General features: G+C 41.1%; 1 protein-coding gene, 1 non-coding gene and 2 pseudogenes across 8 annotated transcripts; all 4 read left to right on the plus strand.

Moving 5' to 3' along the window:
- Nucleotides 1-2,973: 2,973 nt before the first annotated feature.
- Nucleotides 2,974-49,695, plus strand: ZNF157 (zinc finger protein 157). Of its 7 annotated transcripts, none has more exons than XM_045877072.3 (5): nucleotides 2,977-3,322; nucleotides 5,112-5,318; nucleotides 38,216-38,342; nucleotides 38,634-38,729; nucleotides 39,687-49,695. In XM_045877072.3, exons 2-5 carry the CDS (start codon nucleotides 5,247-5,249, stop codon nucleotides 40,907-40,909), a joined length of 1,518 nt encoding a protein of 505 aa, XP_045733028.1. In that variant the 5' UTR covers nucleotides 2,977-3,322; nucleotides 5,112-5,246; the 3' UTR covers nucleotides 40,910-49,695. The 7 variants fall into 7 exon arrangements, with proteins under 7 accessions (XP_064430076.1, XP_045733028.1, XP_064430078.1 ...); XM_045877063.3 differs by lacking the exon at nucleotides 2,977-3,322 and adding an exon at nucleotides 3,358-3,506; XM_064574007.1 differs by lacking the exon at nucleotides 2,977-3,322 and adding an exon at nucleotides 3,359-3,554.
- Nucleotides 25,974-28,446, plus strand: LOC135361926 (large ribosomal subunit protein uL23-like; annotated as a pseudogene).
- Nucleotides 47,814-47,917, plus strand: LOC123851362 (U6 spliceosomal RNA). Its single transcript, XR_006792560.1, has one exon. It is a non-coding gene; the product is annotated as a U6 spliceosomal RNA (small nuclear RNA).
- A 3,185-nt stretch (nucleotides 49,696-52,880) lies between the features above and the next one.
- On the plus strand, nucleotides 52,881-55,120 carry LOC129045860 (large ribosomal subunit protein eL37-like; annotated as a pseudogene).
- Nucleotides 55,121-60,948: the final 5,828 nt, after the last annotated feature.

Consider the following 60,948-nt stretch of genomic DNA (forward strand, 5'->3'; position numbering starts at 1 on the left):
TTAGCCCAAAGCAAAGCAAAGCAAGTTGGTATATAAAAGAGTCAATGTTAAGTCTGGACTGTAAAGTGGATTCAGGGGCCTTTTTATTTAGAAACACTAAAGTAAAAATGGATGGGACATGTTCACTCCAGATGCCCCTTATCTGAGCCTCTGAACCTGGGCTGGAAATTGAGACTGCTCCTCTATGTCAAAGTGACTTGGGTCCTCCAGGCAGAGTAGGATGTTTTATTCTTATTGATATAATTTCAAATAGCAAAGTTTCTGATAGTCTATGATTTTAGAGAAGTTTTCATAGCAGGGTGAGGCACCTCGAAGTGTAAAATTTAAGGGGGCACCAAAAACACACAGTAATCAAGATAAATAACATTTAGTGTAATAAAAATATTTTATTTTATTTTAAAAAATACTTTATTTATTTATTTGACACAGAGAGAGAGAGAGCACAAGCAGGGGGAGCGGCAGGCAGAGGGAGAGGGAGAAGCAGGCTCCCCTCTGAGCAGGACTCAATCCCAGACCCTAGGATCACGACCTGAGTCAAAGGCAGACACTTAACAACTGAGCCAGCCAGGTGCCCCAGGGCAATGTTTTCAAAAGTCCAAATTAATGCAAAAATCCATGATGAACAAAATACCGAAACTTTAAATGCTTGTATTGTTAATCTATTGCTGCACAGCCAATTACTCTTAAACGTAAAGGTTGAAACAACAAACATTTATTCTCTCACAGTGTCTGTGAGGTTAAGAACTTGGGAGAGGCTTGGCTTAAAGATTCTGTTTCAGGGTCTCTAACTGATGCTATAGTTAAGTTGTTGCCTGGGGCTGTAGTCAGCTGAGGCTGGAGGTTGGCTCATTCATATGGCTACAGGCTAGAGGCCTCAGATCCTCACTGGCTATTGGCAGGTGTGCTTGGCAGATGGGCCTCTCCAAAGGCTGCCTGCCTGAGTGTCATTACGACATAGCAGCTGGCTTCTCCCAAAGTGAGTGATATGAGAGATGAAGAGAGACGGAGAGAGAGAGAATAAGATGGAAGCCTCTGTCTTTTATAATCTGTTCTTTGAAGTGACAGACCATCACTCTGACCTGGGACCCTGGGCCCCCATTAACTATTCCATGTCTATATCTTAAGAAAATATGAACTTTTCAACATCATCAATCTCCCTGGTTTAATCTAAAAACATCTGTTAATGATTTCGCCAGAAATCACCATCTTGTTTTACTGACCATAAGCCGAGCCTTGTGAGCAATCTTCTGCCATGAATGAACTTGTACCTTTGATGGTCCTCAGGTCCAGTTCTTGATCTTGGGCCTCTGTTGTTCTTCAGACATCATTTCCCCTCTGGTTTGAACTGGAACCCAGTCATCTGCAACATATGTCTGTTTTGGAAGTCTAATCCAAAGGACATTGATGGTAGAAAAGTTAACCATGGTCCAATAGTTGAGATCTAGACCAGAGAGGCATTGATAGTGGAAAATCAACAAATGCCTACTCTCTCAGTCTATAAAGAAAAGGGTACATATGGTAAAAGAGTTAGCAGCATCTTGGATTCATGGTTAAAATACAGAGGCACTGATGATGAAATCATTAATAGAGCACATGAATTCAGATCAGAAGAGTGCAACGAAGTGTTGGTAGAGTTAAGAAAGACCCAGGTTTGAGATCAGCCCAAGAGGCATTGATGGTAGAAGTTAGCACAGTCCAGGATTTGAGATGTTGCCCAAAAGTCAACACAAGAATGTTTTGGAAATTTCTGTAGAAGTGTGTGAGCTACAATAGTGTTCTCACATTTGCCACTCTTCCACTCAATTCACAAATACTGAGAGGGTGACACTCTAACTCTCCAGATTGTTGTGCTGAGACCCAGAGAGAGGGTCTGAATGTTCTCAGGGGACCCAGCAATCTATGCCCAAGCTTAGCTAGGGTCTACCTGTTGTGTTTGAAATGCCATCAGCAGGGAAAAAAGCCCTCTACCTCTTGTCAGAGAAGGCCTGCAGGAGGGATATATGTAAGAGTAGGTTTTATATATATATATATATATGTAATTTATATATATATATGTAAGAGTAGGTTTAGGTTAGGAGTTCAGAGGTGAAGAACACCTAGAATTCTCTCTTCTCTCCCAAGAGTACGCAGTAGTTCCTAAATTCCCATAAAAGAGAGGTCAAGTGGCTGCAAACTGGTTGACAGGAGGAGTTAGGGGCGTATCTCGGAGATGTATTTTCAGCGAAAGTATGTTTACAATGTTTTCTGAATATTTTCCTATTGGCAGTTTGCTTAGAAATATTAGTTGTCCAGGGCGCCTGGGTGGCTCAGATGGTTAAGCGTCTGCCTTCGGCTCAGGTCATGATCTCAGGGTCCTGGGATTGAGTCCCGCATCGGGCTCCCTGCTCCTTGGGGGCCTGCTTCTCCCTCTGCCTCTCTCTCTCGCTCTGTCTCTCATGAATAAAAAAAAAAAAAAATCTTAAAAAAAAGAAATATTTGTTGTCCATATCAAAGGTTATTATTATTTTTTTTTTAAATTTTATTTATTTATTCATGAGAGAGAGAGAGAGAGAGAGAGAAGCAGGCTCCCAAGGAGCAGGGAGCCCGATGCGGGACTCGATCCCAGGACCTTGGGATCATGACCTGAGCCGAAGGCAGACGCTTAACCATCTGAGCCACCCAGGCGCCCGTCAAAGGTTATTATTATTATTGTTTCTAGCCACTATCATTTTAGTGGGGTAATGAAGATTGAGGGGGTTTCAATTCCCCTCTCTACCAATTCCAGCACTTCAAAACAACGTATCACTATGACTCCTCCCCACTCCTCTCTAGTGGTATCACCCAGGAGGGGATCAACAATAACCTGACTTTCCCCACCTCTTCCCAATGGTATCTCCAAAGAGAGGACTGTACCACACTGACTCCTTCCCCCTCTTGCCCAGTGGTATCGGCCAGGAGAGGGACTGTACCATTCTAATTTCTCCTTTCCTCCGAGTGACATCTCGAGGAAACTCATCCTGGTTTTTCCCCTTCTCCCCAGTGGTATCTCCCTTAAAGATCTGGACACATCTCCCCTGCCCCCGGCACCTCTGCTTCTGTAAACTTTGCACAGACCTATAGAACCCAGTTCCAAAGACCAACTCCTCCCGGAATGCTTGCCCTCCGGTTTCTACCCCTGACCAACGCCCCCCGCCCCCGCCTTCGGTGGAACAGCCCACTGTACGGAACGGGCGCTAAGATGGCGGCCTCCATGGAGGAAAGCCTCGGCACAGCCATGCTCCTCGCCCAACAACGCCACTCATGGACAAAGTCTCTGCAGATCCCTAACTGCACCTTGCTCAGAGTGAGTAGACCACAGCATCACAGCCCTTACGATGCGTGCGAGACCAGCACCCCCAGGAGGGGCACCGTCGGGGTGAGGACAGGAAACGGAAGTGGCCCTCAGAGGACGTTTAAGTCTTGTTGGCGCGGGGCGCTAAAGCGAGTGCACGCGGTTTTGTGGCGTGACAGTCATCAGTGATTTTGAGGTGATGGCTTTGTTGGCTTTGGGGAATGACGAATTGTCAGTTTGTAAGGTCCGTTGGTGGGGAGTTGAAGAATCTGGTGAATGGGAATCTGTGGAGGTCAGGGATGGGGGCTTCTGGGGTAGTCAGTTTTTAGATTCCTTGCTGCGTCTTGTTTTCAAATCTTAATAGAGTGTGTTTAGATTTTTTCCTTATCAGTCTCCCCAGAGGTATGCTAATCTTACTAGTCTTTCCAAAGAACCAACTTTTGGCCTTGTGGATCCTCTCTGATGTACCTTTGTTTTCTATTTCCTTGATTTCTGCTCTTACCTGTACCATTTTCTCTTTAACTTTTTAAATTGGATGTTAATTCATTAATGTTCAGCCTTTCTTCTTTGTTAAAAACCATTTAGAACATAAATTTCTTTTTAAGAATCTCTTTAGCTGCATTCCACAAAATTTTACATACACCATCTTATTATTATTGAGCTTTGTGTTTCTTTTTTTATTATTTATATTACTTTGATATGATGCTTTTTGGGAGAGTTGACATTTTTATCACATCTTATCCAAGGACATGGTATATCTGTGTGACTATTTTATATTTGTCAATCTTTTAAATTGTAGAAGTCCAACTCCTTAAATATATTTTATGTATTTCTTGCTGTCATTAGTAATGGGTTTTTCCCCGTTTTCATATGATCATTGCTATTATAGAGGAAAAACTCTCTGCTCTTATAATTTTATCTGGTATCCAGCCCCTTTTCAAATTGCCCTATGAATGCTAGTAGTGTCTGGTTTTTCTATGTATAAAATCATATCATTGGCAAAGAAAGCCACATTGCCAATTTCCTTGCAATATCCATTCTGATTGTTTCATCTTCCATAGTGTGAGCTAGAGCCAGCAAAACAATTTTGAGTTATATTAGACATCCCTATCTTGTTGGTAATTTTAATGGCAATAGCTTCATCGATTTACTTTTTAGCATAGTAGTTCAGGGCTATGTTTTGTAAATTATTTTTGTGATATTTAAGTGATTTACATCTTCCCTAATTTTAGTTGGAGTTGTATTCATAATGTCTCCTGAATTGTGTCAAATGCTTTTCTGGTGTAAGTTAATAGCAGCACCCACCCCCGTTTGTTGATTAATAAATATTATTAATGTTGAACCATCTTCTGGAAAGAAGAGGCCAAGAGCTTCCTGTAGAAGAATTCAAGAGGGAGTTTTCACCCTAAAATGGCAAAATAATTAAAGAGGGCAGAAGAGATACCTTTCATTCAGATTACCAGGTTTCCAGGTTTCCTGCCTCCACAGTCACCCGGCAGGTGCCCATGGACAGGTCCTTCCTCTGTCCACCCCATAGGGCTTTAGCACCATTCGTTGCCCCAATTCTGTCCTCCCTGCCAACCCAGATCCACCTTGAACCTAGAATTGAGGACTAGGCTGGCTAGGTAGGGTGTGAAGCTCCCTGTGGAGCCACCCCGGAGTAAAACACTCCGAGGTCATTAATTTGACTTCAGATATCATGATTGTTTCCATAATCCACCCTAACACTCAGAGTGGGGGTTGCTGAACTTTGTGGTGTAAATGTGGAATGACACTGATGACATGGATACTGTCCTTTTAGGATTTCTTGGTGTCTCTGTGGAGCTGTTGAGGTTTCTCCTTACTGGAGGCTGTGGGATCTTCCATTCATTCTGACCGCAGCCCATATACCGACTCCCCTCCAGCTTTGGAAGGTGGGCTGAGACCCAGGGTGAACATGCCAGCTAATAGGAAATCACCCCAGAGGTTCCCTGCCCTGGTTCCAGGACAGCCTGGCAGATCATTTGAGGTAAGGAGGAGGAGCCTACTTTAAAAGTTTTTTCTTTTATTTCTTTTCTTTCTTTCTTTATTTAAAGATTTTATTTATTTATTTGACAGAGAGAGATAGCGAGAGCAGGAACACAAGCAGGGGGAGCGGGAGAGGGAGAAGCAGGCTTCCCACTGAGCAGGGAGCCCGATGCGGGTCTCGATCCCAGGACCCTGGGATCATGACCCGAGCCGAAGGCAGACGCTTAACGACTGAGCCACCCAGGCGCCCCTCTTTTATTTTTTTAAGATAAATTTTAATTTGGAGATAATTGTAGATTCGAATGCAATGTACCATTTACCCAGTTTCCTCCAACGGGAACATCATGCAAAACCTTGGTACAGTATCACAACCAGGATATTGACATAGGGAACATTTCCAACATGACAAGGACCCCTCATCTTGCCTCTTAATGGACGCAACCACTTCCCTCCTCCCCTGCTCCCTCCTTAACTCCTGGCCATCAGTAATCTATAATTTTGTCATTTCACGCATGACATATAAACGGAATAATACAGTGTATAATCTTTTGGGACTGGCTTTTTTTTACGCAGCGTAATTCTCTGGAGATTCATGCAGATTGTTGAGTATATGACTAGCTTGTTCCTTTTTATTGCTGAACAGTATTCCATGGTATTAATGTACCACAGTTTGCTTAACCAGCCTCTTGTTGAAGGACAATCTTGGCTGTTTCCAGTTTTTGGCTATTATGAATAAAGATGCTATGATTGTGTAAGGATTTTGTATGAGATGAATGCACATGAATGCAATTGCTGGTTTGTATGTTAAGTGCATTTCAAACATTAATTAATTTTTTTAGTACAGCTTTAGATTTATAGAATAATTGAGAAAATGGTACATATAGTTCCATATACCACTCTATATCCCCCCATAGTTTCCCCATGATTAATGTCTTGCATTAGTGTAGTACATTTATTACAATTAACCAATACGGATACCCTATTATTAATTATATTCTACAGTTTATAGTAAGGTTCATTCTTTGTGTTGCACCTTCTTAGGCTTTGACAAATGCATAATGACACATACCTGCCATTACGGTTTCATACAGAACAGTTTCATCTATGCCTTGGCTGTTCATCCTTTCTCTCCCTATGCTTGAACCTCTGGCAACCATGGTTTTTTTTTTTTCAGTTGTCTCTATAGTTTTACCTCTCTTAAGATGTCATATGGTTGGAATCATAGTCTGTAGCCTTTTCAGATTAGCTTCTTTCACTTAGCAGTTTGCATTTCAGCTTCCTCCATGTCTTTTCATGGCTTTATAGCTTATCTGTCTTTATCACTGAATAATATTCCATTGTATGGATGTACCACAATTTGCTTATCCATTCACCTTTTGAAGGACATCTTAGTTGTTCCCACTTTTTGGCAATTATGAATAAAGCTGCTGTGAACATTTATATATAGGTTTTTGTATGGACATACGTTTTCAGTTCACGTGGGTAGATAAGTAGGAGTGCAATTGTGGGTCATCTGGTAAGACTGGCTTTGCAAGAAACTGCCGAACTGTCTTCCACAGTTCTTCACCATTTTGCATTCAGACCAGCAATGAATGGGAACATCCTGTTGCTCCCTATCCTCGTCAGCATTTGGTATTGTTGGGTTTTTGGATTTTAACCATTCTAATAGGTGTATAGTGGTATCTCGTTGTTTTGATTTATAATTCCCTAATGAAAAATGATGTTGAACATAGTTGTACATGTTCATTTGCCATCTGTGTATTTTCTTTGGTCAGCTGTCTATTCAGATCTTTTGTCCTTTTTTTTAAGATTTATTTATTTATTTGAGAGGGGCGTCTGGGTGGCTTAATTGGTTGGGTGTCTGCCTTTGGCTCAGGTCATGATCTCAGGGTTCTGGGATCGCACCCTGTGTCAGGCTCCCTGGTCAGTGGGGAGTCTGCTTCTCCCTCTCCCTCTGCCCCTCCACCCTGCTTGTGTGCTCTCTCTCAAATAAATAAATAAATAAAATCTTCAAAAAATAAGATTTTTTCTTTGAGAGAGAGAGTGCGTGCGCGTGTGCATACATGCACGCAAGTGAGCAAGTGGCGGGGGTAGGGAGGAGCGGAACAAGCAGACTCACACTGAGCATGGAGCCTGACTTGGGGCTTGATCTCACGACCCTGAGAATATGACCTGAGCTGAAAGCAAGAGTCAGATGCTTAACCGACTGAGCTACCCAGGCGCCCCGGGTGTATTTCCTTTCTGTTTGTTCCACTGATATATTTGTCTATTCTTTCACCAATACCATGCTTTTTTTTTTTTTTTTTAAGATTTTACTTATTTATTTGTTAGAGAGAGAGCACAAGCAGGGGGAGCCGCAGGTGAGGGAGAAGCAGACTCCCTGCCGAGCAGGGAGCCCCATGCGGGACTCCATTCCAGGACCCTGGGATCATGATCTGAGCTGAAGGCAGACGCTTAACGACTGAGCCACCCAGGCGCCCCCTCCATGACTTACTTTATAACTGGAAGTTTGTATCTTTTGACTCCCTTCACCCATTTTGCCTAACTCTTACCCCCACATCTGGCAACCACCAATCTATTCTCTGTACTGTGAGCTTGGTTTTTTTTTGTTGTTGTTGTTGTCGTCGTCATTGTTTTTATTTATTTATTTATTTATTTTTAAAAGATTTTATTTCTTTATTTGACAGAGAGAGACACAGCGAGAGAGGGAACACAAGCAGGGGGAATGGGAGAGGGAGAAGCAGGCCTCCTGCTGAGCAGGGAGCCTGATGTGGGGCTCGATCCCAGGACCCTGGGATCATGACCTGAGCTGAAGGCAGATGCTTAACAACTGAGCCACCCAGGTGCCCCATCGTCGTTGTTTTTAGATCCCACATATAAGTGAGATCATATAGTATTTGTCTTTCTCTGACTTATTTCCCTTAGCATAATGCCTTCAAGGTCCATCCATATTCTTGCAAATAGCAAGATTTCCCCGTTCTTTTATGGTTGAATAATATTCTATTGTGTGTGTATACACACACACACACACACACACACACCATATTTTCTCTATCCATTCATCTGTTGATGGACACTTAGGTTGTTTCCACATCTTGGCTATTGCAAATAATGTGGCAATGAACATGGGGTGCATATATTTCTTTGTTAGTTTTTTTTTCCTTTGGATAAATACTCAGAAGTGGAATTGCTGGATGATATGATAGTTCTATACTTAATTTTTTGAGGAACCTTCATACTGTTTTCCATAGTGGCTGTACCAGTTGCTATTCCCATCAACAGTGCACAAGGGTTCCCTTTTCTTTACATCCTCACTAACTTGTCTTTTTGATACTAGCCATTCTAACAGGTGTGGGGTGATACCTTACTTTGGTTTTGCTTTGCATTTCTCCAATGATTAGGTTAGTGATTTTTTTTTAAGTAGGCTCCACACTCAATGTGGGGCTTGAACTCACAAACCCTGAGATCAAGAGTCGCATGCTCTACTGACTGAGCCAGCCAGGTATCCCTAAATTAGTGATGCTGAGGATCTTTTCATGTACCTGTTGGCCATCTGCATGTCTTCTTTGAAAAGCCGTCTATTCAGATCCTCTGCCCATTTTTTTTAAAAAAGATTTTATTTATTTATTTGAGAGAGCGAGAGAGAGAGCATGAACGGTGGGGAAGGGCAGAGGGAGAGAAAGAAGCAGGCTCCCTACTGAGCAGGGAGCCCAACACGGAACTCAGTCCCAGGATCCTGGGATCATGACCTGAGCCAAAGGCAGATGCTTAACCGACTGAGCCACTCAGATTGTTTTTTGCTATTGAGTTATATGGATTTTTTAAAATATATTTTGGATATTAGCCTCTTATCAGATACATGATTTACAAATATTTTCTACCCTTCTGTAGGTTGTCTTTTCATTGATGGTTGATGGTTTCCTTTGCTGTGCAGAAGCTTTTTAGTTTGATGTAGTTCTACTTGTTTATTTTTGCTTTTGTTGCCTTTGTTTTTGGTGTCAAATGCAAAAAATTATCACCAAGACTAATGTCAGAGAGCTTACTGCCTATATTTTCTTGGAGTTTTATGGTTTCAGGTCTTAGGTTCAAGTCTTTAATCCATTTTGAGTTAATTTTCGTGTATGGTGTAAGATAGTGGTCCCCAGTTTCATTTTTCTGCATGTGGCTGTCCAATTTTTCCAACACCATTTATTGAAGAGACTGTCCTTTCTTCATTGAATATTCTTAGGTCCTTTGTCATAAATTAATTGGCCATATATGCATGGGTTTATTTCTGAGCTCTGTTTTGTTCCATTGATCTATGTGTCTGTTTTTATGCCAATACCATACTGTTTTGATTACTACAGCTTTGTATGATAGTTTAAAATCAGAGAGCATGATGCCTCCAGCATTGTTCTTTTTTCTCAAGATTGCTCGTGTGTTGTAGTTATTAATTTACAAGTTTTGTACATGTTTTGTTAGATTTATACTTAAGTATTTCATATTTCCAAGTGATTATGAATGATTTTATATTTTTTATTTTGGAGTCCACATTTTCATTGCTAACATAGAAATACAGTGGGTTTTTGTATTGGATCTTGTTTCCCATGACTTTCAATTATTAGTTCTAGGAGATTTTTCATTTTTTGGATATTTTTTTGTGATTTTCTCCGTAGACAATCAGGTCATCTATAAATAGGGACATTTTTATTTTTTCTTCTTTGTTCTGTATACCTTTCATTTCCATTTCTTGCCTTATTGCACATTATTAGAACTTTTAGCACTATGTTGAATAAGGATTGTGAGAATGGACATTCTTGCCTTGCTGTTAATCTTGTCATTCACCATTAAGTATAATGTCAGCTGTAGTTTTGGTTTAGATGCTTTTTATCAAATTGAAGAAGTTCCTGTCTATTCCTATTTCTATTCATATTTTTTGCAGAATGAGTGTTGAGTTTTGTCAACTGTTTTTTTTTTTTTTACATTGGTTGATATGATCATGTGATTTTAAAAATCCTTTTAATGTGGTGAATCACATGGATTGATTTTTTAATATAGAACCTGTCTTGCATTCCTGGAATAAACCCCAGTTGGTCATGGTGTATAATTCTTTTAATATCTTGCTGAATTACATTTGCTAATATTTTGTCAAGAATTTTTGCCTATATATTCATGAGTGATATTGGTGTGTAGTTTTCTGTTTTATACTGTGTTTGTCTGATTTTGTAATCAGGGAATGAATTAGTTTCATGTGGCAGTGGCAACAAATGACCACAAACTTGGTGACTTAAAACAACAGAAATTTATTCTCTCATAGTTCTGGAGGCCTTAAGTCCAAAAAGAAGTATCACTGGACCAAAATCAAGGTTTCGGTGGGGCTGTACTCCCTCCAGAGCCTTCAGGGGAGAACCTATTCCTTGCCTCTTCTAGCTCCTGGGGGCTGCAGTTATTCCTTGGCTTCATCATTCCATTCTTACGGTGAGCATCTTCAGATCTGTTCTGTCTTCACGTCACTGCCTTCTGAGTGTGTGTGTGTCAAATTTTCTTTTACCTCCCTCTTACTGGGATACATGTGATTGCATTGAGGACCCACCTGGGTAATTCAGGATACTCCTCTCATCTCAAGATCCTTAATCCCATCTGCAAAGACCATTTTGTTCTTGCCATATAAAGGTGATATTCACAGGTTGCCAAGATTAGGATGTGGATATCTTTGGGGGGCCCTTTTTAGCCTATCACAGGCAAATACTAGCTTTATAGAATGAATTAGAGTTACGTCCTCTTCTTTTTCCTGTAAGAGGTTTTGTAATTGGTGTTAATTCTTTAAAAGAATTTGGTAAAATTCTGGGGCGCCTGGGTGGCTCAGTCATTAAGTGTCTGCCTTCGCCTCAGGTCATGATCTCAGGGTCCTGGGATCAAGCCCCGCATAGGGCTCCCTGCTCTGCGGGAAGCCTGCTTCTCCCTCTCCCACTCCCCCTGCTTGCTTTCCTGCTCTCGCTCTCTCTCTCTCTGTCAAATGAATAAATAAAATCTTAAAAAAAAAGAAGGATTTGGTAAAATTCTCCAGGAAAACCAGCTGGGCCAGAGCTTGATTGATTGATTGATTTCTTTCTTTTTTGGTGAGTTTTAAATTATGTGGTAGTTGGTGTTTTTTTTTAAGAATTAGTCTAGGGCTCCTGGGTGGCTCAGTTGGTTGAGCGACTGCCTTTGGCTCAGGTCATGATCCTGGAGTCCTGGGATGGGGTCTGCATCGGGCTCCCTGCTCAGCAGGGAGTTTGCTTCTCCCTCTGACCTCCCCTCTCTCACGCTCTCTCTCTTTCAAATAAATAAATAAAATCTTAAAAAAAAAAAAAGAATTAGTCTATTTCGGGGCACCTGGGTGGCTTAGTCCATTAAGCGTCTGGTCTGCCTTCAGCTCAGTTCATGATCCCAGGGTCCTGGGATCGAGCCCCTCATCGGGCTCCCTGCTCAGCGGGAAGCCTGCTTCTCCCCCTCCAGCTTCCCCCTCTTGTGCACACTCTCTCTCTGTCAAAAAAAAAAAAATCTTAAAAAAAAAAGAATTCGTCCATTTCATGGGGTGCTTGGGTTAAGCATCTGCCTTCATTCGGGTCATGATCCCGGAGTCCTGGGATCGAGCCCCAAGTCGGGCTCCCTGCTCAGTGGGGAGCCTGCTTCTCCCTCTCCCTCTGCCGTTCCCCCTGTGCTTGTGCTCTCTCACTCTCGCTCTCTCCTAAATAAATAAATAATTAAATAAAATCTTTAAAAAAATTAGTCCAGGGGCGCCTGGGTGGCTCAGTTGGTTAAGCGACTGCCTTCAGCTCAGGTCATGATCCCAGAGTCCTGGGATCGAGCCCCACATCCGGCTCCCGGCTCCGCGGGAAGCCTGCTTCTCCCTCTCCCTCTCCCCCTGCTTGTGTTCCTGCTCTCGCTGTCTCTGTCTCTGTCAAATAAATAAATAAAATCTTTAAAAAAAAATTTTTTTAAAAAATAAAAAAATCAGTCCATTTCATCTAAGTTATCAAATGGATATATGAAGAATTGTTTATATTTGCTTTAGTATCCTTTTGGTGTCTGCAGGGGCTGTAGTGATATCCTTTGTTTCATTCCTGATATTGGTAATTTGTGTGTTCTCTTTTTTTCAGTCTTGCCAAAAGTTTGTCAATTTTATTGATCCTTTCAAAGAACCACCATCTTTGTTTCTTTGATTTTTATCTATTATTTTTCTGTTTTCAACTTCATTGATTTCTGCTCTTTTCTGTTTCCTTCCTTCTGCTTGCTCTGGGTTTATTTTGGTTCTTTGAAAAATTTAAAATATAGGGGCGCCTGGGTGGCTCAGTCGGTTAAGCGTCTGCCTTCCACTTGGGTCGTGATCCCAGGGTCCGTGGGATCGAGCCCCACGTCCGGCTCCTTGCTCAGCAGGGAGTCTGCTTCTCCCTCTTCCTCTGCCCGTCCCCCTGCTCATGCTTGCTCTCTCTCGTTCTCTCTCTCTCTGTCAAATAAATAAATAAATTCTTTAAAAATACTAAAATATAATTGATATATAACATTGTGCAAGTTTAAGGTGTACACCATGTTGGTTTGATACCTTTATACATCGCAATATGATTACCACTGTAGTGTTTGCTAACATCTCTATCACATCATATTATTATCATTTCTTTTTTGTGGTCGGAACAGTTTAGGTCTAGTTTATTAACAGCTTTGAAGATTATAATATTGTATCTCATAATCAACTTGCTGTGCATTAGCTCTCCAGTACTTATTTATCTACTACTTTGAAGTTTGTACCCTTAAACAACATTATCTTCAATATGGTCTTTTTTTTCCTAAGTTTTTGAGGTGGGACCTTAGATTTTTTATTTGAGACTTTCCTCTTCCAAGCGTATGCATTTAGTGCTATATACTTTTCTCTCAGCACTGCTTTAGATGTGTTCCACGAATTGTAAATGTTGTATTTTCATTTTCATTCAGTTCGTTGTATTTTTTTATTTCCTTTGAGACTTCCTCTTTGAACCATAGATTATTAGAAATGTGTTATTTAGTTTCCAAGTGTTTGGAGATTCTCTTATTGTTCTGTTATTGATTTCTTTTTTTTTTTTTTAAGATCTTATTTATTTATTTGTCAGAGAGAGAGTGCAAGAGAGCACAAGCAGGGGGAGTGGCAGACAGAAGGAGAAGCAGGCTCCCTGCTGAGCAAGGAGCCTGATGTGGGATTCGATTCTAGGACCCTGGGATGATGAGCTGAGCTGAAGGCAGATGCTTAACTGACTGAGCCACCCAGGCGCCCCTTGATTTATTTATTTATTTTAAAGATTTTATTTATTTATTTGACAGAGAGAGACACAGCCAGAGAGGGAACGCAAGCAGGGGGAGTGGGAGAGGGAGAAGCAGGCTTCCCACGAAGCAGGGAGCCCGATGCGGGGCTCTATCCCAGGACCCTGGGATCATGACCTAAGCTGAAGGCAGATGCTTAATGACTGAGCCACCCAGGTGCCCCCTCCTTGATTTCTTTTCTTAATAAAGATTTTATTTATTTATTTGAGAGAGAGAGAGTACGAATGGGGAGAGGGGCAGAGGGAGAAGGAGAGGGAAAAGCAGACTCCCCTCTGAGTGCGGAGCCCAATGCAGCTCGATCCCAGAACCCTGAGATCATGACCTGAGCTGAAGTCAGACGGTTAATGGACTGAGTCACCCAGGCACCCCCCTGTTACTGATTTCTAGTTTCATTCCAGGGGGGTCATGGAAAATTGCTCATTTTCTATTTAGTTGTTCTGTGAATTGAAAGAAGGGGCATTGAAGTTTCCAACTATAATTTGCCTTTTTAAAAAAAGATTTATTTAATTTTAGCCAGAGAAAGCGTGTACATGCACCAGTGGGCTGAGGGGCAGAGGGGGAGGGAGAGGGAGAGAAGCAGACTCCCTGCTGAGCACGGAGCCCACCAACAACGTGGGGCTCGATCTCATAACCCTGTAATCATGACCTGAGCCAAAATCGAGAGTCGGTCCCTCAACTGACTGAGCCACCCATGGGCCCCTAATTTGTCTTTTTTTCCCCCCAGTTTTATTAGCTTTTTCTTTTATGTTTGCTGCATACACATTTAGGATTGATTTGTCTTTTTTTTTTTTTTATCGTTAGATGTCTTCTCTCTATCTCTGGTAATTTTTTTCTCTGAAGTCTACTTTATCTGATATTAATATAGCTACTTTTGCTTTCTTTTTTTCCAGCTTTATTGAGGTATAATTAACAACATTTCTGCTTTCTTTTGATGAATTTTTGCATGATCTGTCTTTTTCCATACTTTTACCTTCAACCTCCCTATATTGCTGTATTTGAAGTGACATCCTTTTAGATGCCATACACTTGGGTGATGTTTTTAATTTTTTCTACCAATTTCTGTCTTTGTTTAAAAAAAGATTTTATTTATTTATTTGACTGAAGGACAGCGAGAGAGGGAACACAAGCAGGGGGAGTGGGTGAGGGAGAAGCAGGCTCTCCACTGAGCAGGAAGCCCGATGTGGGGCTCGATCCCAGGACCCCGGGATCATGACCTGAGCCGAAGGCAGACACTTAATGACTGAGCCACCCAGGCACCCCTACCAATTTCTGTCTTTTAATTGGTGCAGTTAGACCATTTACATTTATTTTACTTTTTATTTTGTTATTTTTTAAAAGATTTATTTCTCTGAGACAGAAAGCGTGTTCGAGCATGCATGTGCACACAAGCAGGGGAGGGGCAGAGGGAGTGGGAGAGAATCTCAAGCAGACTCCCCACTGAGTATGTAGCCTGATGCAGGGCTCGATCCCACCACCCCGAGATCATGACCTGAGCTGAAACCAAGAGTCGGAGCCTCAACCGACTGAGCCACGCAAGCACCCCTAGACCATTTACATTTAATGTAATTAATGATCTATTAGGCCCTATGTCTACATTTTATTTTTTCTTCTCTGTTTGTTCTCTCTTTCATTTTCTGTTTTATTTTTCCCTATCTTCCTGTCAGTCACTTGAACATTTTTTAGAATTACATTTTGATTTACCTATAGTGTTTATGAGTGTATCTCTTTGTATAGCTCTTTATTTATTTATTTTTTTTATTAAGTAAGTCTACCCCCACTGTGGGGTCAAACTCACGACCCTGAGATCAAGAGTCGTATGCTCCACTGACTGAGCCAGCCTGGTTACTCTGTATAGTTTTCATATATTATTTTTTTATTTTCTATTTTTAAAAAAATTTTATTTTTAAGTAATCTCCACACCCAACATGGGGCTCAAACTCAGAACCCCGAGATCAAGAATCGTATGCTCCACTGACTGAGCCAGCCAGGTGCCCCCTGTAAAGCTTTTTAAATGGTTGCTCTAGGTACTGCATCATTTTACATAACTTGTGTATGTCTGTTACTGTCATCATTTTGCCACTTTGAGTGAAATGTAGAAACCTTGCCACCCTTTAATCCTCTTTGCTGTCCCCTGTTTATAATTGTCTTAAATATTTCTTTTATTTTTTAAAAAAGATTTTATTTATTTGTCAGAGAGAGTGCGCACAAGCAGGGGGTGCAGAGGGGACAGAGGGAGAGGGAGAAGCAGACTCTCCGCCAAGGAGGAAGCCCGACATGGGACTCAATCCCAGGACCCTGGGATCATGACCTGAGCCGAAAGCAGACGCTTAACCAGCTGAGCCACCCAGGCGCCCCTTGTCTTAACTGTTTCATCTACATGTATTTAGAACCTCTTCAAATAGTGTTATCATTTTGCTTCAACAGTCAAATAATTTGGAAACCTCAAGAAGAGAAGGAAAGTCTATTGTATTTATGCATATTTTTGTTTCCCGTGTTCTTTCTTCCTTTATGGTGTTCCAAGATTCCTTCTTTTAGCTTTCATTTTCTGTTTAGGGAACTTCCTTTAGCCATTCTTTAGGGTAGTTTTGCTGGGCACAAATTCTGTTAGTTTTTGTTTTTTTTTTCATCTGAGAATGTCTCGATTTCTCCTTCATTCCTGAAGGATATTTTCATTGTTGACAGTTCTTTTCTTTCAGCTGAAAAATGTTGTGCTACCTCCTATGGCCTCTATGGTTTCTTTCTTTCTGTTTTTTTAAAGATTTTATTTATTCATTTGAGACACAGAGAGAGAGAGAGAAAGCGCATAAGCAGGGAGAGAGGCAGAGGGAGAGGGAGAAGCAGTCTCCCCACTGATCAGGGAGCCCGATGCAGGGCTCGATCCCAAGACCCCAGGATCATGACCTAAGCTGAAGGCAGACCCTTAACCATCTGAGCCACCCAGGCGCCCCGGCCTCTATGGTTTCTGATGTGAAATCTGCTTCACTCAAGTTGTTTCTGTAGGTAAGGTGTCATTTCTCTCGCATGGCTTTCCATGTATATATTTTTAATCTTTAGTTTTCAAAAGCTTAACAGTACGTCTTGGTGTGGATTTCTTTGGTTTTATCCTGTTCGTGGTTTGTTCTGCTTCTAAAGTCTGTAAATTTATTTTTATTTATTTATTATTATTTTTTAAGATTTCATTTTTAAGTAATTTCTACACCCAACATGGGGCTCGAACTCACAACCCCGAGATCAAGAGTTGCATGCTCTTCTGACTAAGCCAGCCAGGTGCCCCTGTAAATTTATGTTTTGCCAAATTGGGACATTTTTAGCCATTATTTCTTCATGTACTTTTTTCCCCCCCTCTTTTAAAAAAAATTAAAGTTAGTTAACATATAGTGTATTATTAGGTTCAGGGTAAAGTTAAGTAATTAATCAGTTCTGTATAACACCCAGTGCTCATTTCATCAATTGCCCTCCTTAATTACCTAATTACCCAATCCCCCTACCCACCTCCTCTCCAGCAACCCTCAATTTGTTCCCTCTAGTTAAGAGTCTCTTACAATTTGTCTCTCTCTATATTTTTATCTTACTTTTCCTTTCCTTATGTTCATCTGTTTTGTTTCTTAAATTCCACATATGAGTGAAATCATATGGTACTTGTCTTTCACTGACTTATTTTGCTTAGCATAATACACTCTAGCTCTATCCAGGTCATTGCAAATGGCAAGATTTCATTCTTTTTGATGCCTGAGTAATATTCTATTGTGTGTATACACACACACACACACACACACACACCCACCCACATTTTCTTTATCCATTCATCCATCAGTGGATATCTGGGCTCTTTCCATATTTTGGCAATTGTGGACATTGCTGCTATAAACATTGGGGTGCATGTGCCCCTTCAATTCACTATTTTTGTATCCTTTGGATAAATACCTGGTAGTGCAATTGCTGGGTCATAGGATAGTTCTATTTTTAACTTTTTGGGGAGCCTCCATAGTGTTTTCCAGAGTGGCTGCACCAGCTTGCATTCCCACCAACAGTGTAAGAGGGTTCCCCTTTGTCCACATCCTCGCCAACATCTGTTGTTTCCTGAGTAGTTAATTTAAGGCCTATTTCTTTTCTCCTTCCTGTTTTTTTGACGGCATGATATTGGTTCTTTTGTTGTAGATCCTTGAGGCACTCCCGCCTGCCCCCAGGTCAGTTTTGTCTCTGCTATTTGGATTGAGTAATTTCTGTTCCCTCTGTTCTGTTTTTGGGGCCATCCCTTGAGTTTTTTTAATTTTAGTTACTGCATTTTTCAGGTCTAAAATTTCCATTTGGGTCTTCCTTATGTCTTCTGTTTTCTTCCTGAGACAGGCTCATTGAAGCATTTTTGTGATGGCTGATTCAAAGTTTTTGTTGGATAATTTTGTTATCTCAGTCTTGATACCAATTGACTTTTTTTCATTCAGTTTGAGATTTTTCTGGTTTTTGATATGAGTGATTATCTATTGAAACCTAGACAGTTTTTGATACTGTGTTAGGAGAATCTTGTTCTTATTTAAAGTGTTGTAGCTGGCTTCCTCTAATTTTAATACAGCTGGGGAAGAAAGGGTATCATCTCATTACTGCCATGTCAGGGAATAAGTCCAGGTTTTGCATTTGGCTTCCCTTGAACCCAAGATGGAGAGCTTGTTACTTCTGGCGGGGGGTGGAGTTCTAACTTTCCGTTGTGTCTTCCCTGAAAGCTTCCTGGGTGGGAGAGTGTTCACCTCCTTAGCAGTGGTGAGAGTCGTGACTCTCCACTAGACCTTCTCTGATACTACTCCAGCAGGATGGAGGAAGGATGCCTCATTACTGCTGAAGTCTAGTCTCCCCATGGTTTCTCCCCTGATAGCACTGAGTGAGGAGTCTCATTACTGCCCAAGAGAGATGAGCCTTAGCTCCCTACTTTGTCTTTTTTGATACCACCCCAGTGTTGTAGGGGGTATAGCACTTTGTTAGAGCCAGACAGAAGTGGAGGTGTATGCTCCCCACTTGGCTTTTGCTGATGGGATGGAGTTGAGACCCACAGGTTTTTTTGTTTTTGTTTTTTCCATGCTACTTGGCTGGAATAAGGTGGTTATCATTTTTAAGTTTTCTTGCTAGGTTGTCCCTTTTCTGGTCCTTTGACCAGTTAAAGCAAACTTTCTTAGAGCTGTTTTCGTCTACCCATTGGCATTTTTGGTTTGCTAGCTTCTCCAGCACATAGTCTTGGATATATGAGGTAAAGAGAAAACTCAAGGGAATCACTGCTATGTGTGTTTTAAAGTCCCCTGCTGATCTGCCTTATCTCCAAGTGGCACAGTCTTCTCCATTTTACTTTATTTTTTAAATTAAATGTATTTTATTATGACCCAGATATGGAGGAGCATCACAGGTAGGAAAGAATATTGTTTTTGACTACTAAAATATATTTTATTTATTTAACTTTTTAATTTGACTGTAGTTGCAAACAATGTTACATAAGTTTTAGGTGTACAACATAGTGGTTTGAGAAGCTTACACATTATGTGATGTTCACCACAAGTGTAGCTACCATTATGCTGTGCCTTTTCCTCCCATGACTTACTCATTTCATAACTGGAGGCCTGTATCTCCCACTCCCCTTCACCCATGTTGCCCATCCCCCACCCCCTCCCTTTGGCAACCATCAGTTTGTTTTCTTTTTTTTTTTTTTCTTTTCTCATCAGTTTGTTTTCTGTATGTGTGTGATTCTGCTCTTTTTTTTTTTTTTTTTTTTTTTTTTTTTTTTTTTTTTTTAAAGATTTTATTTATTTATTTTAGAGACAGAGCACAAGAGGGGGGAGCGGGAGAGGGAGAAGCAGACTCCCTGCCGAGCAGGGAGCCCGATGCGGGACTCGATCCCGGGACTCCAGGATCATGACCTGAGCCGAAGGCAGTCGCTTAACCAACTGAGCCACCCAGGCGCCCCTGCTCTTTTTTTTTATTCACTTGTTTTTGTTTTTTTTTTTTTTTAGATCCCACATATGAGTGAAATCATACAATATTTGTTTTATATTATTTTATATATAATTTATATTATACATATAATATATATAATATTAATAATATATAATTTATATTATATTATTAATAAGTGTTTTCATTTTCTTCGGGTAAATACCCAGTAGTGGAATTACTGGATCCTATGGCATTTCTATTTCAAAAAAATTTTTTCTAGGGGCGCCTAGGTGGCTCAGTTGGTTAAGTGCCTGCCTTTGGCTTGGGTCATGATCCTGGGGTCCTGGGATCAAGCCCCGCATTGGGCTCCCTGCTCAGTGGGGAGCCTGCTTCTCCCTCTCCCACTCCCCCTGCTTGTGTGCTCTCTTCCAAATAAATAAATAAAATCTTTAAAAAAAAAAATTTTTTTTTTTCTAATTAGGCTCCATGCTCAATGTGGGGGTTGAACTCATGACCCTGAGGTCAAGAGTTACATGCTGGGGTGCCTGGGTGGCTCAGTCGGTTAAGTGTCTGCCTTCAGCTCAGGTAATGACCCCGGGGTTCTGGGATCAAGTCCCTCATCGGGCTCCCTGCTCAGTGGGGAGCCTGCTTCTCCCTCTCCTGCTCCCCCTGCTTGTGCTCTCTCTCTCTGTCAAATAAATAAATAAAAAATCTTAAAAAAATACAGAGCTCATTTTCATTTCAGATTAAAATTACAGAACTTTTACTTCTTCGACATTTATTTATGTATCTGTTTTGGTGGAGGGGTCATAATGACATTAACATAATTTATTGGTTTATCCTATAATACGGACAATAATGGGAGGATAAAGTAAAACTAATAAGAGTGGTTGCCTTTTCTAAAAAAAAAAAAAAAGAAACTTTGGGAGTGTTACATAAATATTTTTCCGTGTCCAGAGATCATTTTCTACATAATTTTAATGGTTACATAGCATTTCATCCTTTGAGCGTTTGCAGTAGCAGTAAGTTTTCATTAAAATTGACCCTTTGGGGGCGCCTGGGTGGCTCAGTTGGTTAAGCAACTGCCTTCGGCTCAGGTCATGATCCTGGAGTCCCGGGATCGAGTCCCACATCGGGCTCCCTGCTCGGCGGGGGGTCTGCTTCTCCCTCTCCCACTCCCCCTGCTTGTGTTCCCTCTCTCGCTGTGTCTTTCTCTGTCAAATAAATAAATAAAATCTTAAAAAAAAAAAATTTGACCCTTTGGTGGTGAAATTCTCAACTTAACGTCTTTATGCACATCCATGATTATTTGTTAAAGACATTTTTCTAGAAATGGAATTTTTGTGTCACAGGAGAAGGATCATTAAGTTGTAAGGAATTCAGTGGATGTCAGTGAAATGTCTTCCTCTTGATACTCTACATGGTCATACTATTTGGAGGCTGATGATTTTGGGTCATGCATAGGCAACTTTTTCCTTATTAGCACTCCACCCCACCCCAACTCTTCCTTCCCAGATCTCCCAAAGAAGAGTTAGAAATGACCACATCCTCAGTCAGTTTTTATTTGTTCATTTATTTACTTGTTGCTTTTGTTTTCCTGTGGTTTTTAGGAAGCTTCTAAGTATAAGTAGATGAGTATTAGGATAAAGAAGGGAGTAAAAAGAAGAAAATATCAACGTAAGTTTTAGAATATAGGCATGCTGGTAGACAGTACTACACAGCTAGATACTTTGAAGTCCAGATTGATCTCTGATATTTTGGGAAGACATAACAGAGTAAGAAGTGCAATGAGACACATGAATTACAATATCTCCATAAAGAAATCAATAACTCCTCTATAGTACAGATTTCCTGATACTTGAGGGTCAAGAAATCTTTTGATAGATCTTCGTATGGATGATGCAAATGATACCTTCAATTACAACCTTGCCATAAATGCTATCACAGTTCTTCTGTAGCTGTTTTTCTTTTTGAAAAAAATTTTCATTCAGTTTTTATGATTAAAAACTACAAGATTTTGCTTGTAGTTGTTGAGTGATAAGAGAAAGGCTAAAACATAGATTATCATCTGATTGGTTAATTAAAATGCATCTGATCCAGAGTCAGGTTACTCAGCAATATACCAGTTACTTTTTTTTTTTTTTATAAGATTTTATTTATTTGACAGAGAGAGAGACAGCGAGAGAGGGAACGCAAGCAGGGCGAGTGGGAGATGGAGAAGCAGGCTTCCTGTGGAGCAGGGAGCCCGACGCGGGGCTCAATTCCAGGATCACAACCTGAGCCGAAGGCAGACACCCAACGACTGAGCCACCCAAACACCCCAATATACCAGTTACTTTGTGTGGGCTTAAGAGTTTTAGAAGAAAATACTTCTAAGCAAAACATGCCATCTAACAGCATACTGATACTGGGTGTATGAAATACTACATAAGAAAGCTGATGGGGGGAACCTGAGTGGCTCAGTCGGTTAAGCATCTGCCTTCAGCTTAGGTCATGATCTCAGGGTCCTGGGATCGAGCCCTGCATTGGGCTCCCTGCTCAGTGGGGAGCCTGCTTCTTCCTTTCCCTCTGTAGTTCCCCTTGCTTGTGCTCTCTCACACACTCTTTCTCTCAAATAAATAAATAAAATGAAATAAAAATTAAAAAAAAAAAAAAAGCTGATGGAAGGGGTGGCTCCTGGGCGGCTCAGTCGGTTAAGTGGCTGCCTTTGGCTCAGGTCATGATCTCAGGGTCCTAGGATCGGGCCCCCTTGTCGAACTCCCTGCTCAGTGGGGAGTCTGCTTCTCCCTTTCCCTCTGCCTCTCCCCGCCGCCCCCCCCCCCCCGCCTTATGCGCGCTCTCTCTCTCTCTGTCTCGCTCATTCACTCTCTCTTTCTCAAATAAATAGATAATAAAATCTTAAAAAAAAAGAAAGCTGATGGAAGTTACTTGTGCCAGACCTTTAGACTCTTTAGGCTTCTGACAGTTGGTTACCATATGCAGGGACTTCCCAACCAGTTAGTTATTTATCTTTTGACTTTTCCAAGTTAGAATGTTCCCCCACCCCAGGCGAATATATAGATTATAGGTTATAGATTCTTTTTTTTAAATTAAAGCATAATTAACATACAATGTTGTATTATTTTCAGGTGTACAACATATTGATTCAGCAATTCTATATATTACTCAGTGTTCACCACGTAAGTGTAGTCGCTACCTGTCACCACATGTTATTACAGTATTATTAACTATGTTCCCTATGCTGTTCTTCCCTTTTTTTTTTTAAGATTTATTTATTTATTTGAGAGAGAGTGAGTGTGCATGCGAACAGGGGGAGGGGCAGAGGGAGAGGGACAGAAAGAATCCCAAGCAGACTCTGCGCTGAGTGCAGAGCCCGACACAGGGCTCTATCTCATGACCCTGAGATCATGACCTGAGCTGAAATCAAGAGTCGGACACTTAACCGACTGAACCACCCAGGTGCCCCCCTATGCTATACTTCTCATTTGTGTGACTTACTTATTTTATAATTGGAAGTTTTTACCTCTTAATCCCCTTTATCTATTTTGCTCATTCCCCCATCCACCTACACTCTGGCAACCACCAGTTTGTTCTCTGTGTTTGTGAGTCTGTTTGTTTTGTTTTTTAGATTCCATGTATAAGTGAAATCATATGGTACTTGTCTTTCTCTGTCTGATTTATTTCGCTTAGCATAATACCTTCTAGGTCCATCTGTGTTGTCATAGATGGAAAGATCTCATTTTTTCTTATGGCCAAGCAATATTCCATTGTGTATATATATCTTCTTTATCCATTCATCTATGGATGGACGCTTGGGTTGCTTCCATATCTTGGCTAGTGTAAATAATGCTGCAATAAACATAAGGGTGCAGATATCTTTTCAAATTAGTGTTTTCATTTTCTTTGGGTAAATACCCAGTAGTGGAATTACTAGATCATATGGTATTTCTATTTCTAATTTTTTAAAGTATCTCCATACTGTTTTCCACAGTGTGTGGTTGTACCAATTTACATTCCCATTAATGGTGCACTAGGGTTTCTTTTTCCGTATCCTTGCCAACACTTGTTATTTCTTTTCTTTTAGATACTAGCCATTCTCACTGTTGTGAGGTGATAACTCATTGTGGTTTTGATTTGCAGTTCCCTGATGATGAGTGATGTTGAGCATCTTTTCATGTGTCTGTTGGCTATTTGTCTGTTTTCTTTGGAAAAATGTCTATTTAGGTTCTCTGCCCATTTTTTATTTTTATTTTTTAAAGATTTATTTGAGGGGCGCCTGGGTGACTCAGTTGGTTAGGCGACTGCCTTCGGCTCAGGTCATGATTCTGGAGTCCCAGGATCGAGTCCCACATCGGGCTCCCTGCTCAGCAGGGAGTCTGCTTCTCCCTCTGACCCTCCCCCCTCTCATGCTCTCTCTATCTCATTCTCTCTCTCAAATAAATAAATAAAATCTTAAAAAAAAAAAAAAAAGAACAGGCTTCGAGAACGAAGAAAGAAATGAAAGCTTGCCAAGGAGAGAGCTGGACTTTGCAAGTTACCTGACCTTAAACATGCTGAAGCTGTTTAGAAATTCTTCCTTGAGGGGCGCCTGGGTGGCTCAGTTGGTTAAGCGACTGCCTTCGGCTCAGGTCATGATCCTGGAGTCCCACATCGGGCTCCCTGCTCAGCAGGGAGTCTGCTTCTCCCTCTGACCCTCCCCCCTCTCATGCTCTCTCTATCTCATTCTCTCTCTCAAATAAATAAATAAAATCTTTAAAAAAAAAAGATTTATATGAGAGAGAGAGAGGACAAGAAGGAAGGGAGAGGGAGAAGCAGGCTCCCTGCTGAGCAAGGAGCCCAACTGGGGGCTCGATCCCAGGACCCTGGGATCATGACCTGAGCCGAAGGCAGTTGCTTTAACCAACTGAGCCACCCAGGCGCCCCATAACGTCCATATTTCTTCTAACAGTCTCTTCAGGGCAGTCTGGGTTTTTTCTGTCAGTTGCCTCAAAATTCTTCTAGCTGCTACACATTAGCCCAAGCCAAAGCCACTTGCACATTTTAGGTATTTATTACAGCAGTACCCGACTTCCCAGTAGGAAAAATTTGTGTTAGTTTCCTTGTTCTGCCATAACTAATGACCATAAACTTGGTGGCTTAAACAACAAAAATTTCTTCTCTCACAGTTCTGGAGGCCAGAAGTCTGAAATCAGGGTGTTGGCAGAGCCATGCTCCCTCTGAAGGCTGTAAGGGAGGACCCTTCCTTGCTTCTTCCACCTTCTTATGGGCATAGGCATTCCTTGGTTTGTGGCTATATCACTATAATCTCTGCTTCTGTCTTTACATGATCCTCTCCTTTGTGTCTGCCTTCTCCTCTTCTGTGTCTTATAAGGATTAAAGGCCCAACTGGGTACTCTGTATCAGTCAGAGTTTTACCCAAGAAATAGAGCCAGTAGGGGATATATATGTGCATGTACTTTATGAGATTTATTGCAAGGAATTGGTTTAAGTGATGGGGTGAGTTGGCTAGACAAGTCCAAAATCCATAGAGTAGGCCAGCAGGAAACTGGCAGGAGCTGACATTGCCATCCACAGGTAGAATTTCTTCCTCAGGGAAACCAGTTTTGCTCTTAAGGCCTTTCAACTGATTGGATAAAACCCACTCCAGATTATCAAGGATTAGTGTTTGATTGAGTAACTGGGGATGATAGCTAGCCCACTTGACACATAAAACTGACCATCACAGTCCACCCCTTGTCAACTTGGCACCCACACGCATCACCTTAAATCATACTCAATCCCCAAATAAAGAGAATAACAGGGTCGTCCTTCTGCCCAACGTGATACAACTATCATGTGTATAACCGAAAACAGGCTAATTATTTCCTCAGAAGATACAAAGTCATTGAGTGATGTTTACTCTTCTCCTTGATATACTGTAACTTAAATACTGTGATGTAAAGCTAACCATTATTAATAGATTTTATGTTGGGGGTGCCTGGGTGGCTCAGTTGGTTAAGCAACTGCCTTCGGCTCAGGTCATGATCCTGGAGTCCCGGGATCGAGTCCCACATCGGGCTCCCTGCTCAGCAGGGAGTCTGCTTCTCCCTCTCCCGCTCCCCCCTCTTGTGCTCTGTCTCTAAAATAAATAAATAAAATCTTTAAAAAAAATAGATTTTATGTTGGATGATAAGAGAGGGCACAAAGCAAAAATGATTATCTTTTTTTTTTTAAAGATTTTATTTATTTATTTGAGAGAGAGAATGAGAGACAGAGAGCATGAGAGGGAAGAGGGTCAGAAGGAGAAGCAGACCCCCCGCTGAGCAGGGAGCCCGATGTGGGACTCGATCCCGGGACTCCAGGATCATGACCTGAGCCGAAGGCAGTCGCTTAACCAACTGAGCCACCCAGGCGCCCACAAAAATGATTATCTTACACACACATTTATAACAAAACGAGGAAGAAATACTTGTAAAAATTATAGTCCTCAGGGCGCCTGCGTGGCTCAGTCGGTTAAGCGTCTGCCTTTTGCTCAGGTTGTGATCCCGGTATCGAGCCCCTGCTTCGGGCTCCTTGCTCAGTGGGGAGTCTGCTTCTCCCTCTGCCCTTCACCCAGCTAGTGCTCTCTCTCTCTCATTCTCTCTCTCAAATAAAATTTTTTTAAAGATTTAATTAATTTATTTGACAGAGCACTGGTGTTTATAAATACATTCTACCACCCATTGCATATTCCCTTTGCCCTCAGTAAGCACCTCAGTTGGTCATGGTTCTTTACTTAGGTGCAGTGACCCAAACCTTCATTCCTGCAGGGTTCAGTTATTAATAGTCTTGCCTGAATGGGGTTGTATAGTTTTCCATTGACTTTAAGCACAGAGCATGATAGTATGCCTTAAGGGGAACCCCCCCTTTTTTTTAAAGTCAGCTCCAAGCCCAGCATGGAGCCCAACATGGGGCGTGAACTCACGACTGTGAGATCAAGACCTGAGCTGAGATCAGGGGTCTGACACTTAACCAACTGAGCCACCACCCAGGTGCCCAAGGGGCCTCCTGTACTTCAGGCATATACTTCCTTACCTCCATTGTGTAGCAGCAGCCCAATTTCTCTTTGGTAGTCAGAATCAGCCACCCTAGCCGACACTGCAACTTCCTTCCTTGCCTGTTGTTGATTCAGAGGCACGAGGAGCCCAGAGCTGCTGGGTGGCCGTCTTAGGTTCCAGTGAAAGAGAATCACTGTTGTGTCTCCTGGTGGAAGTATCCATCCCTTTGTAACTAAGAGCTCTGTACCAGCTGAGCATGAGGTCACATGGATGAGAAGGGACATTTTTGCTAGTTGATCATTGTGGGTAATAGTGGGTGGTGCCATTCCCATTTCCACCTCTTGAGTTCTGGATCCATGACTCCTGTCTATGGGAGAAACAGTGCCGTATATTAGACTGCTGATTCAGAGGCTGTACAGCCTCCTGGAGGACATTGCCTCAGCTCTGCGAGGTATTACCACCTAGTTGGCACTGCAACTGGGTCTTCAAAAGGCCATTCCACCGTTCTATCAAGCCAGCTGCTTTGGGATGGTGAGGAACCTGGTAAGACAAGTGAATTCCGTGAGCGCAGACCCATTGCTGCACTTCGTTTGCTGTGAAGTAAATTTCTTCCTCAGAAACAATGTGGTGTTGAGTACCACAATAGTGCATAAGGCATCATGTAAGTCTATAGATGGTAGTTTTGGGAGAAGCATGGTGTGCAGGAAAGGCAAATCCATATCCAGAGTAACTGTCTGTTCCAGTAACAAGAATGTGCTCCCCTTTCCATGATGGAAGCAGTCCAGTGTAATCAACCTGCCACCAGGTAGCTGGCTGATAACCCCAGAGAATGGTGCCATAATGGAGACTCAGTGTTGATCTCTGTTGCTGGCACCTTGGGCATGCTGCTCTGGTTGTAGCCAGATCAGCCTTGGTGAGTGGAAGTCCATGTTGCTGGGTCTGTACATAGCCCCCATCCCTGTCACCATGATCATTTTGCTCATGAGCCTACTGGACTCCTGTCTTTATTAGTACAAGTTGCAGACGGTTCCAAAATTGTATCCGAGTGTGGATCATAATGGCCAAAGGCATCAAGAGAGCTACAATTCCCTTTTACAAAGATGGCACTGAAGGCGAGTAAGGAAGCCCCTGCCCCTTCCGAAGCTGAAGCCAAAGTGAAGGCTTTGAAGGCCAAGAAAGTAGTGCTGAAAGGCATCCAGTCACAAAAAAAAAAAAAAGATCTGCCTGTCACCTACCTTCGGATGGCCCAAGACACTGCATCTCCGAAGGCGGCCTAGATATCCTCAGAAGAGCACCCCCAGGAGAAACAAGCTTGACCACTATGCCATCATCCAGGTCCCCCTGACCACCAAGTCAGCCATGAAGAAAACAGAAGACAACAGCACACGTGTGTTCATTGTGGATATCAAGGCCAATAAGCACCAGATCACACAGGCTGTGAAGAAGCTCTGTGACATTGATGTGGCCAAGATCAACATCCTGATCAGGCCCAATGCAGAGAAGAAGGCATATTTTTTTTTTTTTTAAGATTTTATTTATTTATTTATTAGAGAGCGAGCGAGCGAGAAACAGCATGAGAGAGGAGAGGGTCAGAGGGAGAAGCAGGCTCCCCGCTGAGCTGGGAGCCCGATGTGGGACTCGATCCCGGGACTCCAGGATCATGACCTGAGCCGAAGGCAGTCGCTTAACCAACTGAGCCACCCAGGCGCCCAAGAAGGCATATGTTTGACTGGCTCCTGACTATGATGCTTTGGATGTTGCCAACAAAAATGGGATCATCTAAACTGAGTCCAGCTGGCTAAATCTAAATATAAGTTTTTTCACCATAAAAGAAAAAGAGAGAGCTACTGCTTTTTGCAATTGAGACAGCTTACTTTTTTTCAGGATCTTATTCAAATATGACCATCTTTGGGTAATTTTATAGATAGGAGCTAGCAATATCCACAGATGTGAAACATGCATCCTGCAAAAATCCAAGTAAACTGATCAGGTGCCGTGTTTTTTGCTTAGTACCAGCAGTTGGCAACAATAGTTTGGGTTTGTTTTGTTTTTTTTTTTTAGATGTTCACTTACTTCAGTAATGCTCCATGTACCACGTTATCACCATGGAATGGAAATTTAGGTTAGACAAGAGAATTTCACAAGTGCAGTAATGTATTCTGGAGTATACCGAAGTTAGTGTATATAGTGTGTGACCAAGCCAGCTTGCTCATGAGTCATTCATCATTTCCATTATAGATAATTTGTTAACATTTATGATTCTTATGGGAAAAATAAACATACTTCATGCATTTAAAAAGTGTTTTTCATTTACCTTTGCATTAGCACTTAAAATACGTATTTCTTTTTTTTATTATGGTTAGCCACTGTATTGCAGGGAGCCTGCTTCTCCTTCTCCCTCTGCCTCTCTCCCTGCTCATGCTCTCTCTCTGTATCTCTTTGTCTCAAATGAATAAATAAAATTTTTAAAAAAAGAACTTATTTCATCAGAAGAGTTTAAGAAGGTAAACATTTTACCACTATCAAGTGCATTTAAAAGTGACGTTTTTGGGTGCTAATTTGACTCCCCTGAATGACCTGGTTAGTGAACTTGTCACTAGTAATTTGGTCACCAGGCAGATGAAGCCTGCAAGAAAGGAAGCCAGTATTCAAATCACCATGTTATTGTCTGACTCACTCTAATGATTTATCTTCAACATGAACATATAACATCAGAATGAGATTTCAACACGACCAAGACAGCATTTCTTCTAAGGTTTAGGCTTTGCCCAGAATTCCTTATACATGAGATAGCCCATAGCAAGAGTCATTGCTCCCATGGCAAAGCCTTGGGCTGCCACACACATGTGGATCAGGTGAACAGACAACATTTTAGTATTTGCCCTGCTCTTCAATTTATATAATCCACACACAATGATTGCCGCAAACCCCGCCATCCCAGTGGGAACACATGGTGCCTCTCTAGCTTTTCGGGTAAGTATAGATCCCTGATCTTCATCATATGAAGGGAAATATCTGTGCCGGTTGACATGGTGACCGCAGAATCCTCCTTTCAGGAAGAAGTGTAAATTCCATCACTCATGCTTTATACAGGGCCTGAGGCCTTCTTACCTTCTGAGAATGACAGGACCTCTCAAGCTCCAGCCAGTTCCTGGCTCTCGCCCATGGTCGCGGTCCAACAGGAGTTCATTTTTTGTTGCCTGGCAATGTCATGGTTAGTTCCAGCCTAGGGTATTCTGATGAGTTTCACCATGTGAGGAGGCCCTTGGATTTTCATTGGATTTTTCAACTTACTCTGTTCATCATGTGTCACTATTGCATGTCAGTCAGTCCTGGCTTGATTTTTAGTTTCTGATCTTATGATATCATCAACGTAGTGTATTATTAGCCTTGGGACCTGCATCAAGTCCAAATCCTTTCAACATAGTTGATTTACAACAGCTGGTGAATTCAGAGAATACCATGGTAGTACTGTACATGTAAATTAGGATCTTTTCCATGTGAAAGCAAAGTGCTGTTTACTCTTTTCCTATATTGAGATAGAGGAACAAGCATTTGCAGGATCAGTCACTGAGAACCAATCTCCTCAGCTTTCTTTATTTTTCCACCATATCAGGAGCTACTGGTGCTATAAGGCTTTACTAATTTATTTAAGCCTTGATAGTCTGCTGTTAGTCTTCCTGTACCATCCACCTTTTTCACAGGTTACACAGGGCTGTTCTAGGAGAATTTGTTGGACTAGCACTCCAGCTTCTAACATGCCATTAATTAAAGCAGTAATCTCTTTTTGTCCCCCACGTATTCTATACTGCTTCAGAATAACAACTTATATAGGCTTGGGCAATTCTGAAGATTCTCATTTATCATGTACAATTAATACTGCCCAAAGGGTGAACTTCCATTCCTTCTGTGTTACCATACTAGACCGAAGAAGTATTCCCTAGTCAGACATAATGTCCAGCTCAGGAATACATTTAGACAGAGATGCAACCACTTCACATAAGGCCCATTCAAACATTCCCATTTTCATCCAACCTTCCACCTTAATTCCATCAACTGTTGTATCCCTATATCCTTCTAATCTAACTATGGCCCCTGTTAGGACTTCACCAGCAGACTTTGGAATCACAGTTCATTATTCTTCCATGACAGAGTCCCAGAGAAGTTTCTTCTCTGCCCTTCTGGCCGTTTTACCCACACGTGCCTATGGCCTTGGGTGCCCAGCTAGGTGTTCAGTCTGGTTGGAGACCAAGATAAACTGTGAGTCCATACTGGTAATAAATGAATGAACAAGGGAAAGGGAAAGTTCTTCCTTAATGTCTAATGCCAAATAATAATGTGGAAAGAATGAGAGTTAGAAAAATAACCATTTTGAAGCCATTGAAGTGGTAACTGAGCCAAGCAAGAATCACTGATGGATGCCAAAGCTATTGGATAAAAATTGAATGACGAACAAAATATTTGCATAGTCTCAAGTTATATCCCCACAGATCTAATTCCATAGGGAAAATTGGTAACTTTATAATGGAGAAACCTGATAGACACCACCCTAACTAAATGACCAGAAATATAAAAATTTTAATTTGAAAATTCCTCATAATCTCACCTTCTGGAGATAATTAGTCTTAACATTTGAGTAAGATCCTTCAGGAACTCTGAAGTTTTTTGGATATGACTATCCAGTTGTTCCAGAGCCGTTTGTTGAGAAGAGTATTCTTTCTCCACTGAATATCCTTGACGCCTTAGACATCAATTGACCATTCATGTGTGGGTCTATTTCTAAATCTTATTTTGTCTCATGTATATCTTTACAAAAATACCATACTGTCTTGAGAACTGTAGCTTTATAAGTCTTAAAATGAAGTAATGTAAGCCCTTTAACTTTTTTCTTCTTTTTCAAAATTGCTTTGGCTATCTAGGTCCTTTCTTTTTTTAAATATGAATTTTAGAATCAGCTTGTCAATTTCTAACTCTTAAATTTCTTTACTGATTGTAATTGGTGTTTGTAATATTGCTATTTTAAGGAACCTACTGAGATTATCTTCTTTGTGCCCTACTACATGGTCAATTTTTGTGAATGTCCTATGTGTGCTTGAGAAAGAGTATATTTTGTATGATCTGTGTGTAATGTTCAATACATATAGATCCAAAAGTTTCACCTTATTGATTATGTTGCTTGGGTCCTTTGTATCATTGCTTATTTTTTGTCCACTTAATCTGTCTCATTTTGTGAGTGGTGTATCAAAGTCTCCCATCAGAGAATGCTTCTATTTCTTGTATTCCTATAGTTTTTGGTTTATATAGGCTTTTGCTGTGTAACTTTGTGCATAGGTATTTTCACATATCTTTGTTGTTAAATCTTCATTTTGGACAGGGCTTTTAACATTACAAAGTATCTTCCTTTGGCTCATATAATTGCTTTTAGAATTCTACTTTGGCATCAGGATTTCTATCCCTGCTTTTATATTGTTTTCATTTGGTAAATCTTTGTCTGTCTCTTTAATTTTAGCCTTTTTGAGTGACTGTGTTTTAAACATGTCTCTTGTGCATGGCATTGTTGGGCTCTGCTTTATGAGGCAATGTGAAAACCTTTTTTGGTTAATAGGTGAGGTAAGCCCATTTACAGTTATTTGTGTTACTGTTTGATGATACAAACAATACAAATATGTTTGGTCTCAATTCTTTCATTTTATCTTCTGATGTAATTACTGTGGGTATATGTTATATTCACTGTGTTTCTTTTTTTATTGAGTGTTTCCTCTAAATTTTTTTGGTAATTAAGAAGGTTGTATTTTTATGCTGGTAATTCCCTTTGTGTTAATACTTCCTTTTTTTTCTTTTAGAGAGGGAGCAAGTGCAAGCGGGGTGGGGGGAGGGGCCGAGGGAGAGAATCTTTTTTTAAAAGATTATTTATTTATTTATTTTAGAAAGAGAGAGAGCATGAGTGGGGGGAGGAGCAGAGGGGGAGAGAGAGGTAAGGGGAAAAAAATCTCAAGAAGTCTCTGCACACTGAGTGCAGAGCCCAAGGTGGAGCTCAGTCTCATGACCCTGAGATCATGACCCGATCCAAAACCAAGAGTAGGATGCTTACCCAGGCACCCCATGGGAGAGAGAGAATCTTAAGCAGGCTCCAGGCTCACTGTGGAGCCCGTCGCAGGGCTGGATCTCACGACCCTGAGATCATGACTTGAGCCCAAATCAAGAGCCAAAGCTTAACCGACTGAACCACCCAGACACCCCTTTGTGTTAATACTTCTTATAGTACCCCTAGTCAACCCTTCTTTCTTTCTGTTTACTTATTTATTCATAAAAGTTGTATATGTTTAAGGTATACAACATGATGATTTGATATACATATACATGTTGAAATGATTACTACAATTAAGCTAATTAGCATATTATCTCCATACATAGTTACCATGTCTTAAAAAGTTGTATTTATTTAAGTAATCTCTACACCCCACATGGGGCTTGAATTCACGACCCCGAGATCAAGAGTCTCACACTCCTCCAACTGAGCCAGCCAGGCGCCCCCATAGTTACTGTTTTTCGTGTGTGGTGAGTACACCTGTCATTTACTTTCTTAGCATTTTCCATCATTCAATATAGGATTATTAAGTATAGTCTTCATGCCTATACATTAGATCTCTAGACTTTTGTTTTAAAGATTTTTATTTTTAAGTAATCTCCATACCCAGCGTGGGGCTTGAACTCATAGCCCTGAGATCAAGAATCCCATGCACCACTGACTAAGCCAGCCAGGTGCCCCATAGATCTCTAGACTTCATTCATCTACATAACTGACTTTGTATTCTTTGACCAACATCTCCTCATTTTCCCCATACCCTTGGTAACATTCTACTCTACTTCTATTGAGTTTCACCTTTTTTAAAGATTTCACATATAAGTGAAATCATACAGTATTTGTCTTTCTCTGATTCATTTCCTTTCTTTTTTTTTTTAAAGATTTTATTTATTTATTTGTCAGAGAGGGGCACCTGGGTGGCTCAGTTGGTTAAGCAACTGCCTTCGGCTCAGGTCGTGATCCCAGGGCCCTGGGATCGAGCCCCACATCGGGCTCCTTGCTCAGTGGGGAGCCTGCTTTCTCCCTCTGCCTGCCGCTCCCCCTCTTGTGCTCTCTCTCTCAAGTAAATAAAAAAAATAATATAAAATATTTATTTGTCAGAGAGCATAAGCGGGGGGGCGGCAGGCAGAGGGAGAAGCAGGCTTCCTGCTGAGGAAGGAGCCCCATGCGGGACTTGATCCCAGGACCTTGGGATCATGACCTGAGCCAAAGGTGGATGCTTAACCAACTGAGCCACCCAGGCATCCCTCATTTCTTCTTCTTCTTTTTTTTTTAAGATTTATTTATTTATTTATTTATTTATTTGAGATAGAGTGAACGAGTATGAGCACAGAGGGAGAGGGAGAAGCAGACTCTCTGCTGAGAAGGGAGCCCAATATGGAGCTCAATCCCAGGACCCTGAGATAAGGACCTGAGCCGAAGGCAGATGCTAACCAACTGAACCACCCAGGTGCCCCTGTCTGATTCATTTCACTTAGCATTATGTCCTCCAGTTTCATCCAAGTTGTTGCAGGTGGTAGGATTTCCTTCCTTCTCATGACTGAATAATATTTGGTTGTATATATATATACCACATCTTTTTTATCGATAGACACTAAGGTTGTTTTCCATATCTTGGTTATTGTGAATAATGCTGCAATGAACATGGGAGTACAGATATCTCTTTGGGATAGTGATTTCATTTCCTTCAGATATATACCCAGAAGTGGGACTGCTGGATCATATAGTTCTATTTTTAATTTTTTAGTTTTTGTTTTGTTTTTTTTTAAAGATTTTATTTATTTGAGAGAGAGAGAGAGAGAGAGGGAGAAGCAGGCTACCCACTGAGCAGAGAGCCCAATGTAGGGCCCAATCCCAGGAGCCTGGGATCGTGACCTGAGCCGAAGGCAGATGCTTAACCAGTTGAGCCACCCAGATGCTCCTATTTTTAACTTTCTGAACAATCTCCATACTGTTTTCCATAATGGCTGTACCAAGTTACCTTTTTTTTTAAGATTTTATTTTTGAGTAATCTCTACACCCAAGGTGAGGTTCGAACTTACAACCCCTAGATCAAGAGTCACACACTCCACTGACCAAGCCAACCAGGTGCCCCTACCTTTGTTTCTTTATTAATCTTTTATAACATCTCATTTGTCTCTCACCTTTACCTATATAGCAGTCAATGATCTTATTCATCTTTTCTCTTCTTCTTTCTATTGTCCTTCCATTTTTAGTTGTTTTTCTACTTTGTCAGAACAGCTTGATATTTATACATTATCCTTCAACCCATGACCTCAGCCTTGTTTTAGTCTTAGCTTTACAATAAGTATATGAAATGCTCACTGTTAGGCTTTTGCCAAAATTTTCCTATTCATTGGTTTTGGTTGGATGAAACTCATCATTTGGTTTAGTGCTGGCCAATAGAATTTCCTACAGTGATGAGCATGTTCTGTATCTCTGCTGTCTAGGACTGTAACTAGGCCCATGTGGCTATTGAACACTGGGAATATGCCTGATGTGACTGAGAAACTGAATTTTCTGTGTTATTCTATTTTAGTTAATCAAAACTTAAATTTAACTGGCCACATGTGTCTAGTGGCTACCGAATTGGACAGTGCAGCTCTATTAAATTCTTTAGGAAGAGCACAACTGTTTTGGCACACTCCGCTGTTCTTCTAATAGCCTTGATACTTGAAGAGTATCAAGTATAAAGCATAGACTCTCCTTTGTTTGTACTTTTTTCCCATAACTTTCTTGAAAATACTGTATACTGTTGCTTTGTTTTTGAGAAATTGATGCCAGTTTAATTCTCTTGTCTTGGAAGTTATTTCATCTTTTTGTTTAGAGGCCCTGATGAAAATTTTCTTTGTCTTTAAATTCTAATTGTTTTATTTTATTTTATTTTATTTTTTTTAAAGATTTTATTTATTTATTTGACAGAGAAAGACACAGCGAGAGAGGGAACACAAACGGGGAGTGGGAGAGGGAGAAGCAGACTCCCCGCCGAGCAGGGAGCCCGATGCGGGACTCGATCCCGGGACTCCAGGATCATGACCTGAGCCGAAGGCAGTCGCTTAACCAACTGAGCCACCCAGGCGCCCTCTAATTGTTTTATTAAGATATATCTCAGAGTTGGTTGTTCCAGGTCAATTTTCCTTGGTACCCAACGGGCCTTTGATTATGTTGAGGCTTGTTTTATGATGCCGGGTTTGTTCTAGCATGGTGAATGTTCATGTGTACTTGAAGAAACTTAATTTCTGTATTTTTGAGTGGAATGCTCTGCAAAGTCATTTGGTTGGTTGGTGGTGTTCAGTTTTTCTATATTCCTGTTGATTTTCTGTCTACTAGTTACTTTTATTAGTAAGAGAAGTGTTGAAAGCAGCCATAAGTGTGGATTTGCCCATTTCTCCTTTTAGTTCTTTCAGTTTTGTTCATGTATTTTTTTTTTTTAAAGATTTTATTTATTTATTTGACACAGAGAGAGAGACAGTGGGAGAGAGGGAACACAAGCAGGGGGAGGGGGAGAGGGAGAAGCAGGCTCCCCGCCGAGCAGGGAGCCCAATGTGGGGCTTGATCCCAGGACCCTGGGATCATGACCTGAGCCGAAGACAGACGCTTAACGACGGAGCCACCCAGGTGGCCGAGTTTTGTTCATGTATTCTGAGGCTATTTTATTAGGGCAGTCTCCCCCGCAGTCCTGATCCCCCACGATCCCCTCCATGGTCTTTTGGCTGGACAGTTAGGGCTTTAGTCTCTCCACTTTGGCACTCACTTTCTATAACTGCATTTGCCCTTGGGGCCAAGTGGTGGGAGGTTAGAGAAAAGGCAATGGGGATCCTTTCTACATGCTTCAGACCACTATTCTCCTTGCCAAAGAAAAGGATTTCTCTTCCTTAGAGCGTGAGATGTCTGCTGCTACAAGGTTGCAGCTTTGGCTCTGGGGCTCACTTTGGGGCAGGAGTGCATGAAAAAACAACAACAGGATTTCACCCATTTTCTCTGTCCCACAGTACCCTCCTCCTTCAAGCTTCATGTAATTCCGGTGTCCCTGCTGACTCAGTACTTACTTGGTGCTTCTCTCAAGCTCTTTGTTTTTTCTTAACCATCCAGTTTATTCTGGTGGCTTCAGCCAGTACTGAAGTGCTATTACCTCCCAATCCTTGGCCTATCCTAGCCTTCTCTTCTGAACTTCAGAATCATATATCCACCTGCCAGCTGGATGTCTATCAGTATGTGTCATAAACACTCCAGCTGAGATCCAAGATCTATTTTAATTTCCCCTTCTGCCAACCTAGTATCTCTCTTGTTTTGCTGATCTCAATATATGGCACCAGCCTCAACCCATCTGCTCACGCCATTTTTTGGGGAGTTAATAGTCTGCGCTTTTCCCCCACTTGACAGTACTTCTGTATAATTTATAAATATAAATATATTGTGGGAAGGTCAGAAAATATTCTGATGGTATAAGGAGTCAGTCTTAGAGACTGATGACCTGGAGAAAAAAAGAGTCGAAAATCCCTCCACTCTCCGGCCCCTGAATGTCTCTACAGCCCTTTATTTCATCATAGCCTGAAGTGCTGTTTTTCTGTCATACTGTCATATGTTTTTCCATAACTCACCATGTGTATTTCATGTTTTCCTGCCTTTTCTTATGCTATTGCCCCATATTTTTTGAGGGCAATTATATTCTTGTTTAAGGATTCAAACCTCTATCTCCCCAAGTGAAGTTGAACCTGATAACACAAAGTGGAGTCCCATTCCATCCCTTGTGAAAGCCCACTGCACCTTGCACACATGTCTAGCACAGCTCCCGTAACACCTCATTGCAAGAATGTGTTTATATACAGGTCTCTATTGGGGCATGAGCTCTTTGAGAACAAGCACCCCATCTTTTTTTTTTTTTTTAAAGATTTTATTTGTCAGAGAGAGAGAGCAAGCACAAGCAGGGGGAGTGGCAGGCAGAGGGAGAGGCAGGCTCGCCGCTGAGCAAGGAGCCCGATGCAGTACTCAATCCCAGGACCCTGGGCTCATGACCTGAGCCGAAGGCAGATGCTTCACCGACTGAGCCACCCAGGCGTCCCCAAGCACTCCATCTTACTCCTTTTTGTTTTCTTGTTTTTTTTTTTTTTTTTAAGATTTTATTTATTTATTTGAGAGAGAGAGAGAGAGCACGAGCTGGGGGTGGGGCAGAGGGAGAGGGAGAAGCAGACTCCCCACTGAGCAGGGAGCCCGATACGGGGCTTGATCCCAGGACCCTGGGATCATGGCCCAAGCTGAAGGCAGATGCCCAATGGACTGAGCCACCCAGGTGCCTCTTATTCCTTTTTGTTTAACCAACAACTGAGACAGGTCCAGGTACATAGTGTTAACTCAGTAGTCAATAGTCTTTTCTTCAGGGATTGATAAATTAACACAAAGCAGGGCTGTTTTGGATTTTCCCCCCAACAAAGTATAATATCAAGCAAGACACAGAGTCAGGTCACCAGTGTGGCTCCTGGTTAACTCTTAATAGTGCTCTGTGGAGAAAAATTAGTTTCCACACATCTTCTCCGTGTGTCCCATTCTGATAATTGCAGATTGTTGTTGCAGGGATCTGTGTCATTTGAGGACGTGGCTGTGGATTTTACCCGACAGGAATGGCACAGACTGGACCCTGCTCAGAGGACCATGCACAAGGATGTGATGTTGGAGAACTACAGCAACCTGGCATCTGTGGGTGAGGATTATTGTCCATGTAACTCCTGGTAGCATGTGTTTCCTTTCTTGGTTACTGTAATGTGTGCAGCCTTTGTAGACTTTAATGATACTTTAGTTCTAGATTCAAGGGTCACAGGTGATTGATCAGTTTGGGGCACCAGGAAGAGTGTGTGTGTTGTCACTTCCCCCAATGAAAGGTTTAAATGGGACCCCTTCCTTGTGCAGCTCATGAAGATGCACCTTCCTCCTCCATCAGAGGCCCTAAGCTCAGACAACTTGGCCCATGTCCTGTGCCATTTCCCATTAACAGGCCTCTGCGTGGCCAAACCAGAGATGATCTTCAAGTTGGAGCGAGGAGAAGAGCTGTGGATATTAGAGGAGGAATCCTCAGGCCATGGATACCCAGGTGAGTGTGCAATAACCAGACATACAGAAACGGGAAATAAGAGCCCGGAAATTCAGGTCAAAACACTTTGGGCAGTGTTCTTCAGTAATCTCTTTATAGAGGCCCTTGCTCTTTGAAAATGACTGGAGGTTACATAAGGTCTACACGCTTCATACCGAAATCACACATGCCATTATTTTGCTCACACTTAAGTACTCTGTCCTATTTTATTTTGATTTCTGTAGTTATCTACCACTCTTATCTATCCCTGCCTGCCTCATCTAAGTAAGACATTCTTAGCTGGTCTGTCTCTCTTTAGTATTCTAAATTGCCTTCCTTCCCGCCATTGCCTTGGATGCCTTCTGTTGTCAGGCATTCACTCATTCATTCATTCAGTGTTCCACCAAATCTTAAATGAGTATCAGCTCTAATCTGGTCATATTCGAAGTGTAGGGGCCAGCAGTGAATAAACTAGTATCTCTGTTCTCCTGGAGCTTGCAGTCTGATGAGGGAAAGAGACCAGAAACAAATACATAATGTTTGGTGGTAAAAAGGAAATCAGTGCAAGATAAGTAAGATAGATAATGATGGTTGTGTGCTTGTAGAGAATGTGCTCAGGGAAGACTTTTTGGTGAGGTTAACATTAGTGCTCCAACATCAGTGATGTGAGAGAGACAGAACCATGTAGATTTTGAATATTCTGGGTAGAGAGAATAGTACGTGTCAGGCTGGGCCTGAGTGATATATCCTAAAAATAGCAAAGAGGCCAGTGTAGCTTAATGGTGGGTGGTGAGAGTGGTAAGAGGCAATATCAAGAGAGTTAGCTAGGGGCCAAATTATGTGGAGTTTTTTAGGCTATGTTAAGTGCTTTTTTATAGATTATGTTTTATAGGCTTTGTTAAGCACTTTAATTTGACACTGTAACAAGGGAAGCCATTGTTGAGTTTTAAGTGAAAGTGATCTGGTTTGTTTTTAAAGGATCTCTCTCAATGCTGTGTGGCAACAATTCTGTTGGGGGTAATGCCGTCAGGCATGATAATGACCTTCGGCATCAGAGGATTCAAACTTTGGATCAAGCTGTTGAATATAATGGATATGGGAAAGTCTTCTACAAGAAAACAGGCTTTGTTGGACATAAAAGAACACACACAGGAGTAAAAAACTTTGGATGTCATGAATGTGGGAAAACTTACTGCAGGAAATCAAATCTTATTGAACATCTGAGAATACACACAGGGGAGAGACCTTATAAATGTGGTGAATGTGCAAAGACCTTTAGTGCAAGATCATACCTCATTGCTCATCAGAAAACTCACACAGGGGAGAAACCCTTTGAATGTAATGAATGTAGGAAATCTTTTGGCAGGAAGTCACAACTCATTCTACATCAGAGAACACACACAGGAGAGAGACCCTATGAATGTACTGAATGTGGGAAAACCTTTTCTGAGAAGGCAACCCTCATGATTCATCAGAGAACTCACACAGGAGAGAAGCCCTATGAATGTAGCGAATGTGGAAAAACATTTCGAGTTAAGATATCCCTTACCCAACACCAGAGAACTCACACAGGGGAGAAACCATATGAATGTGGTGACTGTGGGAAAAACTTCCGTGCAAAGAAATCCCTAAATCAACATCAAAGAATTCACACAGGTGAGAAACCCTATAAATGTGATGAATGTGGGAAATTCTTCAGAATGAAAATGACTCTCAATAATCATCAGAGAACTCACACAGGTGAAAAACCCTATCAATGCAATGAATGTGGGAAATCTTTCAGGGTACACTCATCTCTTGGGATACATCAGCGAATTCACACAGGAGAAAAACCTTACGAATGTAATAAATGCGGTAATGCCTTTTATGTGAAAGCACGCCTCATTGAACATCAGAGAATGCATTCTGGAGAGAAACCCTATGAATGTGGTGAATGTGGAAAAATCTTCAGTATGAAGAAATCCCTTTGTCAACACCAGAGAACTCACACAGGAGAGAAACCCTATGAATGTAGTGAATGCGGAAATGCCTTCTATGTCAAAGTACGCCTCATTGAACATCAGCGAATTCACACAGGAGAGAGACCCTTTGAATGTCAAGAATGTGGGAAAGCCTTTTGCCGGAAAGCACACCTCACAGAACATCAGAGAACTCACATAGGCCGGCCCTTGCCTTGTACTGTGGAGAAAGCTTCTTTGTGAAGACTTCCATCACCATTTGATCAAGCCCTCTGGGTCATCTGGTCACCACGCACACAGAGTACACCTGTAACAGTTTGGCTCCTACACTGGTGTGAAAATACATCCTGATTCCCGTTAGGGGATAGGCTCATTGTTGTTTTCATTTCATTTGGATTTCCCTAATTAATGGTGAGGTGGAGTAGCTTCTTACCTGTTGGTTGGCCATTTGGGTTTTTTCTTCTCTTCACTGACTGTTCTATATCCTTTGCTCATTGTTTATAATGGGCTGCTTATTTTTTACTTCTTGGTTTAAGTGTCATGTTTGTTTTTTAATATATGAGAATTTAAAAATCTTTTTCAGTCATGTGTGTTACAGATATCTCCTCATGGACTGTGCCTGGTTATTTAATTTTGTTAAGTCTTCTGCTGAGGTTTTATGTTTGAATATTATCAGGTTCAAGGTGATAATGTTCTCCTATTCTTTCCTGTAAAGTTAAGGTTTTCCTTTCAACATTGAGAATTTTTCATCTATCCTGAAAGTTTTTGTGTGTATAGTGTGAATTGTACAGTATATAATACTCTGTTGCTTTTAAAAACTTTACATAAATGGTATTACATGGTGTTGAAAGTTCTGCAGCTTGCTTTTTTCATGCAGTGTTACCTTTCCAAGGTCTATCCATGTTGACAAATATAGGTCTGGTTCATGCATTTCTCTCTCCATTCCCCTGGTGAAAGACATGTGTATCGTTTCTGTGTTTGGTGTCTAAATCTACAAGTGGAACTGCTGGGTCATAGAGTGTAGGCAGTGTTTAAGTTGTTAAACTGTTGTACCCTAGCTCCAACGCGCCCCTTCTACACTGTGCTTTGTCATGCTCGGGCTGTGACTCTACAAAACATGTTTCTGTCTTGCCATCTGCTTCCTGTTGGGCCTTGCCAATAAGAAACACTAAATATAAACTTTGGGGGTAAGGAAGGTAGAAGGGACCTGCTCCTTTTTTTCCCTTCCTGTTAGCTCCCTGTTCATCTGAGTGTCAGTCCGGTATTGCTTCTTCCCTTGGCCAGCAGCACTTCCTCAGGGTGGTAGTAGTTTAATCCAGGTTACAGATTTCCAGCACTCACAGAACAGCCTACGGTACCCCACCCACCCCCTCAGAGACACTAGCAGCGGCTGGCGGTGCCACCTCCTTAGAGGTATGAGTCCCACCCACATGACACTACTCCTCCACCTTTTCAATGTTTAATAATTCCAGTTTCTTCCCTGGTTAACCTTAGCCCAGCTGCTTCTTGCAGTTGCTACCTCCATGATAATTTTAATGTTCTCTTTCTGTCTTTTCAGGTATATGGTTAATAACTTTGTGACTAGTTAAAAATTCTTTATAATAAGTTCTTTTCACTAAAATAACCGGTAACGTTTCTGTCCCCTAGCTGGGTTCTTCAGATTGATACAGAAGTTTTTCAACTTTGTTAAATAATTGGATTTCTTCCCTCTAGGTTGTACTAATTTATACTCTCATGAGCAGTTTGAGATGAAGTTTACATTTTCCCATGGACTTATCAGTCTTTCAAATTGTTGCCAGTCTGAAAGGTGTAAAATGGCTTTAAGCCATTGTATCCATGAATATGGTTTGTCTATATTTTATTTTTTAACTCACCTTTTTGACCTTCAATAGTATTTTATGGTTTTCTCCAGAAAATTGTCTTTTAAAGCTAATTTTTAATAGAAACTTCGCTCATAGGGGCGCCTGGGTGGCTCAGTTGGTTAAGCGACTGCCTTCGGCTCAGGTCGTGTTCCTGGAGTCCCAGGATCGAGTCCCACATCGGGCTCCCTGCTCGGCGGGAGTCTGCTTCTCACTCTGACACTGCCCCCTCTCGTGTGCTCTGTCTCTCATTCTCTCTCTCAAATAAATAAAATCTTTAAAAAAAAAAAAAAAAAGAAACTTCGCTCATATACCTATATGTACATATATATTTCAAAATATAATGACGTATTATGGGGTTTATATAAATATTTATATGTAATATATATATGTGTATATATATATATAATAATATATATATACATACATGCACACACACACACAGATACACACTTATATATCCCCCGAAAACATTTTTGTTTTATATGTTCATTTCATTTTACACACGTTTACCACCTTGGTTGCTCTTCATTCCTTTCTGCATTCCATCCAGGATCATTTTCTTCTTTGCCTGAAAAATACCCTTTAAAAGGTTTAGTGACAAACTTCTCAACTTTGAGAATGTTTTATTTTTAAAGCTCATCTTTTTATTTATTTATTTTTTTAAGTAAGCTCTAGGCCCACCATCGGGCTTGAACTCATGACCCCAAGGTCAAGAGTCACATGCTCTACTGACTGAACCAGCCAGGCACCCTGAGAATGTTTTCTGATGCACCATTTTGATCCTCAAAAGTGAGTCCTTTACCGTTAGTATTTGGTAGCATCATGCTATAGTAAATTGATGCTAAATTAAATACATGTTTTTGTTTTGTTTTCTGGATGTTTCATAATAAATAGAAGACCCAGGATATTTGAATTAATCATCAGATGCCCCCAAATACAGCATACACTTGAATGTATATATTACACTTTATGCATTTTTTAAACAGCATGCCCTCACCCTCATTTACTGAGTATTAATTATATTTATCAAGATGTTTTCTTACTGATTCTTTTAATCTTCAGCTCATCGATAAAAATTTTCAATTTTATGTTTTAATGTTATTATTATTATTATTATTATTATGGAAAATGTCAAACATAAAAAGAAGTAATCTATAGTGACAGAAAGCAGATGGGTGGTTGTTAATCAATGGGGATTAACTCCTAAGGGTAGGAGGGAAATTCCTGGGGTGATAGAACGATTCTGTATCTTGTTTGAAATGCATATTAAGTTATCAAATGAGTAAATTTCAGATTTGTGCACTTTATTGATATAAATTATATCTTAATTAAAGTTTAAAAACAACAATAAAAAAAATTACCTGTTTCCACACCAGGAGCCAGATGTGGGCTTCCAGGGAGAAAACCAGGAATCTTGATCACTAGATCAGATAAAAGACACTGGCAATGGGAGACTTAGTCCTCCCAAGGCTTTAGAAATGGCCTTGCTGCATGAAGATGACCTTCACTGAGGCCCCGTGATGGGTTGTACTCACCCTCAGTTAGTAAGCATTACTTGTGTAGTGATCCCTCACTGCCAACACTACTGTGTGTATTTGACTCCTAATACCTTAAGCACAGTCCCTCTTGATCCTCCATTAGCCAGCACCACAGTAGTTTTTACCCCCAGGATATGTCAGCATGGTGTCTACTAATACCCCGTTAACTTACAGCACTTCTTTTCACTTCTATTAGCCTAGAGCACAGTGTCTGTACAATGACCTGCCATCAGCTCACAATATCTTGTCTTATCACAACCTTTTGCTCCAGCAAAGTCTGCTGACTCCCCATTAGCTCATAGCATCATGTCTCACCACCCCTTTTAGCTGCCATTACAATTTTTGCTGACCTGTTTGCTCACAGCAGAGTGTCTTTTCACCCCTTTAGCCTCTAAGCTTCATCACTGATGATCTTCCATTAACTCAATATGGTGTTTTGTGGTTTTTTTTGCCTTCCTTTAGATTCAGCATGGTGACTGCTGACCTCCCATTAACTCACAGTAACGTGTCTTGTCACCTTCCTTTAGACCTAATGTAGTGTCTTTTGACCTTGGCTACCATATAATATATTCAACCCAATGTGTTCTAATCACAGTGTCTGCTAATCCTACATTGGATGCTATCATTATGGTGATGTTTATTACCATCCATAGTCATTGTCTGACCCCCATGAACCCACAGCATAGTGCAATTGCACCAGTATCCATCTGCTGTTCCCTGGTTATCCACCAGTGTGGTGAATTTGATCCTTCTGAGCCCCAATACAATATCTGCAGAACTCAGATGACCTTGTCACTCTGTCTTTTGATCCCCTGTTTACCAAGCTTCAAGATTTTTAACCTTGAGACCCAGTGGTGTCTGCTTAAAATAGCCCCCATCACTGTGTCCTCTGACCCTACACTATAGCCTATCAGTGTATCTGCTGACCATACGCCAGTGTCTTTTGATTGATTGATTGATTTTTAAAAAATATTTTATTCATTTACTTGACAAAGAGAGCACACAAGCAGGGGGAACAGCAGGCAGAAGGACAGGGAGAAGCAGGCTCCCTGCTGAGCAAAGAGCCTGACATGGAGCTCTATCCCAGGGTCCTGGGATCATGACCTGAGCAGAAGACAGACGCTTAACCAACTGAGCCACCTAGGTGTCCCTTATTGATTGATTTTTAAAGATCTATTTATTTATTAGAGAGGGAGAGAGAGCGTGAGCACAGTGGGGAGAGGGGAGGGAGAGAGAATCTTAAGCAGACTCTGTGCTGAGCACGGAGCCTGACACGGGGCTCAATCTCATGACCCTGAGATCACTAGCTGAGCCAAAACAGTCAGAAGCTTAACCAACTGTGCCACCCAGGCACCCCAAAGTGTCTTTTGATTTACTAGCCACTGGCAGAGTATGAACTCCTTCTTGAGGATGCATCACCATGTTTTTTGTCTTTACAGTAGCCAAATCATTGTTTCTGCTAAATCTCCTCCCTTTAACCACTAATATTGTGTCTTTGACCAGTTGAAGCCTCAGTAAAGTCTGCCGACTCCACATTAGCCCCTTTCGTGGTGTCTGTTGATCCTCCATTAGCCAATAGTAGTTTCTTTGACACCCATGAGGCCCCAGCAATGTATTTGCAGATCCTCCTTAGCTACCATCCTGCTGTATGCTGATCCCCAGCTAGCCACAAGAGCTGAGACTAACTTCCATGAGCTTCCAGTACAGTATCTGCTGTTTCCACATTAGCCCCACTTTGCTGATCACCCTTTAGCCATAACTACAGTGTCTTTGACCCTCCTAAGTTCCAATCAGGGTGCTTGTGACTGCAGGAACCCTCATCACTGTTCCTGCTGATCCCTCATTAGCCACTAATAGAGCGTCAGAATGCAATGATGCCCTGGCAGAATGCATGTTGACCATACATTAGAGTTCATCACTGTGTATGCTAATATCATATTAGCCTCAACACTGACTGTTCATTAATCTTTGCCTCATGCTTCTCAGTCATGGCATCTGTTGCTGACCCTGTATTAGTGTCATCACTGTCTACCAATATTGGTCACAAATACAGTGTTTTTGATCATAAAAAAAATCAGCCCTTAGCCCTTAGTCACTCTGCTGATTAGCCATTAACCACCACTAAAGTGGTTTTGTCTCTATCTCAGCATCAGTTCATTTACTACCCCCATCCCTGTGGATGCTAGATGCTGGTCCCTCATTATTCCCTAGTACTGTGTATTGGTATGGACCTCATCATAATGCCTGGAACTCATTAGAGCCTACCCTACATTAGAGCCCTTCATGGTTCAGATGATCCTGTATTAGCCACCAGTACAGTGTCTTTGACTCCCAGTAGTCCCCCCTAGCTATGCCTGCTGGCATTGTATTAATTCCCGTGACTGTTGAATTCCCACTAGTCATAAGTATAGTGTCTTTGATCGCTGTGATTACTCCCCACAGTTTCTGATGACCCTATATTAGGACCAGCCATTATTCCCTGATCTCCATATGTTGGTTTGTTGGCTATTGTTTCAGTCCTTGCAATTTTTCCTTGGGCTCTGGTGGTTCCCCAGTCCCTCAGACTGCTATTTTATTTTCCTGTTCCTTGTACTTCAGAGCTTATTCCTTGGTCTTTTTTTTTTTTTTTTTTTTTTTTTGCTGTGGTCTGATCCTTAGGGTCTATCCCCTGTTGCCCTGGCTGTTCTGCAGTCCCTTTGATTATCTTCCAAATACAAGGACTATTTTGTTGTGTCTCCGGATGTTTGATGATCCTGCTGTTCCTCAGGTCCAGACACTGTCCCCTTGTCCCTCCAGCTGTTTCCTTGTTTCTCTGGCTATTCCTTCAGCCAGAGCCTGTTCCCTTATCTCTCTGGCTGTCTCCTAGGTATTTCTGGCTATTGCATAACATTTAGGAATGACTTCCATTTGGCCGTTTTAGAGTTTCTATGGCTATCCTCTAACTATAAGGACTGTTCTGTCCTTCTGGCTGTTTGATAGTCTTTGACTGTTTCACATCACTGCAGTGACTGTTTCCTGCCCCTATAGCTGTTTTCTAGTGTCCTGGAATATTTCCTCAGCCCTGGCTATTGTCTGGAACTACAGACTGTTCCTGCTGCTTCTGGTTTTTTTCCCCAGTGCCTAGAATAATTTACCTTACTCTCCCAGTTGTTACCTCAATCCTAGGTATGTTCACACCTGCTTATTTTCTTGTTTATCCAACTGTTTTTCAACACCAAGGACTTTTGTATACACTGGATGTGGCTGGGGGGTATTAAACAGCAAGGAGTTTCAGGCTGTAGAGGGAGCACCTTCCTTCCAGGTAGTTCCCTTTAGTTGTGGCTGCCTGGAGAAGCATACCTTACAGAGAGGCTTCCTACTTCAGAGTCCTTGTGTGGCTCCTGGCAGGCTATCTGTAGTCCTGGAGTCACTACATTTCTCCCGTTGCCCTTCTAGAAAATCCACCAAAGTGAGTAAAGTGAGTTACCTTCCACCCCAGCATTCCATGTGTCTGGGTGTGAATTTGCTTGGGAGAGACTGATGGCTGAGAGGAAGCAGGTGGGGGTGACAGCCCTGTGAAGTGTACAGCAAGGGGGGGGTGTCCAGTTCAATGGGTGGCCTGGGGGCCGGCCCTTCCCTCCACTGAGTCCCAATACTTCTCCCTAAAAAATGGGCCTCGTGGTCCCTACCCAGAATCCTTCTGAAGTCTGTGCTAGGGTTGGAGGATGATTGATGGATGTATTTTTTCAGGTCAAAACACAAAACACAGTGCTCGCTTCGGTAGCACATATACTAAAATTGGAATGATACAGAGATTAGCATGGCCCCTGTGCAAGGATGACACGCAAATTCGTGAAGCATTCCATATTTTTCACGTACTGCGTGGAGAACTGGGTGTTATGTGCAAACAATGAATCATGGAACACTACATCAAAAACTAATGATGTATGGTGATTAACATAATAAAAAAACATAAAACACATAATAATAACTTCATGTGTAATATTAGTAACAGTGATTTAATTTCTAGACAGGTAATGTAGTGTAATGGAGAACACAAATGCTGGAGCCAAATCTGTATTAAAATCTTGTCCCTTAATGGTTTCTTAGATACAACATCAAAAGCACACACTATAAAACAAACAGATAAATTGGATTTCATCAAAATTAACAACTTTTGTTCTACAAATAATACTGTCAAGAAAGTAAAAAGTTAACCCACAGAGTGGGAGAAAGCATTTACAAATCACATATCCTTTATCTAGAATATATAAAGAACTCTTATGACTCAATAATAAAAACATAAATAACCCAACTTAAAAATGGGCAAAGGATCTGAATAGACATTTCTCCAAATGAGATATAGAAATGGCCTAAGCACATGAAAAACTGCTCAACATCATTAGGCATCAGGGAAATGGAGATCAAAACCGCAATGAAAAAAAATACCACAGTGAGATAGCACTTCACACCTACTAGTGTGGCTGGAAAAAAAAAAGTATAGACAACAACAAGTGTTGGTGAGGATGTGGAAAAATTGAACCCATTTTACATTGCTGGTGGAACATAATATGGTGCAGCCATTTTGGAAAACAGTTTGAAAGTTTCTCAAAAATGTTAAACAGAGTTACCATATGATTCAGGAATTTCAATCCTGGGTATCCACGCAAGAGAAATGAAAACCTGTCCATATAAAAACTTATACACAAATGTTCACAGCAGCATTATTCATAATCACCCCAAAGTGGAAACAACATAAATGTCCTTTGACGGATGAATGGATAATCAAAATATGGTATATCCATACAACGGAATAGTCTTCATTAATCAAACTGAATGATGTACTGATACTGCTACAACATGCATGAAGTTTGAAAATATTACTTGAAAGAAGCCAGTCACAAAAGTCTACATACTGTATGACTCCATTTATATGAAATGTCCAGAACAGGCAAAACCGTGGAGACAGAAGGTAGATTAGTGGTTGTCTATGGCTGGGGTGGGAGGAGGTGGGAGCAATGGAGAGTAGACTGCTAATGGGTACAGGGTATCTTCTTTGGGATGATGAAGATATTCTAAAATTCTATTGTGATGGTTGTGCAACTTTGTGAATATACTAAATTTAATTGTCACATTAAATGGATAAATTTTATTGTATGTGAATTACACCTCAATAATGTTTTAAAAGAAAAAAATATTATAAAAATAAAAAAGATTTTAACTAGGTCAGTATTTTAAAATTTCAGTCCTTGTAATTTTTTTAAAGAAAAAAATTTTAATTAGTGTCTGCTTACAATTTTGACTAAAAAATCCTACCTTTTCCTTGTCCTAGCTGTGTGTCCTTGGGGAAATCATATTATCTCTCTATGCCTTAGTTTTTTACATCTGTAAAATGGGTATTAAAAATAATGCCTAGGGCGCTTGGGTGGCTCAGTTGGTTAAGCCACTGCCTTCGGCTCAGGTCATGATCCTGGAGTCCCGGGATCGAGTCCCGCATCGGGCTCCCTGCTCAGCAGGGAGTCTGCTTCTCCCTCTGAGCCTCCCCCTTCTCATGCTCTCTCTCTCTCTATCTCATTCTCTCTCTCAAATAAATAAACAAAATCTTAAAAAAAAATAATGCCTAACTCATAGGAACAGTGTGAATATTAAATGAAGTCATATATATAAAGTGCTCAAAACAATGCCAGGCACCTAGTCAGCTCTCTGTATTACTAATTTTTTTTAAGATTTTATCTATTTATTTGACAGAGAAAGACACAGCGAGAACAGGAACACAAGCAGGGGGAGTGGGAGAGGGAGAAGCAGGCTTCCCGCTGAGCAGGGAGCCCGATGCGGGGCTCGATCCCAGGACCCTGAGATCATGACCTGAGCCGAAGGCAGACGCCCAACCACTGAGCCACCCAGGCGCCCCAAGTATTACTTATTATTATGAGTAGTAACAGTAAACATAATTTATAACTTAGTAGTGATAAATCCTAGTAAATTACTTATAATATTGCAAATAATGTTTTATTAGGAATGATAATTTATAATATTAGAAATAATGTATAATACTGGGAATAATAATTTCATGCACACTGGCACTTTGAATTTAACTCATGATTTTAATGGTCTTTCCCCAAAATATTACAAATATGAAAATGCTCATTTGTAATGTCTTTTTTCTGATAATGATGCTCATACACTAATTTCTAGTGTGTAAATACCCACACTGGCAAATACCAATGTTTTCAAAGACTTCTGAGGACAACCATCCCCCCAAGTGATAATGTTCCTGTTACTATTTCTAAGTAAGGCCAAATTCTAAGGTACTGGGGAGTTAAAGCTTCACTGTACCTTTTTGGAGGACACAATTCAACCCATAACAGTTGGTTCCCCTTTATGCAGTCCCCATTGTAGACAAATCCTGTTTATAAATCTCAACTATTGGCAAGATTACAGATGACAAATCCCCAAGCCGTTGGCAAATAATTACCTTGAAAAGTCCCCTCTCTTTATGGCATATCCCCTCTTTCATAAATACCCAACTGGCAAATACTTTATTAGTTTCCTATTGCTGTGTAACAAATTTCCACAAACATAGCAGCAAAACAACATCCATGTATTACCTCACAGTTCTGTAGGTCCAAAGTTCACGAGAGCTTGGCTGAATTCTCTAACGGTCTCACGAAACCAAAATTGACCACACTGAACTCTTATCTGGAGGCTCACAGGAAAAATCCATTTCCAACCTTACTCAGGTTATTGGCAGAATTCAATTTCTTGCAGTTGTAATACTGAGGTTCCCATTTCTTTGCTCAGCCAGGGGTTGTTCCCTGCTTTTAGAGGCCAGTTGCATGCCTCACCACATGGGCCTGTTTGTCTTCAAAGCCAATTAGGATGTGCCAAATGTTTCTCATACTTTCAGTTTCTCTGATGTCCTCTTATGCCACCAACAGGAGAAAATTGCATTTTTGAAGGGTGCCTGTGCTTAATTAGATTAGGCTCACCTGGATAATCTCCTTATTTTACGGTCAGCTGATTAACCTTAATTTCATTTGCAAGATCCCTTTTGCTACCTAATGTAATACAATCATGGAGTTACATGTCTTCATATTCCACCCACATTCAAGGGGAGGAGTTTATGTAAGGGTGATAGGAATATTGGGGGTCATTCTCAGAATTCTGCCTACTGCAGCCACTTTTGTGCTATCTACTTATTCATGAATATCCCACTGGCATATCTCCATTTATGGTTCCCATTGGTAAATCCCCCCTTTCATAAATACCTACCCATTGGCAAATCTTTCATCCATTAACCTCTTGGGAAAAAAAACACTCCATTCAAAAATACCCGTTAAAATATCTCTATTCACAACCCCTCTTCACAAATCTCCCCAATGAGAAATAAAAACCATTGACGTATCACCATAGGTGTCTGACATTAAGAAATCTTATTCATAAACACCCATTGGCATATTTCTTTTTCTTTTCTTTTTTTTTTAGAGAGAGAGAAAGAGAGAAGGGGAGGAGGGGCAGAGGGAGAGGGAGAGAGAGAATCTAAAGCAGGCTCCATGCCCAGTGCAGAGCCTGGCGAGGGGGCTCAATCTCCCAAACCCGAGATCATGACCTGAGCTGAAATCAAGAGTTGGATGCTTAACCACTGAGCCACCCAGAAGCCTGCTTTTTTTTGTTGTTTTATTTTTATTTAAGTAATCTCTATACCCAACATGGGGCTCAAACTCATGACCCTGAGATCAAGAGTCCCATGCTCTTCCCACCGAGCCAGCCAGCCACCCCCATTGGAGTATTTCTTATTATAACCCCTATTTATTTATTTATTTATTTATTTATTTATTTATTTATTTATTTATTTATGAAACACATAGGTTTTATCTTTTTTGATTTGTTAGTACATATATTAAAATTGAAATTATAAAAAAAACTAAAGAATAACATAAACACCAATGATATTTTGCACATAACAAACTAGTAAAATAAATCTCTATATAACCCCTGTTTAAAAATCTCTATTGGGGTGCCTGGGTGGCTCAGTTGGTTATGGATCTGACTCCTGATTTCAGCTCAGGTCATGATCTCAGGGTCATGAGATCGAGCCCCATGTTGGGCTCTGCCTGGGCATGGAGCCTGCTTAAGATTCTCTCTCTCCCTCTCCCTCTGCCCCTTCCCTCCCCTTGCACACACGCACTCTCTCAAAAAAATCTCTCTTTATTGATAACCCTCACAATACATACTCCATTGTTGCTTGCCTTTGAAAAAAAAATCTATATTCTTTTTTTTTTTAAGATTTTTATTTATTTATTCATGAGAGACAGAGAGAGAGAGAGGCAGAGGGAGAAGCAGGCTCCCAAGGAGCAGGGAGCCCGATGTGGGACTTGATCCCAGGACCCTGGGATCATGACCTGAGCCGAAGGCAGACGCTTAACCATCTGAGCCACCCAGGCGCCCAAAAATCTATATTCTTAAATATTCACCTGATTGTATAACTCGTTTATGATCTTTAATGACAAATTGCCTGATTTTTTAAACACCGGCCTATTGGCATATGCTGTATTGCTCAGCTGGTTTTACAACTATACCGATCATAATACTCCTGTTGATACATACTACACTCGCCTATACAATACCTATTGTATAGGGACGCCTGGGTGGCTCAGCCAGTTAAGTGTCTGCCTTTGGCTCTGGTCATGATCCCAGGATCCTGGGATCAAGCCCCTCATCGGGCTCCTTGCTTAGCAGGGAGTCTGCTTCTCCCTCTGCCCCTCCCCCTGCTTGTGCGCTCATGTGCTCTCTCTGTCTGTCAAATAAATAAATAGAAATCTTTAAAAACAAACAAACAAACAAAAAACCACAATAACTATTGTATATCTCCCCATTCATGTACACCTATCCATGTACCCCTGCTTGCTAGCTCCACATTTATCAGGATCAATATTCATAAATACTGCCCCCAACCCATATAACTCCATTGATGATCACCGGTGAAAAATCTCCTTGTTCTTAAATACTCATCAAGCATATCTCTCATTGACAACCCAATTTACAGATCTGATTTGTAAAAATCAGATTCTCTGATTTTTGTAAATTTTTTACATTGAAAATCTCAGTTGAACACACTCAAATTTTCACATACTGGGGAATATTTCTTATTGACAGCCTACATTAACATATCTCCTCTTTCTTAAATACTTCCCAATATATCCCACACTGATGAGCACTTAATAGATACAAGTTCCCCATTCATTGATATAGGTTCATTGGCATACTTGTCTCAAACCCAGGTTACAGTATTCCCTATTGATAACAATCACACTAACTCAAGTATATCTCATATTGGTGACTCTACTGACAAATCTTCACATTTATAGATTTTCTTCTGTGACTCATTCCAGCCAAGATGGAGTCACAGGGACCATATTTCCCTTAGGCCTGGAACAAACAAAGAAAAAAAAAAACAGACAAAATACATTAAAAAAACCCCCCACAGTTTTCAAGGCCCTGGATATCCGGCAATGAACAACAGTGATCCCTGAGGAAAGAGAAACAAATGAAGTGAACCTTGTGATTGGTCTAGCATACTTCCTTGAGAGACTTGCCAGGGCATTGCACAGAGAAGGGTAACTGAGGAAAAGTCTGGTGAATTCCCTGACTTGAGAAGGAACTGAGAGTCTAAGGAGAAGAAGGCAGCTAGAATTCATAGGACAAACCACCAGAATGGAGAAAACTGCAGAGAGAGAAAATCCAAGTGATCTCTCTAGGGCCCTCCTTGAGTGTTCAATAGAGTACTGATCAGCACGTGTGTGTGAGGAAACTAAGGTCAGTGAGACCATCCATGGGGTCTGATGCTCATACATGGCTGGTAATAGTGCCTGTGATCACCAACCAGACTGGAAAAATAAGGCATTGCATAAAAAATTCCAGAAGCTATTGCCCCAATAGTGGGGAATAATTAGCCCTAGGTTGAGTGCTGCTCTAGATACACCTAAAAATTATATAAGGAAGACCTGACCTGTAAGGGTAAAACTTTCCAAGGAACTTACTTGTGTCCCAAAACAAAACTCAAAATAATTTATAAAAATGTGTAAATATCCAGTATCCAACAAAGTAAAATCCACAATCAAATATCAATAGGTATGCAAAGAGGTAGGAAAATAGCACACATAATGAGAATAATCAAGCAATCAACTAACCCAGAACTGACACACATGTTAGAGTTAGCAAATAAAGGGTGCCTGGGTGGCTCAGTCGTTAAGTGTCTGCCTTCGGCTCAGGTCATGATCCCAGGGTCCTGGGATCGAGCCCCACATCGGGCTCCCTGCTCCGCGGGGAGTCTGCTTCTCCCTCTCCCACCCCACCCCTCGCTTGTGTTCCCTCTCTCGCTGTGCCTCTCTGTCAAATAAATAAATAAAATCTTAAAAAAAAAAAGAAGTAGCAAATAAGGATATTAAAAAAGTTATTATAAATTTATTGCACAGTGGCTTCTCTCCCCACCTCTTTGGTCTTGGCCACCTAAACGAGATGATGAAGGGGACTTCATCATTTGGAAAGCATTGTAATAAGACGCACACATTGTTCTGCACTATGACTCTAAGGCCTACCACCTTCAGAAGTTGATCTGTGGCCAATGCAGCCATCCTGTCAAGCAGAAGAGAAAGTATAACTGGAGGGCCAAGGCTAAAAGATGAAATACCCCTGGACCGGTCAGTCAAATGAGGCACCTAAAAATTGTATGCCACAGATTCAGGCATGGATTCCATGATGGAACAATGTCTAAACCCAAGAGGGCAGCTGTGCAGCAACCAGTTCATCTTAAGGATTTCAATGATCAGTCACACAGTAAGTGTTCTGGTTGATTTAATAAATGAATAAATGAATGAATGAACAAAGGTATTGCACATCCTCAGAAAGCTAGTCGAGACATGGAAGAAATATATATAAAGACCCAATATAGGATTTCCACTTCTGGAAAAATGGAGTAGATGCCCTTTTCCCTATCTCTCCCCCTGAGTACAAAAAAAAAAACCCTTGGAAATAATATTTATAAAACCAAACATAAGATGATTCTGAAAGGTGGAGTGAAGAATGCAGACTGGCTAGGGACCTCAGAACCCAAAAAAGAGCACACTGGTGAGTTCCATGGATTTTTTTTCTTCATGTATTTGAGACAGTGCTGGAGAACCTGGCAACCTAGAAATGCCAATGGACCCAAACAAGACAAACGATCTTACCAAAGACTACTTTCTTTTGTCAAAGAACCAGGAAATGGGCAGCCTAATGAGATGGTAAACTTTCAGAAAATAGTAACTTTACTGAATCAAAACAATGTAGAAAAAATGTGGCCTAATTCCCACTCACACCAACAGATGCCAAGTGAGGAGTTTATAGCTTCACCCTCTACAGGCTGTAAAATTCATGCCAAACCCCTGCCAAGGTGGTCTCAGAAAAGATTGATTATAGAACTAGGACTTTTGTCTTGACTGGGTTGTAACAAGCCTTCCCCTATGTGGTGTCAGTGGAGACCATGTGGGGAGGCTGGACTTGCTCTCTCTCTTTTTTTTAAAATTTTATTATGTTACGTTAGTCACCATACAATACATCATTAGTTTTTGATGTGGTGATCCACGATCCATTGTTTTCGTATAACACCCAGTGCTCCACGCAGTACGTGCCCCCCTTAATACCCATCACCGGGCTAACCAATCCCCCCTGCCCCCTCCCCTCTAAAACCCTGTTTGTTTCTCAGTTCCATAGTCTCTCATGGTTCATCTCTCCTTCCAATTCCCCCCACCCATTTTTCCCTTCCTTCTCTTAATGTCCTCCATGTTATTCCTTATGTTCCACAAATAAGTGAAACCATATGATAATTGACTTTCTCCGCTTGACTTATTTCACTTAGCATAATCTCCTCCAGTCCCATCCATGTTGATGTAAAAGTTGGGTATTCATCTTTTCTGATGGCTGAGTAATATTCCATTGCATATATGGACCACATCTTCTTTATCCATTCATCTGTTGAAGGGCATCTCAGCTCTTTCCACAGTTTGGCTATTGCGGACATTGCTGCTATGAACATTGGGGTGCACATGGCCCTTCTTTTCACTACATCTATGTCTTTGGGGTAAATACCCAGTAGTGCAATTGCTGGGTCATAGGGTACCTCTATTTTTAAATTTTTGAGGAACCTCCACACTGTTTTCCAAAGTGGCTGTACCAACTTGCATTCCCACCAACAGTGTAAGAGGGTTCCCCTTTCTCCACAACCTCTCCAACATTTGTTGTTTCTTTCCCTGTCCATTTTTGCCATTCTAACTGGTGTAAGGTGGTATCTCAGTGTGGTTTTCATTTGGATTTCCCTGATGGCTAATGATGATGAACATTTTTTCATGTGTCTGTTAGCCATTTGTATGTCTTCTTCAGAGAAGTGTCTGTTCATCTCTTCTGTCCACTTTTTGACTTGATTATTTGTTTTTTGGGTGTTGAGTTTGAGAAGTTCTTTGTAGATTTTGGATACCAGCCCTTTATCTGTAGTGTCATTTGCAAATATCTCCTCCCATTCTGTGGGTTGCCTCTTTGTTTTGTTGACTGTTTCCTTTGCTGTGCAGAAGCTTTTTATCTTGATGAAGTCCCAAAAGTTCATTTTTGTTTTTGTTTCACTAGCTTTTGGAGATGTATCTTGAAAGAAGTTGCTGTGGCCGATGTCAAAGAGGTTACTGCCTATGTTCTCCTCTAGGATTTTGATGGATTCCTGTCTCACATTGAGGTCTTTCATCCACTTTGAGTTTATCTTTGTGAATGGTGTTAGAGAATGGTCGAGTTTCATTCTTCTGCATGTGGCTGTCCAATTTTCCCAGCACCATTTATTGAAGAGACTGTCTTTTTTCCATTGCATGTTTTTTCCTGCTTTGTCAAAGATTATTTGACCACAGAGTTGAGGGTCCATATCTGGGTTCTCTATTCTGTTCCATTGGTCTATATGTCTGTTTTTGTGCCAGTACCATGCTGTCTTGGTGATCACAGCTTTGTAATATAGCTTGAAATCGGGCAACGTGATGCCCCAGCTTTGTTTTTCTTTTTCAACATCTCCTTGGCGATTCGGGGTCTTTTCTGATTCCATACAAATTTTAGGATTGTTTGTTCCAGCACTTTGAAAAATGTCATTGGAATTTTGATCGGGATGGCATTGAAGGTATAGATTGCTCTGGGTAGCATAGACATTTTAACAATGTTTATTCTTCCAATCCATGAGCATGGAATATTTTTCCATCTTTTTGTGTCTTCTTCAATTTCTTTCATGAGTGTTCTGTAGTTCCTAGAGTATAGATCCTTTACCTCTTTGGTTAGGTTTATTCCGAGGTATCTTATGGTTTTTGGTGCTCTTGTAAATGGAATTGTTTCTTTAATTTCTCTTTCAACAGTTGTGTTGTTAGTGTATAAGAAAGCAACTGATTTCTGTGCATTGATTTTGTATCCTGCCACATTACTGAATTGCTGGATGAGTTCTAGTAATATTTGGGGGTGGAGTCTTTTGGGTTTTCCACATAAAGTATCATGTCTTCTGCGAAAAGAGAGAGTTTGACTTCTTCTTTGCCAATTTGAATACCTTTTATTTCTTTTTGTTGTCTGATTGCTGTTGCTAGGACTTCTAGTACTATGTTGAACAACAGTGGTGAGAGTGGACACCCTTGACATGTTCCTGATCTTAAGGGAAAGGCTCTCAGCTTTTCCCCATTGAGGATGATATTCACTGTGGGTTTTTCATAGATGGATTTTATGAGCTTGAGGAATGTTCCCTCTATCCCTATACTCTGGAGAGTTTTAATCAGGAAAGGATGTTATATTTTGTCAAATGCTTTTTCTGCATCAATTGAGAGGACCATATGGTTCTTCTCCCTCCTCTTATTAATGTGTTCTATCACATTGATTGATTTGCGAATGTTGAACCACCCTTGCATCCCGGGGATAAATCCCACTTGGTCGTGGTGGATGATCCTTTTAATGTATTGTTGGATCCTATTAGCTAGGATTTTGTTGAGGATTTTGGAATCCATATTCATCAGGGATATCGGTCTGAAATTCTCCTTTTTGATGGGGTCTTTGCCTGGTTTGGGGATTAAGGTAATGCTGGCCTCATAGAATGAGTTTGGCAGTTTTCCTTCTGTTTCTAGTTTTTAAAACAGCTTCAGTAGAATAGGTATTATTTCTTCTTTGAATGTTTGGTAGAATTCCCCAGGGAATCCACCAGGCCCTGGACTCTTGTTTTTTGGGAGGTTTTTGATCACTGCTTCAATCTCGCTAGTGGTTATTGGCCTATTCAGGTTGTCAATTTCTTCCTGTTTCAGTCTTGGCAGCTTATAGGTTCCCAGGAAGGCCTCCATTTCATCCAGATTGCTCAGTTTATTGGCATATAGTTGTTGATAATAATTTCTAATAATTGTTTCTATTTCCTTGGTGTTGGTCGTGATCTTCCCTTTCATTCATAATTTTATTAATTTGGGTCCTTTCTCTCTTCTTTTGGATAAGTCTGGCCAGTGGTTTATCAATCTTACTAATTCTTTCAAAGAACCAACTTCTAGTTCCATTGATCTGATCTACTGTGTTTCTGGTTTCTAATTCATTGATTTCTGCTCTAATTTTAATTATTTCTCTTCTAATGCATGGCTTAGGCATCGTTTGTTGCTTTTTCTCTAGTTCTTTAAGGTGTAGAGTTTGTTGGTGAATTCAGGATTTTTCTATTTTTTTGAGTGAGGCTTGGATGGCTATGTATTTCCCCCTTAGGACCGCCTTTGCAGTATCCCATAGGTTTTGGACCAATGTGTTTTCATTCTCATTGATTTCCATGAATTGTTTAAGTTCTTCTTTGATTTCTTGGTTGACCCAAACATTCTTTTTTTTTTTTAATTTTTTTTTTAAAGATTTTATTTATTTATTTGAGAGAGAGAGAATGAGAGAGAGCACATGAGAGTGGGGAGGGTGAGAGGGAGAAGCAGACTCCCTGCCGAGCAGGGAGCCCGATGCGGGACTCGATCCCGGGACTCCAGGATCATGACCTGAGCCGAAGGCAGTCGCTTAACCAACTGAGCCACCCAGGCGCCCCGACCCAAACATTCTTGAGCAGAGTAGTCTTTAGCTTCCAAGTGTTTGCATTTCTGCCAAATTTTTTCTTGTGATTGAGTTCCAGTTTTAGAGCATTGTGGTCTGAGAATATGCAGGGAATAATCTCAATCTTTTGGTATCGGTTGAGACCTGATTTGTGACCCAGTATATGGTCTATTCTGGAGAAAGTTCCATGTACGCTTGAGAAGAATGAGTATTCTGTTGTTTTAGGGTGGAATGTTCTGTAAATATCTATGAGGTCCATCTGGTCCAATGTATCAAACATTGCTCTTGTTTCCTTGTTGATTTTCTGCTTAAATGATCTGTCCATTGCTGAGAGTGGAATATTGAGGTCTCCTACAATTAACGTATTGTTATCAATATGACTCTTTATTTTGGTTAACAGTTAGCTTATGTAGATGGCTGCTCCCATGTTGGGGGCATAGATATTTACAATTGTTAGATCTTCTTGTTGGATAGACCCTTTAAGAATGATATAGTGTCCATCTGTGTCTCTTATTACAGACTTTAGTTTAAAATCGAATTTGTCTGATATAAGAATTGCTACCCCGGCTTTCTTTTGAGGTCCACTGGCATGGAAGATAGATCTCCATCCCTTCACTTTCAGTCTGGATGTATCTTTAGGTTCAAAATGAGTCTCTTGTAGACAGCATATGGATGGATCCTGTCTTTTTATCCAAACTGCAACCCTGTGCTGTTTTATGGGAGCGTTTAGGCCATTCACGTTGAGAGTGATTATTGAAAGATATGAATTAATTGTCATCATGTTGCCTGTGAAGACGTTGTTTTTATAGATTGTCCCTGTAAATTTCTGTTGTAGATCACTCTTGGGGTCTTTCTCCTTTTATAGAACCCCCCTTAATATTTCTTGCAGGGCCGGCTTAGTGGTCACATATTCTTTCAGCTTCTGCCGGTCGTGGAAGCTCTGCATCTCTCCATCCATTCTAATGAAAGCCTTGCCAGATAAAGTATTCTTGGCTGCATGTTCTTCTCATTTAGTACCCTGAATATGTCTTGCCAGGCCTTTCTGGCTTGCCAGGTCTCTGTGGATAGGTCTGACGTTATTTTGATGTTCCTCCCTCTGTACGTAAGGAATCTCTTCCCCCTAACTGCCCTTAAGATGGTTTCCTTGGTTCTAAGATTTGCAAGTTTTACTATTACATGCCAGGGTGTTGGCCTGTTTTCCTTGATCTTAGGAGGGGTCCTCTCTGCCTCTAGGACTCGAATGTTTGTTTCATTCCCCAGATTAGGGAAGTTCTCAGCTACGATTTGCTCAAATACATCTTCTAGCCCTCTCTCTCTCTCCACTCCCTCCGGGATTCCAATGATTCTGACATTGGAATGCCTCATGGTGTCACTTATTTCTCCGATTCTATTTTCATGGATTCTGAGTTGTTTTTCCCTGGCCTCCTCTTTTCCCTTTTTATCTATTATACTGTCTTCCAGATCGCTTATTCTCTCTCCTGTCTCAGTTACCCTAGCTGTTAGATCATCTAGATTGAATTGGATCTCATTGATAGCATTTTTTTTATTCTTATGTTAATCCCCATACATTACATCATTAGTTTTAGATGAAGTGTTCCATGATTCATTGTTTGTGCACAACACCCAGTGCTCCATGCAGAATGTGCCCTCCTCAATACCCACCACCAGGCTAACCCATCCTCCCACCCCCCTCCCCTCTAGAACCCTCAGTTTGTTTTTCAGAGTCTATCGTCTCTCATGGTTCATCTACCCCTCCGATTTCCCCCGCTTCATTCTTCCCCTCCCGCTACCTTCTTCTTCTTCT

The sequence above is a fragment of the Mirounga angustirostris genome, unplaced genomic scaffold, assembly GCF_029215605.1.
Source record: "Mirounga angustirostris isolate CCGP_5_RB_7025 unplaced genomic scaffold, mMirAng1.0.hap1 SCAF_11, whole genome shotgun sequence".
Lineage (NCBI taxonomy): Eukaryota > Metazoa > Chordata > Mammalia > Carnivora > Phocidae > Mirounga > Mirounga angustirostris.

Excerpts from the sequence above, each read along its gene's own strand:
- ZNF157 (XM_064574006.1), top strand. The coding sequence starts at position 3,131 with ATGCTTGCCCTCCGGTTTCTACCCCTGACCAACGCCCCCCGCCCCCGC. Across the intron at positions 3,323-38,215 it reads CTAACTGCACCTTGCTCAGA|GGATCTGTGTCATTTGAGGA; the intron begins GTGAGTAGACCA and ends TTGTTGTTGCAG. Across the intron at positions 38,343-38,633 it reads CAGCAACCTGGCATCTGTGG|GCCTCTGCGTGGCCAAACCA; the intron begins GTGAGGATTATT and ends TCCCATTAACAG.